General features: G+C 40.4%; 2 protein-coding genes across 6 annotated transcripts; one reads left to right on the forward strand and one right to left on the reverse strand.

Annotated features, from left to right (window-relative positions):
- Positions 1 to 3,266: 3,266 nt before the first annotated feature.
- On the reverse strand, positions 3,267 to 8,606 carry NDUFB1 (NADH:ubiquinone oxidoreductase subunit B1). Of its 2 annotated transcripts, none has more exons than XM_032622527.1 (3): positions 8,383 to 8,529; positions 4,313 to 4,457; positions 3,267 to 3,382 (listed from the first exon to the last, which is right to left on the reverse strand). In XM_032622527.1, exons 2-3 carry the CDS (start codon positions 4,450 to 4,452, stop codon positions 3,346 to 3,348), a joined length of 177 nt encoding a protein of 58 aa, XP_032478418.1. In that variant the 5' UTR covers positions 4,453 to 4,457; positions 8,383 to 8,529; the 3' UTR covers positions 3,267 to 3,345. The 2 variants fall into 2 exon arrangements, with proteins under 2 accessions (XP_032478418.1, XP_032478419.1); XM_032622528.1 differs by having other exon boundaries at positions 3,268 to 3,382; positions 8,475 to 8,606.
- Positions 8,383 to 41,021, forward strand: CPSF2 (cleavage and polyadenylation specific factor 2). 4 transcript variants are annotated; one of them, XM_032622524.1, is made up of 17 exons: positions 8,709 to 8,864; positions 10,257 to 10,333; positions 12,517 to 12,577; positions 16,843 to 17,024; positions 18,086 to 18,245; positions 18,325 to 18,430; positions 19,442 to 19,571; positions 21,524 to 21,639; positions 22,773 to 22,960; positions 23,647 to 23,937; positions 30,779 to 30,879; positions 31,211 to 31,411; positions 33,265 to 33,417; positions 34,157 to 34,382; positions 35,507 to 35,806; positions 37,015 to 37,149; positions 37,551 to 41,021. In XM_032622524.1, exons 4-17 carry the CDS (start codon positions 16,876 to 16,878, stop codon positions 37,641 to 37,643), a joined length of 2,349 nt encoding a protein of 782 aa, XP_032478415.1. In that variant the 5' UTR covers positions 8,709 to 8,864; positions 10,257 to 10,333; positions 12,517 to 12,577; positions 16,843 to 16,875; the 3' UTR covers positions 37,644 to 41,021. The 4 variants fall into 4 exon arrangements, with proteins under 4 accessions (XP_032478413.1, XP_032478414.1, XP_032478415.1 ...); XM_032622522.1 differs by lacking the exon at positions 10,257 to 10,333 and having other exon boundaries at positions 8,383 to 8,864; XM_032622523.1 differs by having other exon boundaries at positions 8,707 to 10,333.
- Positions 41,022 to 72,089: the final 31,068 nt, after the last annotated feature.

Raw genomic sequence — 72,089 nt, forward strand, 5'->3', positions numbered from 1 at the left:
TGTTTGTGTCCTCTCCCCTTATAAAACACCAGTCATTGGATTTAGATTCCATCCTAATCCAGAGTAATTTCATGTTGAGATACTTAACTAAATACATAAGCAAAGACTGTTTCCAAATAAGGTCTTTGGTTCTGGGTGGACTTGAATTTTGGAGCGTAATGATCCAACTCTCTACAGTGACTAATTGCTTATTAGGATGTAAATGACCCCAAAAGACCTTATAGTTTTGTTCATTTAGCATGTAGAACAGTGCTTGGCAATATTTAGTAATGTTGAATTACTACTAATCGTTTCGTTAGGCCTTCCGACCTATTGAGTATGTGATTAATAGCAAGCATCATAAAATGAAAAGATCAGTGCCTGGAAGTCAGAATGCAAATTCTGGGTGTGGCTTTGCCCCTGAAGCCATGTGTGAGTTGGGTATTAGATTTGTTGCATTTCCTATTCTGATAACTCCACTTGATATTCGGCACATCCCAAACTTGAACTTGATAAGTTAACTCGTATTGTTCATCAAAACTCAATGACCAGGTTTCCCTGGTGGCGCAGTGGTTGAGAGTCTGCCTGCCGATGCAGGGGACGCGGGTTCATGCCCCGGTCCGGGAAGATCCCACATGCCGCGGAGCAGCTGGGCCCGTGAGCCATGGCCGCTGGGCCTGCGCGTCCTGAGCCTGTGCTCCGTAGCAGGAGAGGCTGCAGCGGTGAGAGGCCCGCGTACGGCAAAAAAAAAAACAAAAAAAACAACAACTCAATGACCACACTCTCCAGGAAGCATCCCCGGCTCTTCAACTAACTTAAAAGTTCCTGTCCCTCCTCTGAGCTCCTGTATGTGCCTGTATCTTACTTGGTACCTTTTACATAGTATCATAACAGTTGGTTTGACCATACATCTTTGCCAATTCCCTATAAATGTCTTGATGGCAGGGCCCATGTCTTATTTGACTTTGTATATCTTGTAGTCAATGCCTTTCAAATGAATTAGTGAAGCTAGCATCTGAGAATCATTCTTGATTCTTTTCCCCCCATTCTTCCACTTCACATTTTGTTCCAATCAGTCCTCATATGTGCATGTTCATGGCTCTTTCCTGTTTGCTTTGCTACTGCTTAGCCTTCTTGGTCTCTTGTGTATTCCAGGTCCAGGATCTCTGAATTGGTCTTCTGATTCCAGCTTCAGTATGATTAATTCATAGTGCTGTCAGTGATCTTTCAAAAATGCAAACCTCACCAGTTTATCTTTGTCTTAACAAATGGAATGTTACTACGTATCAGGCACTGGGACTATAACCATGAGAGAGACAAACAGTCCAACTTTCACAGAGCTTATATTGGGGGGGATCCTTAAATAATTACACGATATTACTCTATTTGAAACGTTTCAGTGGCTTCCTGTTGCTGGATTAAAAGGTTCTTTGTGCTCTGGACCTGTCTGGCTTTATCTCCTGGGATTCCCTCTGCTCCAGTCACACCAGCTTCCCTTGACTACCGGAAAGTCCTCTGAAGAAAAGTCGTTTGTGCCACCACTATACCTTGCACCTGCCTACATTAAAACCCTCATTACAACACACTGGACTTACTACTTTATATGCCAGTGGACTACCAGCTTTTGAGGGTCAAAGGAGTCTTACTCTTTATAACAAGGGTTGGTGCAAAGAAGTGAATAAATGTACAAATTTTGGGGGCACAGACAAGTATTACAATAGTTCAGTAGGAGACAGTGATTACTGAGCCAATCAAGGAGTTCCTGGAGACAGAGGACATAAAATAGATGCACTTCCAGGAGACTTCTATTTCACCTTGGACAGTTCAACTCATCTCTAAATCTACCTCATTGAAATTTTATGTTAACAAGCAAGATGGCACTAAGTTATATCTATCTTCTTGAACATGGTCTCTTTTAAACTGGCCTAAATTTTGTTACCCCAAATAGTTTAACAGAATTTCAAACAACTGAGATTTTAAAATTTATGTGTGTCATCTTAAATGTCCTGAGTTCTGAAAAGAATCAGTGATAAGGGAGTATCATTTCATTGTAATTTCACTTCTCCTAAATTCAAGCTTACCTGAAACAGAATTTGCTTTCCAAGAAGAGGTAGTTGAATATAACAGATGACTTATGTACATACCCAAGAAACCATCACCATAATCAAGAAAATGATTACTCCAGCCCCCTCCTGGACCACTCCCTGGCAACCACTGATCTGCTTTGTTACTATAGTTTGCAGTTTCTAACATTTTATATAAGTGGAATCACATAGTGTATGCTTTTTGTCTGGCTTCTTTCATTCAGGATAATTAATTTGGAATTCATCTATGTTGTATCAATAGATCATTTCTTTTTATTGCCGAGTAGTAATATTCCATTATATGGAGTTAATACAATTTATCTATCCCTGTGTTGATGGACATTTGGGTTGTCTCTAATTTTTGGCTATTACAAGTAGAGCTGCTATGAACTTTCATGTAGATATCTTTGTGTGGACATATGCTTTCTTTTGGCATATATGCAGTTCTTTGAGGTAAATACCTCAGAATGGAATGGCTGGGTCGTATGGTAGGTGCATGTTTAGCTTGAAACTGCTAAACTGATTTCCAAAGCGGTGCAACTTCTGGCAGCTACATTTTCCATTCCTGCCAGCAGGGTGTAAGTTCCAGTTGCTCCACACCCTTGCCAACACTTGGTAAGATCAGTCTCCTTAATTTTAACCATTCTGATAGGTGTGTAGTGGTTTCTCATTGTGGTTTTAATTTGCATTTCTCTAGTGACTTCTGATTTGAGCATCTTTTCACGTGCTTATATGCCATTCTCATATGCCTTTTTTGGTGAAGTGTCTGTTAAAATCTTTTGCTTTTTAAAAATCGGGTTGTCTTATTAGTAAGTTATGAGCTTACATATTCTAAATATAAGTTCTTTGTTGTGTGTATGTTTTGCAAATATTTTCTCCTAGTCTATGGCTGCATTTTCATTCCCTTGTGTTTTTTGAAGAAGTTTTTAATTTTGATAAAGTACAATGTCTTGGTTTTTAAAACTGGTTCATGCTTTATGTATTGTATTTAAGAAATCTTTGCTAAATTCAAGGTCACTAAAATTTTCAGCTATTGATTTCTGCCAAATAAAATCCTAGCATCATCCTCTTAGAGTGCCTTTGAAGAACATGTTTGAAAAAATTTTTCTGAAAAATTGAGCCATATGATTCAGTGATTATTTTTTTAATTACTGTCTGTTATTTGAAATGGGAAAGATTATTTCAGCACAAAAAGAATCACACTTCAAATTAAGTAATGAATGTGTTTTTATTTCTCTTATAATTTAAAAACTGTGAACATTCTGTAATTCAGCAGCAGCCTTTACTTCCAGGTGACTTCTTCACTGGGTCTTAATTCCCTGCATGGAAAGAAAAAAAAGGAAGAAAAAGCAAAAGTGTAAATAAAACTTTTACGAGAGGATAAAAGGGAAAGTCAGAAGAATATGGATCCAGTATTTTATATTGTATTAAACTGACCCATTTAAAGGTTTTTATTAGATTCAACATATTCATTCTATTCTCTCATGATTTTAAACTTTTACCATCTCTTCATTTTTCCAGATTAAAGAACTGTAATTTCTTAGTCTATCTTTATATGAAAGCAATTATCCTCTCAGTGAGTTCATTTAATGTTTTTTATATTCTTTCTAGCTCACTTTATCTTTCTTGAAATCCCTGGCTGGAACCTCCTCTACACAACGCCTTTGGCTGCTGCTTGGTTCTCTTGTCCCTTGAGCTTCCTCCTGTCTGGCTGCACAGTCAGTGGCAGACACCCTGTCTTGCTAACTCTAACTCTGGTGCCATCTCCAGAGACACAGTGGGACCAGGCAGCTGCCAGTTGCTATTTGATCACCCAACCACCATGTCTAAAGGTCTCAACCAGTGTTGCTGAGAACACAGCACCAAGCAACAATTAGTGCCATTGTTTTCAGCTACATCATGGCCTAAGTAAGACAGTGTATGATCATATATGTTAAAGTACATAGAGGAGGCTTTGGCAAGCTGGTTTAAGACTGTTTCTGGGTTAAAATGTACTCTGACTTAAAAAAAAAGACTTTCAAAGATGTGAAATAGCCTGTTCAGAAACTAAAGACTTATTTACATTCCCAAAGTAATCATAGAGTTTTGTCTAAGGATTAAGCAACAAACAAGACTACAAAATAATATCACTTAAAACTAAATCCTCAGGGGGGAACATTACCCCTCCTGTTTATTTTGGCACAAATGACATTAAGAAGAATACTTCTAAAACCTGACTGTTGGTTTAATAAAAAAATACAAAAACCAACCTTTTATATAACAGACTCTTGTTCCGGAAGGCAATTAGCTTTTCATCATTCTTTCTGTCTAGGTAACATCCAACGACAAATCCCACAGGGACAAGTATATGTACCCAGTGGTCACGCACAATCTGAAGTAAGTTCATCATGAATGCTATAAAAAAAAATGACCAGAAATATAACTGCCTTTGAAGTATCTTTTAAATCACATCTGAAACAGGAAGGATATAGATGTTAAAAGCATAATAAGCCTCTTTATATTTGTTTGGCATCAGAATGTAGTATACTACTTAAAATCTACTTGATGAAGATTATGTAAGTACAATGATTAGTATAAAAATTATACTGCACTGAAGTCAATTTACTACCTTTTATTTCTAGCTCCACCAGTGATCTAACACAGGAATGGAGAGTATTAAAAATATTCTACCTGCAAAAGCTGAGTATTTGCACCCTCCTAGTATTGACTTAGAACCTTTACATTTGTAAAATATTTTTAGAACCTCTTACAGTGTTAAACCAAATATAATAGTATTTTGTCAGAAGCAGAATTCTTTCAAGCTGTAATTATTGAAAACTATTATTTTAAAACTAATTTTTGAAAGGAAATGAAAACATATGAGAAATTAAAAAAAAATCATATTGAATAATGTCACAACAGATCTGAATATCAATTAAATGACTCTACAAAACATATGGGGACAGAGGAACTTACTTTTGTAGAATGACTACTAGGTACCAGAGCCATCATATAGTCCAATATATAACACGAAATATTGTTATCCTTATTTTACAGGTAAGAATACAGTTTAACCCAAATAGGTATTACGTGTAGATCTGGAATTCAAACTCAGGTTCATTCCAAAGCTCTAGCTCCTTCTATCATATCCAAATGCCTCTTGTAGAGAACCTTCCCCTAATTGATATTTATGGTACTTAAGACTTTTTAAGTGTTAAGAAGAGCTTCTAAAAGGCAGAAGAGGAGGACTTCTTCATAGAAGACCTAGAAGTCATCATATGGAAAATGAATTTGCAGTAATTCAATAAAAACACAGTTGAATCATCAATTTTCTGTAAAAATTTGTATCTAAAGATGAAATAAAAATACATATGTATGTACATGAATCTATAATAAATAAATCCTATGTTATGGCTGAGAAGACAGGACAACATCATAGAAAGATAATACATTACTGCTAACAAAAGGGCTTAGCACTGAACCCTGCTAGGATTATGTAGACTGGATTCCTGCTGCTCCTTCTAGGATACTGGTTCTCACACACATTCTAATTCTTTATTTCACAAGCTTTACTATCTAAAGGCACTGGGTTAGGAAATAGACATGAAGTTAAGTCACACAATTACTACATACTGTCTTTCACAGAGTGTAATATTACACACAGCAGATTCCAGTCTGAATATCACTGATCTAGAAAATTATGATGTAAGTAAATGAGATGTTTGAAATAACTCCCCAGCTGATTTGCTGCAAATAGTTCTTGGACATATAAATGTAAATGTAACCAATCTTACCTTATTCCTAGAATATGGTGGTTCTCTTAGCATTGTACGTTCCCTAAGTAGCATTATTTGCATTGAGATCCTTAAATACTGTTTGATAAACATTTAGGTACTTTTTGTGATTCCGATCAAGTTAGCCACTTGTTTTATAAACTTGAGCCAGTCAAGTATGGGAATAACAATGCACGCCTTCATCAAATGATGTAACCTGGAAAGCACTAAACTACAAAATACTAGACAATATAGGTGTCTAGAGAAGTCTGGGGGTCATCTATTCTCCCACCTGTCCTTATTAGGTTTCTCAAGTTTCTTAAGAGGTGTCAATTCTAACACTCAGCACAGCTGACTGTAAGATAACTGTATTTAACCAACAAAAAAAGTAATTGCTGACTCTCAGCCCGAGACTTTTTAAATAAGCCCATGGCCACCTGTGGGCTATAAGCCATTACTGTTGGCACTCCTCTAACAGGGCCAGAAGGCAATTCTGTCTGGCTTTACTCTAAGCAGAAGAGATGAGCCAAGACCTTGAGACTCCTGCTGTACACAGGCTCTCACAGAGACTCTACAGGATTCAACTACCATGATGGAAGCCTGATTCCATCCCAAAGACATAAATGGCAAATCTTAGCCCCACAGGCATTTCATATTACAACTGTACAATCTACTACTAAATGGACTTTGGGACCCAGCGGCACTCAGCATAATTTGTCCTGCGTATGTCACTGCGAAGACAAAGGGATGACCAGGGAAGACAAAGACTGATGGACGTAAAAAGTGAGCAAGAATGATTCCCTAGAGAAAGGATAGGAGGGGGCACGTAGACAGGCTCCTGATCACCGGCTCAAGACAGTAAAATGGCTTCATCTGACGGGCAAAGGGCAGCAAGCACCTGGGACAATCTCTAATGAGACAGGTCTAGGCTTGGATAAAGAGTGACATCCACATGGGTGCCCTCAACGTCACTGTACATATTATTAGTGTCTTCTTTATAGAAGACCTCTCAAGAAAAATTTTCTTTTTACTTCGGAACTGGGGAGTAGCTATGCTATTCTTGAAACAAAACAAAACAAACTCGTTTTTATCTAATGGACTTAGGGAATTGAGTAACGGATGATGTATCCTTTGATACCAAAATGATCCAAAATTTTTTCCCTACCTTTAGAAAGAGCTGACTCTTAGAGTACTCTCTGTAAGGCATGGTTCTTAATGCTTTTCACAATCACCAATTCATGTAATCCTCACAGTACTATACATGTATTAACTAATACAATGTCCCCAATGCAGTAGGAATATTTTTTTCAGATGAGGAAATCCAGGGACAATCAACTTGCCTAAGGTCACAGATGCAGTAAGTGGCAGACGGGTATTAAAACCCAGGCAGTCTGGATCCTTGGTCCAAGCTCATTGGTGCTTTACTGTCTCTTACAGTAAGTATAAAGGTCAACATTTACTTTCGGCTTTATCTCGTTTTTCCTAATAAGGACATAACTTGGAGATATCATGAGTTTGGTTCCAGACCACCGCGATAAAGCGAATATAACATAGAGATAAAGCGAGTCACAAGAATTTTTTGGTTTCCCAGTGCACATGAAAATTAGGTTTACACTAGCGTCTATTTTAAGTGTGCAATAGCATTATGTCTAAAAATACAATGTACATACCTTAACTAAAAAACACATTATTGTTAAAAAATGCTAACCAACATCTGACAATGCAGGGTTGCCACACACCTTCAGTTTGTTAAAAAAGCATTATCTGTGAAGCGCGATAAAATTTGATATGCCTGTATTACCTTTTCTTCAACCCAATTTTCTTCCGCTTAACTTCTAAAAAGAAAATTGTATGTAGTGTGCATTTTTGTAAGCCCCTCTGAATTCACGCTGGAATAATATAGACAACTAGACATTAAAAAAATAAATTCTACTCTAATTAGTCCCTACAGCACTTTATATGTAGTGATCAAAAAGTGTCGACTTAACCTATAAAAAGCAGTTCTGGATGCATGGAGAAACGGAACTCCTTGAGGTCTGGAACCTCGTCTTAATGACGTATACGCCCGAAAAATCAAACATAAGTATTACTTTTTTAAAAATTAAGTTTTGAAAAAGTGTGTATTTTGTGGAATGGTCGGCTCAAGACGGTTGGAGACTTAGAAGAGAGCAAGGTTAGCTTCCAATCCTGAATAACGAGGAAGGCAGAACGCTGAAACTTGGACCAATCGGAGATGCTCGCGAAGAAGCAGTCCCTTCCCCGCTGCAGCCTAGGAGCCGTGAACCTAAAGATATTTTTCAGTTAGGGCAGCCTCTACCCGTTCCCAAAGGCGCCAGGCGGGAACCGTGAGCGCAGCCGCCCACATCAAAGCAATCCCTATTTCCTCGCCTTTCCCTCTCTCCTTCGCTGGAAGCCTCGGGAAGGTGGGCCGCTGCAGTCACGGGGAGGCCCAGACCACCCCCACCCGCAGGTGCACACCGCCGCTGACGGCTTTCCTAGAGGTGCACCCTCCCCGCCTGAACAAAGGGGACTCTCGCTGCCTCGACCTCCCGAGATCCCAGACCCACCTGAAGCCTCGAGAACAACAACGAGACCACGACCTAGGGCGGCGGTGAGCCCAGCCACCAGCGCCGGCGGAAGCTGCGGCCTCGGTACCCACCATTCGCCGCGCCCGCTCGAAGGGAGGGGTGGCTCCGATAAATTATTCCTCTTCTTCCTTCACTGCTTGACTCTTCTCATAATTTTTTTAGTTTCAACACATTGTAAATTCTTTAAAAATAAAACTTCGGCCCCAGGTGACGAGACTCGGTGTAAATGCCACCTCCTTCCTCCAGCTTAGTCCCTCCCACCCCCGAAGATGGTATCACCCTGGGTTTCCCCGCCTCCGCGGATCGCCTCCAGTTTCAAAATGGCGGCCGCCATTGAGGGGCTTCTGCTGCCTGATCGTCACCGGCGTTGCTGAGCCAACCTCATCTTTTCTCGCTCTTGAACCTGGATGCGACTAAGGGTTGGGAAGGGCAGTGGACGGCGTTGGGGGAGGACTGACGAGGCAAGTGGGGGCGGAAGAAAGCAGTGCGCCTTTGGATGGGGGAGGGAACGTCTCGGCCCTCGGGGAGAGCCTGGCTCCGACTCCGACCCGGTCTCCGCCGCGGACGTTCCTCCAGGGTTGCGGGTGCGACTGTCCTGGTAGTTTCTGGCAGAAGTGTTCAGCAAGGGAAAGAGAGTGACTTCTCCAAGTGTCTAAAGCTCTCGGTCTTTTGTGGCAGTTCCTACGATTCACTCCCAGACTCTCCTTTCCTCCTTTTTGCTGTTTCCCTCCGGCCTTTCAGTCTCTCGTCGCTGGAGGAGTTAATCCGACGCCAGCTTTGGCTTCTTAGCATTGTGGCTACCTTGTTCTCAGCTTCCTCGCTCGGGGTCTTCCCGTCATTTCGGGTTGATAGATCACGAGACTACTGGGCACAAAGTAGGCGTTCTTTTTAGTTAATCGACTCCAGAGACCTTTAAGACATTACAGTGCTTCGTTAAAACAGCCTCGGCCCTCCGCGCCCCCCCGCCCCAGCATCTCCTTTGAGCGCTTCCAGCATCATTACTCTATTTACATGCTCTTCAGTAAACAGGAGGTCAGAATAATTTTAACTCCGGCAAGGCTGGCTTCCTGTGACCAGGCGAGCCAGCGTTATCATTGCCCATGCCCTAAGTTTTAATTTTAGAACTCCTTTGACCGTGTTGTGAAACCCGTTCTCTCCCGGAATTGACCAGGAGGAGACTTTTCTCACTTGAGCTCCAGTGCTAACCCAGACTCTTTCGTTTTCCCGTAGATTTTGCATGGTTCCCCTCAGTTGTCATCAACATGCACGATCGTTATTGAGAGAGCAATCAACTGATAGATAATTAAGGTGAAATGGTATCCGTCAGAAATCACTGCCCGGAAGGAATTTATAATATGGGGAAGGTTCATTCCTTTCAGTACACATTTATGTTGCTTTGAGCGCTGTGCTTGGTATTGGAGTTAAAAAGATTCACTTTTACTCTTCCCCCATACATTTAACATCCATTCAACATATATTCTTTGTGCCCACTTGTGCTAGCTAAAAATAAATAACATTACCTGGAGACACCAAAATAGCTTTATAAAGGAGTAGATATTTGAGCTGGGTCACGAAGAGTCAAAAGGAATGTACTAAGCTCAGGAGAAGGTCATCCCTGGCTGCCGTACGGAGATGCAGAGACTTGAGAAGTTTTGGCATGCTTAGGGAGAGCGGGAGAATGAATGCGCTTGAGCATGCAGTGTAAGGGCAGTTGGTGAAGCAACAGGGAGATTGAGGTAAACTTGTGAAGGACCTTGCTTTCCAAGGGAAGTGTTTAGATTTTATTCAGTATTTAGCTGGAAGTCAAGGACTGCTTTGCACAAGGAAGGGGCATGAGGAAATTTGTTTTTTAGGGTGGTCTCTCTGATAGCTGTGTGGAAGATCAACTTGGAACAGGAAAACTAGAGGAGAGGAAATTGCAATCATTCAGGTAAGGTCATGAATGCCTCCTTTGAGGCAGGATAGTAAAGGATGTCAGACATTTCTGAAATATCAAATAGGATTCAACTGGTGGCAGCCAAAATGGTGATAAGAGGGTGACTTCAGAATTTTTAGTCTGGGAGACTAAGTGGTTGGTGATACCATTAAATAAAGCCTAAGACATGTACATAAAAATAGTATGGTGCCAACTTGCACTTTAGGAGTGGCAAAGCACAATGCTCTACAGTCCAAAACATTGATTTTAGATTTTAGAAATCTCTGCTATTACAGTAGCCTCTAGCTACATGTCGCCATTGCACACTTGAAATTGTGGTTAGTTCGAATTGTGACGTGCTGTAATTATAAAATACACACTAGATTTTGAAGGCTCAGTACCAAAAAAAACTCAATAATTTCTTTAATTGTTACATGTCGAGATGATAATATTTTGGATATATTGGGTTAAATAAAAGTAATTTCACCTGTGAAACTTCAATGTGGTTGTGAAAAAGTTTAATTATATATCTGGCTTGCATTATACTTTTGTTGGACCGAGCTGTTCTAATCTAGACTAATGATAGAGGGATTAGTGAGGAGATGGGATTTGAGCTGGGCCTTAAAATGATGATCGTCAATGGTGATGTCAGAGCAGCTTGCCGGCTCCCTCCATTGCCAGTTAAGGCATTCAGGTTCCACTTTTTCAAGCAGTAGGAAGCCTTCAGAGATTTCTGAGCAAGGGATCCTAAGTGCAGGGGTGTTTTGGAAGATTAATCTGGTAGTAAGGTATACGTTGAGATGAAGGAAGAAAAGGCTGGAGGCAAAGAAACAGAAACCCAAATGTAAGGTAATGAGGCCCTGTATTAAGGTACTTCCAGTAGGAATGGAAAGGGAATGATAAATGGACAAGGCATTCTCAGGGGGAAATAATCAGGAGTTGCTAATAGTCTGTTCAAGAAGTAAAGGAAGGAATAAAACAAGGAGTGTTTCAAGCCTTGGTTATTTAGATAACAATTAAGAAGTCATGTCATAGAGTTATAAGGTACATTTGAGTCTAAAGAAATTTAGTCTCCAAATAGAACCAGCAAAGTTGAAAGGAGGAAGTGTGCTGCTAAATACCTAAATGCTCTCCATTTTTATCTCCTTCCTTTCTCTATCTTCTTTATCTAATCATGTACCCCAGCTAGTTTTTCTAAAATACAGAACTACCTGTATCACGTCATCTTACTTGATAAGTGATCTTAAAATGTCTCTCTGTTGCCTGTTCTCTGTTCAACAATTAGAACTGGGTCCAAAGTTTCTAAGGCCTTTCATTAGCTGGCCCTTTTCTATTCATTAGGACTTTTCTTTCATTTTTTGCTTATATGAAAGTGTGCCAGGCTACTTTTGTCACTGGTACTCTTAAGTTTTTGTTTTATGCCTTTGATCATGTTATTCCCCTGTTTGAATAGCGTTTTCTCTTTGTCTCTTTCTGCCCACGGCCCACCAGTCCTTACCTATCAAATAATTTATGATCCCACCTCTTTTCTGATTCTCAATAACATAAGCTAATGTCAGTTTTTAAAATCTTATTTCCTAAGCCGCATATTTCAGCCCCTGATTAGAGCCAATTTCATGTTATTTATTTTTGTCTTTTATTATCTTAGTCCTATTTTTTTATGTAAGTTTGGGCTTCCTAAAATCATGACAAATTTATTATTTATTTATTTTTTTGCGGTACGCGGGCCTCTCACTGTTGTGGCCTCTCCCGTTGCGGAGCACAGGCTCCGGACGCACAGGCTCAGCGGCCATGGCTCACGGGCCTAGCCGCTCCGCGGCATGTGGGATCTTCCTGGACTGGGGCACGAACCCGTGTCCCCTGCATCGGCAGGCGGACTCTCAACCACTGCGCCTCCAGGGAAGCCCGACAAATTTATTTTTTTTAACAAAGAATCATATAGGGACTTCCCTGGTGGGCCAGTGGTTAAGACTCTGCCCTTCCACCGCAGCGGGCGCTGGTTCCATCCCTGGTCAGGGAACTAAGATCCTGCATGCCTCGCCACACGGCCAAAAAAAAAAAAAAAAAAGGAGCATATGTTATTCTGTTTGCTCAAGGTCTTCACCTTAGGGCAAGACATAGACGTTAAATACTGTAATTAAAAACAGAAGTAAATCATTATACCGCATTCATGAGACTCTTATTTCTTTATTTTTTAGATTTTAAAGAACTCTTTCTTTGAATTCATGGTGTTTCATCCTATATACGACTGAGATACCAGTAAGTAAAGACTGTCTAATAAAGATACAGCTTTATTATATTACAAGCAATTGTAATAAAAATCTTTTCATCTATTGAAATCTGGGTCTATCTGCAAAAAAGTTTTAACATGAGCTCATTCAGTTCTACCTGCAAGAAGCTTTGTATTTTCACTTCATACTCTAAATAAGGAAAGTGGGGGGTAAGGTAGATTTGAGTAGGAAAAGTTTCTCTTAGGCCATTAATATAATTGTGGTACAGGGAGATTCAAGTCCTATCTAAAACTGTACTTATAAGTATTTTTAATTTTTCATCAGATAGAGAATTAGTATCTTTGTATATCTCATACCTTACAAATAGGAACGCACCAAGTCAATATATTTTTAAAAATTAATTAATTAATTAATTTGACTGCGTCAGGTCTTAGTTGCAGCACGCAGGATCTTTGTTGTGGTGCGTGGGCGGGCGCAGGCTTCTCTAGTTGTGCTGCGCGGGCTCCAGAGCGCACAGGCTTCTCTCTAGTTGTGGCACTTGGGCTCATTAGTTAGCGGCACGCAGGCTTAGTTGCCCCGTGGCATGTGGGATGTTAGTTCCCCGACCAGGGATCGAACCTGCATTCCTTGCATTGGAAGGCGGATTCTTAACCACTGGACCACCAGGGAAGTCCCTAAGTCAATATATTTTTAATTTTAACTTCTTTGTTTCAGTAACTATTTGTTAAACAACCACTACGTGTAAGACGTGCTAAAATAGTAAGGATACAAAAATAGATCAAACCTAGTCCTGGATTCAGAGAGCTCTCCCAAGCCAGAGGAAATACATGTAAATAGGTAGCTGTTAATGGTGTGGTAACAGCATTAAGCTCATTTAATACCAGCCATCTTCATTTATTCATTTAAGAAGCATTTACTGACCACCACTATGTGTTAGGCACCATGGGGTGTTGGAATATAACTATGATCAAAATAGACCAAGTCTCTACTTTCATGGAGTCATTATCCTGTTGTGGAGGTTAAGAGGAGAGAAGGGGATGGACAAAGTGAGTAAGTAAATAAGCAGCAAGTGCAGGTGGGCACTAAGTATTTTGAGGAAAATAGAAGGAAGATACACATTATAGGATGTAACTGAGGTGGGGATGGACTTTAGGGTGGTCAGAAAATGTTTCTGAGAGAATAAATTTGAGGCAGGGAAAATAATAGCTCAAACTAGTTAGAGATCTTGGTGACAGTGGAGATAGAAAGAAATACTTGAGAAATTATTATACTTGAGAAATACAATAGAAGTAAAAATGCAGGACTTATTGATGGATTGGATGTGAGCAACAAGTTAAGGAAGGAATCAAGGATGATGCCATCAGAGGCCACATGGTCTTAATGCTGTGGGATTGGGTAAGATTGCCTAGAGAGAAAAGAGAAAAGAAAGTCCTGCTGAAAAGCACTGCCTCATTTAGAGGTTGAGGGGAGAAAGGTATTAACTAAGGTGAGTGAGGAATGGCCAGTTAGATATAAAGAAAACCAGGAGAGGGTTGACAGAGGAGAAGAGGAAGGTGTTTCTGGGAGGATGGAGCTGTTACTTTTGTTGACTGCTGCTACGATTTCCAGTAATTTGGGACCACAGAAATGTCTGTTGGCTTCAGTTGTATAGAGGTTTGTCAGTGACCTTGATGAAAGCTCTTGTAGTGATAGGGTAGAGAAAGAAGTCAGATGTAGTAGTGTGAATGGGAGGTGGGAAAGTGGAGACACATCTGTGGACAAATATTCTGAGAAATTTTGCTGTGAAAGGGGAGTGTAGAAATGATGAAGCAGTTGCAGGGGATTAGAGAATTAAGAGAGCGTTCTTTTAAGTTGGGAAATTCTAGAATATCTTTGTATGCTAATAGGAATGGTACATCAGTGATACGTTGATGGTACAGGAGAAGGAGGAGATGACTGAAGAAGTTATCTTTAGAAGAGAAACGAGAGTGGGATTCAGAGCACATACAGGGGATTGGCCTTGGATGAGAGCTGAGCTATTTGTTCCTTATGATAGGAGACACAACAGTATACATGCAGATAGGTTAACAGGGTATTTGGAAAATGCGGGGTTACTGTCTGATTACTTTTATTTTATAATTGAGGAATGAGGTGAGATTATCAACAGAGAGTAGGGTGGAGAGAAGGGTGCGTGATACTTGAGCAGAGAAGAGGAGATGTGAAATGATGTTCTCAGAGATGGAAAGTCAACCTACTAAGAAAAACCAGATTGATAGGTAGGACATAGTGCCTGTTTGAGATCTTTGGCCATGAATTTGAAGAGCAAATAGCATAGTTTTGTGATTGTTTTTTTTTTTTCCCCTTCTGGCAACATTGAGCTGCTGGAATAGACAAAGTGAGTGATTGGAATCAATGAGGGTTGGGATTTTGCCAGCCTCATACAAAGAAGGATTAGAGCAGCAAGATACTTGAGAGTATTTTGCAAAATAATCATGATGGATCGCTGATCAATGGTAAGACATGAGTGGAGACAGGAGGGGGTCATGGACAGTGAAAAAGTAGTCAGTGATAGAGATACCAGTGAGGCTAAAGCATTTTTGCAGTGGGAATTCTAGAGTAAGGAAGAATTCTAGAGTAAGGAAGGTGGGAGTGAGAGAGGGAGATAGTTGAAGGTGATATTTTGAAAGTGCTGCAGCTTATTGGCCATGATAAGGTCATGGTTGTGACTGTGGTGGTGGGTAGCTGAAGTGAAATGAAGATTATTGGAGTTGAGAAAGTCAAGGAACTAAGAGGTCAGTATTGAAGCTACTCAGAGGAAGACTGAGTCAGGAACTTAAGTCCTCAGTGAGTGAGGTCAGATTAATAGACGCCAGCAGTGAGGAAGAATAGGAAAGGCTCACAGTGAGCTGGCTGGGCAGCATGACCTTCAATGGGACTGGAGCATTGTGAGGAGGAAGGAGAAGACAGGTTGGAAGCTGCAGTGAGGAGGAAGGAGCACATCCTTCCTGCTTCGGAGGTCAGGGAGTACAAGAGGAAAAAAGGCCTCTTGAGAAGCCTGCAGGAGAAACTAGGTTTCTGTGAAGATTTGCAGGTGAGGAGAATGTTCAGAGAAGAGGTTGAAGTTCCAGGTTAGTGCAGTAGTTCCAGAGGGCATACTGAAAGGATTTCGGAGGGAGAAGAGGTAGTGGATTGGGTCCAATTAGATGTACACATCAGTGATTATGGATAACCTAGGAGTCTTGGATGTTTGGCTATGACCGAGGTAATCAAGGATGGGAGATATGATATGGCAGGATTAGCTCCCTGACAGCCTGTTAAGAACGGTGGGCAGTTTACCTTAGTTTGTTGAGATGACCTTGGGCAGATGGTGAGGGATCGTGAGATATGCAGTGACCTCTCTTACTTGCGTAGTTAGCCAGGAAAGGCTAAAGCTAAGATCTGAAATGTAGCTGTGGAGTTGTACTTTGCTAATCAGTGTTTTTAATAACATCTGTTTAATAGCACACAAATTCTAGGTCCTAAATTCCAGTACATGTGTTCATGTTGTATCTTCTTGAAATATGTAGTAGGCATCCTGACTATATTCTATCAAGTATGTGTTGAGCACCTACTATGTGTCAGGTTCTCTTTTAGAAATTACAAACATAAGGTGCTACCTCTGTTTTTCAGTTGCTCACATTCCAGTGCAAGAGTTCTTAACGTTAAACTCCCTGAAAAATACATGAATTTTTACATGTATATGGGCCTTTTCGTCGTTTTTTAAGGACTGGGGGGAGAAGGAAAGGTCCATAGCCCTTTATCAGATTCTCGGGGGTGGGGGTCCCTTTATTTAAGAACCACTGGTCTACTAGTAGAGAAAGACCCATAAACTAATAACTGTAACGCGGTGTAATTACTGCCATTGCAGAGCAAAATAAAGGAGGAAGAAATTTACCATGAAGAATAAGTTCACTAATTTAGTATTCATTTATTTATTGAGGAACTTTGTAGCCTCCATTCTAGGTAATTTACACATTATTTGAAGTCTTCCATCATCCTTTTTATGTATATATTAATACTCATGATTTATAGACTAGGATACATAAGTGAGGAAAAGTTAATTAACTTGCCCAGAACCACATAGGAGTAGATTCAAATACGGGTCTGTCTGATTCCAAAATCTACTTTTCATTAAACCACACTGGGGAGCCACAGAAGGACTCTTTGTAAACAGGAGTGTGTAAGATTATGTTTGTACCTTTACGCTTAGCAATGATGGAAATAGGTCTTTAAAATGACTTTTATGTTTAACTATGTTTTTATTTCTATTGAAAGAACCTTTTGGATTGTTGTTATTGGACCGAAAAAATGACATCTATTATCAAATTAACTACCCTTTCTGGGGTCCAGGAAGAGTCTGCTCTTTGCTATCTTCTCCAAGTCGATGAGTTTAGATTTTTATTGGACTGTGGCTGGGATGAGCACTTTTCTATGGATATTATAGATTCCCTGAGGAAGTAAGTTGCTGTTAATATTTCCACACTTTTAGTAAATCAGCTTCTCTTTTTTACACTGTTATACCATTTTGATGTTACACAGTATTTGCTTTTTTGCTCTAATTTAGTTGATAGTAAAATATTTAGTTTTACTTATGCTGAAGAGCCAAATACTGACTGTTTTTATTTGTGTAGTTTTGATTGACTCAAGCTGTGTTTATTGAAATTCAGCAAAATATTAAGTTAATTGTTACTTGCTCGATGGAACTCAGTAGAAATTTTTGCACCCTAATTTTAGAAAAAGAGTAAGATTAAGTTTATAAGAATTTGAAGAGAGGAAAAACCTTCCTTGTAAAAGTTCTTCAGTCAGATCACATTAGCTTATTTTCTATTATCTTTTGATGCAATTCCTGTTATCTTTTGATTCAATTTGAGAACTGATAGTTAGACCGTGAGATACAAAAGGATACTAATCCATCACAGAAAAATTTAGTTACGCTAGCAGTATTGGACTAATTATGGAAGGAACCAGGACTTAGACATTTAAGACACTTAGAACTTGTAGCAAAAAATTTTTTTCTTATTTTTTTTGTTGATAAGAACATATTATTCATTGACTAATTGAAGTTTTACTATCATGAATATACTGTCAGTCACCATGCTAAAAAGCTGAGACAAAAATCCATAATAAATATGTGGCCTCTTAAATATCCTTTCCTTAACAATTTCTTAAATTCTAAGCTGAGTTCTTGAACTTAAATTAATAGTATACAAGATAGCCACTTGAAATCAGCTTATGTGTGGTGTCTACTGTTTCCCTTTCTTTTTCCTTTTTTTAAAAAAATGTGTCTAGACACTATATATTTATGTGCAACTTATACCATAGTTTTGATCTCTACATAGGACAGGGGTAGTAATAATTGAAATTCATAGGTAACATAATTTTAGGTCTTAGTTTTTTTCTTTTACCCCAGCATAGTCTTCGATTCAGAGTACTGAGAGGAATCAGAACTGGCAAATTAATTTTGAGTATCCACCCTTGGGAACAAGACTGAGAAACAGTCATTTTGATTGTGTTCTAGGCATGTTCACCAGATTGATGCAGTACTGTTGTCTCACCCCGATCCTCTCCATCTTGGCGCCCTACCGTATGCTGTCGGAAAGTTGGGTCTGAACTGTGCTATCTATGCAACCATTCCTGTTTATAAAATGGGGCAGATGTTCATGTATGATCTTTATCAGGTAATTTAAGCAATTAAAAAAAAATTTTAACACTCCTGCAGTGAGCATTTTTAACCTTTTATTTGTGTTGTTCTTTTAGTCCCGACACAATACAGAAGATTTTACACTCTTTACACTAGATGATGTGGATGCAGCCTTTGATAAAATACAGCAGTTAAAATTCTCTCAGATTGTGAATTTGAAAGGTAAAACCTGTTTCCAGTAGCAAATAATTGGACTAATGGGGTTTAAACTACTGAAAAGTACAAGGGGAATTTGTCATAAAAATTATAGGCCCTATTGTCTGAAGAATAAAAAATTAGCATTTTTTCATAGGGAACTATGAAATTCCCCAAAGTCATTTGAATTTTAAAATATTCCAGACTATATTCTAACAAAATGCAACAGCTCAAGCCTTTTCACATTTAATTTGGGAAACACTTATTTAGTGTTTACTGTATATAGTGCACAAAGGTAAATGTGGCCAGATTCTCTTCCTAAGAGCTCACAGTTAGGTTGAGGACAGTAGATCAGATGGAGGTTGAGTAGCTCAGATGACTAAAGGTAGTGATTGAAGTAAATGAAGTGCTGTGGCAGCACAGCGTAGAACATGCCTGAATTCTAGAATTGAACATTGAAAGAAAATTGTCATTTAATTAGGTCAGGAAGTCATATATTCAGTATACATTTTTCATCTATAGAGAGAATTATATTAAAACATTCTCATAAATTTGAACCCATAAATATGAAAAAATGGCACAAAATGGACTCTGAAGATTAGCCAGGAAGTAACAATGGTCTTAACAGTTTTGCTTGTACTTGTTTTCTATACGATAATTCTTTACCATAATGAGATAAGAATTGTCAATTTAGAGGTTAGCGAAGATGGAAACACTTGATAATTATGTGCACAATAGAAATATTAAAATTTATTAGTTCATGCTAAGTTATTAAATAGTAATGGCAGTCTCTAGCCTTCTATTTATCAGCACAAATATATCTGCAAGAATATATAATAAAATGACAAGAGTGCCTGCATGAAGGTATGGGGTAGCTGGGGGACAGGCGGGTGAGACTTGCATTTCACTGTATGCCTTTTTACTTTTGAATTTTGTATCATTGCGTATGTTACCTATTTAAAAATAGCTAAAAATAAGTAACCTTTCTTTAGGGTTGTGAAAAGAAATCTGAGTACTGTCGTTATCTTGTTGACATAGGTAAAGGACATGGCTTGTCTATCACACCTCTACCAGCTGGTCATATGATAGGTGGAACAATATGGAAGATAGTCAAAGATGGAGAAGAAGAAATTGTTTATGCAGTTGACTTCAACCACAAGAGGGAGATGTAGGTATATCAAGACAAAAGCTAATGGAAATGCAATTCGTATTATTTCATTCTTTGGAGGGAAAATTAGAAACAAAGTTATTTTTTTAACTAGAAATCTAGAGCAGTTTAAAAACATCAAACAGTGAATGTTTTCAGAGTTATTTGCATTGTAAGGGAAAAAGTTTGATATGAGATAAAAGACATTGTTTTGAAATTTACATGCGAATATCCACTTATAAAACAGATTTCTCTCTGGAGATGTTGCAAAGGAGATTAATTTTTGTACAACAAATTATATTTTATATGTTCTTGACCTGCTATTTAGAGGAACTTTGCAGGTGGGGTTTTTTTGTTTTTTCTGTTTTTGATAAAGTCATTAATACCATCTAATATAACTATATTTAAAGTCAGACTCCCTTTAAAAGGGGACACAGTAGTTTAATTTTAAAACTTCATTTTGTACTTATAGCATTTCTATAAAATTGTTTTGGCTTCTTTTGTAATTTCTGTACATCAAGTACATAGCTATTCTATATTAGATTACAGTATCCTCAAGATCTTTTGTATCTTATTAAGAAATATTTAAGACTAATAAGTTGAATTTTAGGCTCTTGTAATCACAGGTTAATGAGGAAAGATGGGTATTTGAGTAAATGGTATTCAAACATTTTGGGAAAAAACTTGGTTTGTGGGTTTTTTTTTTACCGCATAATGAAATAAATTTCAGTTGGATTAGAATTAAATAGAAAATGAAACAGTATTGGTGAGTCTGATCTCTTGATTTGGAAAAGACTTTGTAAGCAGAGAGGCAGTGGACCAAGTTGCAAAGGAAGACTGCTAGATTTGATTACATACGGGTTTAAAATGTCTGAAACAAACTAAATTAAAGACCTATAAACGAGGGAAAATATTTACATCAAGTTGAGCAAAGACTTATTTATAAGACCAGGTATTAATCAATCAAAAAGATACCAGTTGCAAAATGGACAAAAGTTATAAAGTCAAAAAAGAGACAATTTAAATGATAATGATTTTTTAAATTAAATACTGTTAAAATTGTTTTTAAATGGTAGTATTCTTCTGGGAAATATTTAGTGAGTTGGTCATTCTTTCTGGTTGAACCTTTCTGGAAAAGGGAGAGCTTTCTGAAAAAGGTTAAACCTTTCTGGAAAGGCATTTAGCAATATCATATATTCTAGTAAATACATTTCTAGGAATGTGTCCTAAAGGAACAACTAGAAATGCAATTGAAGCTTTTTGCAGAAGTTTTCTTTGATAGATTATTTATAATGGCAAAAAAAAAAGTAACCTAAATATCAATAAAGGGAAATGACCAAATAAATATTGTATAAACACAACAGAAAGCTTTTATAATTGTTAAAAATCAGATTTAGAAAATGATTTTAATGTCATGGGAGAAAAGTAGGATATAGAACTGAGTATATAATCATATACATGGGATATCACCTTTGTAAAACACATATACCTATATACGCATAGAAAAATTTATTTATCTACTTAGAAGATATACTCCCAAATATTATATCGATTATCTTTTTTTTTTTTTTTTTTTTTTGCGGTACACAGGCCTCACACTGTTGTGGCCTCTCCCGTGGCGGAGCACAGGCTCCGGACGCGCAGGCTCAGTGGCCATGGCTCACGGGCCTAGCCGCTTCGCGGCATGTGGGATCTTCCTGGACCGGGGCATGAACCCGTGTCCCCTGCATCGGCAGGCGGACTCTCAACCACTGTGCCACCAGGGAAGCCCTCCATTATCTTTTGAGTGATGGTACTCTGGAAGAGCTTAATTTTCCTTTTTTGAATTTACCAGATTTTCTTATCAAGGAACATGTATACTTTTATAGTTAGAAAAGGAAAAAACCTTATAAAAGAAGTTATTTTTTAGGTAAGAAAAGCTATTGTTTATTTGAAATGATATAAAGTATTCCTCTTCTTCAACTTCGTTATAGCCACTTAAATGGATGTTCCCTGGAAATGCTAAGCAGACCCTCTCTACTTATCACAGATTCATTTAATGCTACGTATGTGCAGCCGAGGAGAAAACAAAGAGACGAGCAACTTCTGAGTATGTATTGCATACTGTCCTTTGTACAGAGCTATGGAAGTGCATGGTAGTATGAATTACTGTTTATTCTGTTCTGTTTGACATTTTTCTTGTCATATGAGATTGGCTAACTCTAGTATTTTTGAAAAAATATTATGTGACCATATCAATATTTTTACAAAAAGATGCTTTAATTGGTTTGAATTTAACTTCTGTGGGATAGGTATAAAGATTGGTTTCTTCCTGCCATTCAGCACATAGCTAGCTCTCACTGGTATATGTCTAGGGAACATCAAAATATATAAAGATCTCGTATAAATCTACTAGAAAAACATTTACACTCTAAAAGAAAAATGAACAAAGGAGGTAAATGAGGGTGCAAATAGTCTGCTGATTTTGGTGTTTGGGTGTTTTATGCTCTAATCTAGTAGTCTTGATTCTAAAGAGATGTATCTCGGCCATCCCTGGTTGCTTCTGCTTTGGCTTGAGCCCTATTACCTTACATTCTTTTTTTGTAAGCTGCATGGGAATTCAACAGGGAAAATTGGATTCCACTTTCAACATGTTTGATACCACTGCCTTCATTTTTCTACTTAAAAAGTATGACTTATATACTGTGTTACTCTAACTTTTAAGAAGTTTTCAATTCTTGGTATTTTTTTGTTGTTTGTTTGTTTTTGCTAGAGTTTGATTTGACTAAATATTTCCAAGCAGACTTTCATCTAGAAAGTCTTTTATTGGAAGAGGGAATATTATTTATCTTTTATTCTACAGGCATACATACATACAAAACATGTATGTATTAATCTAAACTATAAATGTGTGTGTATAAATTTGGGAATTATGTTTTATAATGAAGTTCATTGAGGTAGGCAGGTAAGACCAGAGTGACCTGGAAACCCAAGGCTGATTGCATTTGCCCTATTCACCCAATTTTCCCAGTATACTATACAAATGTCATTTTCTATGTATACTGTGGGGGAAAGGGTTGGAAACCACCGATTTATAATTTTTCAATGGAAAAAAAAATTGAGAGTTAATGGCATTCTTATAAATTATAGTCTTCATAGTAAAAACATGGAGATAAAGTTATCTTTAATTTTATAGCAAAGTATTGTTATGTTCTGTAAGGATTTTATATTCTTGTTTTCTAGCAAATGTCCTGGAAACACTTCGAGGTGATGGAAATGTGTTAATAGCAGTGGACACTGCTGGCCGGGTTTTGGAACTTGCTCAACTCCTTGATCAAATTTGGAGAACTAAAGATGCAGGATTGGGTGTTTACTCATTGGCACTCCTAAATAATGTCAGTTATAATGTGGTGGAGTTTTCTAAGTCCCAGGTTTGTTTTCATGTTATCATTTGTAATAAAGATGTTTGCTACAGAGATTGGGCTTAGGGAAAACAATGTGTTAATTGCCCTTTGGATTTTCTTTTTCTCTTCGGGTTGATGATAATAATGTTGATAATGATGATGATGATGATAAAAACTAAAAATCAACCACTTACTGTTCTGTACATTTTGTGTATTATTTTCATTTAATCCTTATATATCCTATGAAGTAGGTTCTGTTTTTGTCCCCATTTTACAGACTGGGCAACTTGGTTCTCTAATGTTTAGTATCACAATCTGTAAAATGACGGCAAAAGTAGAACCTACTTCATAGGATATAATTGTTAGAATCTGTTTTTCTCTTCCTTTTGGATAAGCTCTTTCTCTTGAAGTAGCAATGTCTGGGGTAAGATATTCATTTAGAACTTATATACCGCCTTCTGAATAAGATTTAAGGTGACTTATAACTGCAACATAATGCAAAATTAGATTTCTAGGGATGAATTTCTGGGAAGATCTGATGGGGAATAGAAACAGACAATAAGCTGCTTATTAACATGGTACAAATATAAGCAGCCATTGGTGGGAAAAAGACTTTAAACAAGATGGAATTTGAACTCCTTGACTATTGTAGGATACATTGAGGTTATAATACAGTATTTTCTAATTATTGTCACCTTTCCCCCCCATATTAGGTAGAATGGATGAGTGATAAATTGATGAGATGTTTTGAAGACAAAAGAAATAATCCATTTCAGTTTCGTCATCTCTCTCTATGTCATGGTCTTTCTGACTTGGCTCGAGTACCTAGCCCTAAAGTGGTACTTGCCAGCCAGCCCGACCTGGAATGTGGATTTTCAAGGGATCTCTTTATTCAGTGGTGCCAGGACCCTAAAAACTCGATCATTCTAACTTACAGAACTACTCCTGGGACTTTAGCACGTTTCCTAATTGATAATCCTTCTGAAAAAATTACAGAAATAGAGGTAAGTGCTTGTATCTGAACTTTATCTTTTTTCTTTTTTGGCCGCACTGTGTGGCGTGTGAAATCTTAGTTCCCTGACCAGGGATTGAACCCATGCCCCTTGCAGTGGAAGCATGGAGCCTTAACCACTGGACTGCCATGGAAGTCCATGAACCTTATCTTAAAATTGTTTGGGAGGTACATTATACAAGATGTTTATAACAGTGACCCAAAATAAAACTTGAAGTTGTTTCAGGATTTTTATCTAACAGTAGAGAAGCTTTAACAGCACATATTTCAGAGCTCCTTAATTGGAAACTCTCAGTATTGAACCCTTCCATGGTACCCTCTGGAACCATACCCAGAGAGTATGCATATATGCTGTATTCTTATTTGCTCTTTGAAAAATTCCTTTCACATCCTTCCTGTAATTGAAATCTGGCTATTTCCTGATGATTTCTTTTTCCTGTAGCCTTCTCTTTCATGCTTTGTGTACTTTGGGCGGGGTAGGTATCCTTGTTCTGTGTTGCAGCTTTCAAGCCATTTCTCTTCCCTCTGTAGTTCATGCTGTCAGACTTGAAAATACACTGACCCCTCCTTGTTTCAGACACTGATCTCTTGGTCATTCTCTGTTGTTCATCGGTGACTTTAGACCCTGGTTCACAGTCTTCCAGTCCACTCATACTCAGGACTCTATTCTTGATGACTTTAGCATCCATATGTATGATTTATCCAGTTTTTGGCCCTCTCAGTTCCTTGACACCTTATTTCTTAATGATCTTTTCCTCCACTCCACCTCAGCCATCCCTTCCCATGATCATGCTGTCCACTCCCATGGTCATACCTTTAACCTTGTTATGATCTCCAGATCTCTCCCTCAAGCATCCCACTCTGGTCTCATAGCTGACTTTCTCTAGTACTCTCATGCCAGCAATTCTTTGGTCCCATTGGGACTTTCAATTCATGAACCTCACCACTTCTGCTAATCATCATTGTTCCATCTTCTGGCTGTGTTGGGTCTTCATTGCTGCACACAGGCTTTCTCTAGTTGCGGTGAGCGGGGGCTGCTCTTCGTTGCGGTGCGGTGGCTTCTCTCTTGCGGGGCACAGGCTCTAGGCGTGCGGACTTCAGCAGTTGTGGCGCATGGGCTCAGTAGTTGTGGCTCGCGGGCTCTAGAGCGCAGGCTTGGTAGTTGTGGCGCATGGGCATAGTTGCTCTGTGGCATGTGGGATCCTCCCAGACCAGGGCTCAAACCCGTGTCCCCTGCATTGGCAGGCGGACTCCCAGCCACTGCGCCACCAGGGAAGCCCCATATGTCTAGGGTTCTTTGCCCTCTCACCTTGTTAGGGGTATTTCTTCTGTAATTATTCTTTTTCTCTCCATTATCTATCACCTTTTCCCTCTACTTGGTGACATCCAAAGTAATTTTTACTATTCCTCCTCTACTCCCAAACTTGTTCTTCTCTGAGTCTTTCTCATGTCATGGACTAGCAGTGCTTTCCACATATTTATTCAAGCCCCAAATACAGAAATTTAAAAAATGTTCATTGAAGTGTAATATATACTGAAAAGTTTGCATATTGTAAGTGTACAGCGTGATGAATTTTCACAAATTGAACACACCTGTCTAGCTTATACCCAGATCAAGAAACAGACTATTACCAGTACCCCAGATACCCCCTTTCTGATCCTCCCTGTCCTTCCACGGGTAACCACTGTCCAGGCTTCTAATGCACAGATTATTAAAATTTATTTTCAGTTCCTTACTTTTCTCTCACTACCCATATCTAATCCAGGAGAAAGTCCTATTGACTCAACCTCCAGATATATCCTAAATCTGTCTACTTTTCTCCATCTCCACTCCCAATCATCCTAGCCCATGCTAGTGGTGTTGCCTGGACTGTGCAGTGGTTTTCTAATTGGTTTCACTGTTTTTACTTTTATACTCCCTTAATCCTTTCTTCTCATAGCGGCCAAAGACATATCTTTCCCTTTCACTCTGTCTCTGTCTCTCATTTTATTGTGGTAAAGCCACATAACATTAAATTTACCATCTGAACCATTTTTAAGGGTCCAGCACAGCAGTGTTAACTATATGAACATTGGTGTACAATAGATCTCTAGAACTTTTCATCTTGCAAAAAGTTCTGTACCCATTGAACAACTCCCAAAGCCATCTTTTAAAAATTCATCATTTCATGTCATTCCCTTGCTTAAACCCTCAGGTGGCTTCCTTCTACTCTTTGAATAAAATTCACACTCCTTACCTGGGCTTTCAAGATCCCACTGACCTGATCTCCACCCACTTTTCTGACCATATGTCATTCCATTGTCTTTATGCTCAACACTGCTTCACTGCATCAGGGTCTCCTGCCTCTGATGGTCTTCCCAGCTTTGCACTTGGTCACTCCTTGTCATTCAAGTCTCAGTTTAAAGGTCACCTCCTCAGGTAGGGCTTCTCTGACCACCAGCCTACTACTCAGTTAGTTGCCAACCCATCACATTACTTTATTTTTCCTAGCTCCCATTACTATCTGATATTTTCCTTTGTTTGTTGTCTTCCTTTTCCTACTACCAACTAGAATACAAGTTCCATGAGAAAGGGAGCTTGTTTTTTTGTATCCCTAGCACCCAGAACAGTGCTTGGTACATTGAAGGTCCTCAATAAATGTGTTGGTTGAATTTATGAATGACCAAATAGGTGAATAGGCAATAAACCAGATTTCTTATCATGTTAGATAAGAGTTTACTATGTATGGTATTTTTTCATCTACATTTATCATTCTCTAGAGTCAAATCTTACTCATTTAAGAAGAGCAAAAACAGTAAATGAATAAGGATTAATGAATTGGAGTAAATTTGATTAGGAAAAAGGAATAACTTGGAGGTAATACAGTGAAGGACTAGGGTGAAAAACATCTTAGGGTTGACTATTCTAGAAATGTGTTTTTGAATATAGTCATTAACTTTAGATACCTTAAATGAAAAATAAGATGGAGAGTAGAATTTATTATAGCAACAGGCATAAAGTAAATCATGAGGTAAATGTTCTGTCAAAGTTTATTTGTGGTTAAGATAGAGATCTATGTAAACTGCTGAGAGTGTGTACTACAGGAAAATAATGACACTTTTCTAAATTGAACTTATTTCCAAGTAAGCAAATGTGGGATGCCAGGTGTAACATGTAAATCACTCTTTCATCCTATATAGTAGAAACACTTGATTTTGGTTTAATTTTTTTTTGTTGCTTTTTATTTTAAAATAATTTCAATGTTAACAGAAAAGTTATAAAAAATAGTATACCCAGATTTCCCAGTTGTCAACATTTTACTGGATTTGCCTTATGACTTCTTTTTATACATATAGACACAATATTAGATATTTTTTTGAAAGTAAGCTGCAGGTATTCCATCATTACCTCTAAACACAGCAGTGTGTATTACCTAGAAACAAGGACTCTCCTGCAAAACTGTTGTATAATACATCCATTGAAATAAGGAAATAAGCACCGATATGATACTACCATTTCATCCACTGACTCCACTTGACTTTTGGTGAATGCTCCAACAATGTCCTTTATAATTATCCTTTCCTTTTTTTTTTTTTTTTGCGGTACGCGGGCCTCTCACTGTTGTGGCCTCTCCCGTTGCGGAGCACAGGCTCCGGACGCGCAGGCTCAGCGGCCATGGCTCATGGGCCTAGCCGCTCCGCGGCATGTGGCGGATCTTCCCAGACCGGGCCATGAACCCGTGTACCCTGCATCGGCAGGCGGACTCTCAAGCACTGCGCCACCAGGGGAAGCCCAACCCTTTCCTTTTTTTTTTTTTTTTTTTTTTTATGCGTTACGCGGGCCTCTCACTGTTGTGGCCTCTCCCGCCGCGGAGGACAGGCTCCGGACGCGCAGGCTCAGCGGCCATGGCTCACGGGCCCAGCCGCTCCGCGGCACGCGGGATCCTCCCAGACCGGGGCACGAACCCGTGTCCCCTGCATCGGCAGGCGGACTCTCAACCACCGCGCCACCAGGGAAGCCCCCCAACCCTTTCCTTTTTTGTTCGGAATCCCATCCAGGATTACACATTGCATTTAGTTGTCATGACTTGACATTTTTGAAGCATATATGTTCTAGATTTCTTTTTCTTTTTACATACAAATATCTATATGATTTTTTTTAAAAAAGAAATGGGGCCAAATTATCCACATATTTTTGAACAGTGAAAGTAGATACAGATTTACTGTATTTAATACTTGGTATTAATAAATTTTCAAATGTTTTTGAATAAGTGAATGAATTCTTTTTAATAATTCTTTAATAATACATTATGTATACGTACTTTGATTATTTAATCCAGTGGTTCCCAAAAGTATGGTGTAAGGACCCCTGGGGACTACCTGAGATGCTTTCATGGAGTCCACAGACTGTTTTTCATGATAATATTAAGATGTTATTTGCCTTTTACTGTGTCTACATTTATATTGACGAGTGAAAGCAATGGTGGGTAAAGTGCTGGTGCCTTAGCATAAATCAGGGCAGTGGCACCAAACTGTATGATTAATCACTGCATTTTGCATTACCACACACTTGTAGTTCAAAAAAGTCAGTTTCACTTAAGAATGTCCTTGATGAAGCAGTAAAAGTTACTAACTTAATTAAATCCTTCTAGTAAAAAGGTTTTTTTTAATAATCTGAGTGCCAAGATGTGAAATATACAAAAGCACTTGTGTTGCATACTGAAATATGATGTTTGTCCTGAAGAAAACCACTTGTGTAATTGTTTGAGTTGTTGAGTTAAACTAGCCACTTTTTTTTTCCTGAAACACTGGTTTTACTTGAAGTAATGACATAGTTATTCAGACTTGGCTATTTGGCAAATATTTTCCCAAAAATAAATAATTGAGCTTGTGGATCTAAGGAAAACAATTGATAGCATTTCTTGCCTCAATCTGATAAAATTGAAACTTTCAAGTGAAAATTAGAATTTTGGAAAACTTACGCCCGTCACTGTGAGACTGACAACTTAAAAGAATTTTCTGATGAGATTGGTGGTGATATTTGCAAATGTGATTTTTAAAAATATTGTCAATATTTGTAAGATCTGTGTAACTTAGTGAACTAGTATTTTCCAAATAACTACTGCATGAAGTTGCAAAATAATGTACAAATAAAAGATCCAAAGTGTAAGATAAATCAGTAAATTTTAGTAACAGTATAAAAGTTATTGGTATCGTTACAGATTCCACATTACAACCAACCTTTAAGAAACTACCACTTTCTGAGTTTTAATGTAATATCAAAGAAGAATATTCATGAAAAGGCTATTTAAAAATTTTTTCCAACTATTCATCTGTGTGAGGCTGGATTTTCTTCATATACTTTAACCAAAACAATATATTGCAAGAGATTGAATGCAGAAGCAGATGTGAGAATCCAGCTGTCTTCTATTGAGCTAGATATTAAAGAGACTTGCAGAAATGTAAAATAATGCCATACATCTTACTAATTTTTTTGCTTTGGAAACTATACTTATCTTTTGTAAAAAATGATGTTAATGTTAACATGTAATGAATGGTTTTATTACTTTTTAATGAACAGATAAATATATTTTAAATCTCTCAGTTTTAATTTCTGATATGGTAAGTTTTAATAAATATAACCCACAAAACCCAGAAATTATTTGAGGTTCTCAGAATCTTTTTTTTTTTGGCTGTGTTGGGTCTTCATTTCTGTGCGAGGGCTTTCTGTAGTTGCGGCATGCGGGGGCCACTCTTCATGGGGGTGCATGCCTCTCACTATTGCGGCCTCTCTTGTTGCGGAGCACAGACTCCAGACGCGCAGGCTCGGTAGTTGTGGCTCACGGGCCTAGTTGCTCCGCAGCATGTGGGATCTTCCCAGACCAGGGCTAGAACCCATGTCTCCTGCATTGGCAGGCAGATTCTCAACCACTGCGCCACCAGGGAAGCCCTCAGTAATTTTTAAGAGTCTAAAAGAGATCAAAAAGTTTGGGAACTACTGATTTAATCATTCCATGTTGATGGATTTTAAAGTTATGTCCAGTTTTTTACTATTACAAACATTGCTGCCATGTACTTTTTTTCTTCATGTTTGTGTGATCATTTCAGTAGGATAAATTCCTAGAAGTAGAAATGCTGTGTTAAACAACAAGCACATTTTTAGTTTTAGATGTTGACAAACTGCCTTCTAACATAGTCGCACTAATTTTCCCAGAGCAGATGAAAGTACCCTTTCCCCATTTAGTAATTAGCATTGCCAATTTCATAAATTAAAAGATGGTATTACATTTAAATCTTTTTCAAAAATCATTAGTAAAGTTATATATCTTTTTTTGGCTATTATTTTTCTTATTTTATAAATTGCTTGTATATCATTTTGTCCTTTTTTGATCTTTTTCTTAACCGATTTGGAAGAGCTCTTAGGACAGAGTAGCTTCTGATAGTCAAATAGTGCTGCAAATAATTTTCTCAGTTTCTTTAAATTTCATGAGATTTAAAATGTCAGAATATTTTTTTCCCTGTCACCATATTTATTCACGTTTTCTTTTGGGTTTTATGTCATGTGTAGGTCTCACCTACACCAAATTATAAAAATACTTCTCTGTATTTTCTTTGCCTGATTGGTGATTTTTAGCCAGTTTGATTTAAATTAAACCCATCCTGGAAATGTGACAGCTCCATTTTAGTCCTAATCTAAATAGGATCTGTAATTGCACATAATGGAAACTTAAATAATTTCAGAGGAAAATTTAGTTTAAAGATGATGAATCAATTTAGAGATGTGATGTATCTCATACCCCACTGCCTTAACCCCCTAACATTGATATTTCCTTTCATCTGCTATTTTTCTTTAGTTGAGGAAACGTGTGAAACTTGAAGGGAAAGAACTTGAAGAATACTTGGAAAAAGAGAAACTAAAGAAAGAAGCTGCTAAAAAACTTGAACAGTCAAAAGAGTAAGTTGTTTCCAGACAGATTAGAAGTTTATGTAAGTAATTTGATAACTTATTTCTGGACAAAAACGTTTAATTGAAAATATTTAAATTTTCTTTTGACTTTATTACTTTTATTACATCTTTCCAGTGGTGCTAGAATACTAAATCCTTTCAGTGCTAATGTTAATTTACTAACTGGCTGTTAATGCTCTATGTCACAAAATATCAATCCAGTAATATTATCATTATCATTGAATTAATAGTGAATGTTAATTCATTAATAATTTTGTAAATATTAATTAAAAGTCTTTTGGGGACTTTATGACCTTTACCTTTTCCCAAACTCCCTTAGGGCAGACATAGATTCCAGTGATGAGAGTGACGTTGAGGAAGATATTGACCAGCCATCAGCTCATAAGACTAAGCACGACCTGATGATGAAAGGTGAAGGTAGTCGTAAAGGAAGTTTCTTCAAACAGGCTAAAAAGTCTTATCCTATGTTTCCTGCCCCAGAAGAAAGAATTAAATGGGATGAATATGGAGAAATTATCAAGTATGTGAGCAAAACAAGTTTTTCTTTCTTACAGATTGGAGGTAGTAACTGTATTGTCATTTTAGCTCAAAGAATTTGGTCTTTCTGGTCATCATGTACTTAGTTTCTGAGTATCTCAGCTTGTAGTTTGAAATATAAAAATAGAAAGGTCGAGGAACATATAGAGAGTTAATAATAAAGGAAAACTGGTAGTTTTATTACTTAGGTATGTGAAATGTTTAAAATGATGATCAGGACTCTTTCATGCCCTCCCCACTTAAAAAGAGGTAAGGGATGTGCATTGGAGAAAGACATATGATAGGAAGAACTTTTGATGGCTAAGGTTATGTTAAGTTTGGGAAATGGTTTATGTCTCAAGTAGTGCTGCACACATGCTTTAGTTACAAGAGGAATAGGAGATAGTGTGAGTGGAACCATAGAAAATCTACCAAATCTATACCCACTATTAGAAAAACAACTGAAATCACACATTCTAATCACAGATTTGAAAACACCACTATCCTGAATAAAGATCAGTAAGTGTCAACTGCCTTTTAGCATAATGCACGCTGTCTTTCACAATTTGGTTTCTCCCTACTTTTCTATTATATTTCTCTATATTTCTCTTACAGCAGTGTGTGTTCTCCACTCCGGTGGTTCCAGCCTTCTCTCAGTTTCCCCCTGCTCAGCTTTTTCATGTCATGCCTTTACCCATGTTCTTCCTTCAGCCTGGTTCTACCTTCCCATCCCAAGCTTTCAGGCTGCTGAATCTGGCCTCACAAACCACTGGAAAACTTACCTGTCTCTCCCTTGCCACCGCAACACAGTTAGTTCCCTCTCTTTTACTTTCTTTGTAAATATCTTGAGCCTACGGTCTTAGGTCATCCTTGAATTTCATTAGGAAAATTCTACTGTTTACTTGGCCCTCTAAAATAGTAGGGAGAAGAACTAACAATCTAAACAGTATTGGTGAGTTTGCTTACCATTTCAGTTAATTAATGGCCAATCTGTTTATCATATGGACAGTGCTCTTCAGCTTCAATTTTCTTATCTGAAAAATGGGGGTAAGAATACAACAAGGTTATGCTTTTGAAGGCGCTTAGCACAGAACCTGACTCATAGTAAATGCACTTTAAGTGGTTGCTACTACAGTTGTTATGTGGATTACAGTTCGAGATGGTGGGCTCCTGCAGTAATCTAGATGTTGGGCGACAGAGGCCTGGATTCTCAGGAGTGTGAGGGGATTTGGGGGTAGGGCATGATAAATGTAGAGATCAGAGAGAACATTAAAAAAGTTTGCTTTTTAATTTTAATGTACAACTCTCTGATATTGGAAAATAGTCGTGCTAGTAGTTTGTTGAAATAAAGATGAAGGCTTTTGAGGGGCTAATGGTTTTGTATCTCAGGTTTCTCTGTAATGTGCAAAAATGGAGAGTCATCTGCTTTCATCGGGCAGGGAAGGAATAATGTGGGTGTCTTAAGGAAACCAAAGGAGATCTGAGATTTATAAGGACTGGAAATTGACAAGAGAAACCACAGAAATTGAGAAAAAGAATTACTGAAACAAATGCAGGGCCAGGTTGCAAGAATACTTATGATAGCCACTAAGGTCTTCTAATGACGTGTGTAGATAGGGCCTTTTCACTCACCCACATGGTGTTTTAAAGTGTACGCCTTGATGGTCGTGAAGAACGTAATATATGCAATCATCTGATAATTGATATTGTGAAGTTGCACTGACTTTGGATCAAATGTGTATTTGAATCTTGATATATGTGAGGAGTCTAAAAATTATGCCATCTACTAATTAGTTGTATGTATTAAATAATATTGGCTTGCTTGTTACTGCTTCTAATTAGAGACTTTTTATTTAGACCAGAGGATTTCTTAGTGCCAGAACTTCAAGCTACTGAAGAAGAAAAAAGCAAATTAGAGTCTGGCCTGACAAATGGAGATGAACCCATGGATCAGGATTTATCTGATGTTCCTACTAAGTGTATTTCTACAACAGAATCTATAGAAATAAAGTAAGTGCTCTCGTTGCATTTTGAGCATAGATTAGGAGGTAAAATTTCAAGCGCTTGAGTCACATAATTTACATTGTTTCAAAAGTGAGATTTCTGAATATCCTCTAGTAAGTTTGTGCTTTTAAAATGTAATTTTTTTCTTCTTGTGAAGTATGGTGGTTTTTTTTCCCTTCATTAATGATATTTGAATGCCAAAATGAATTGGTGGTGAGGAGGGGGTTAAACTTTAAATTGTACATGTATGTGAAAAAACATTCTTTCTGGTCTTTCTAGTAAGTCTAGTAGCAGGTGAGCTTGTATAATTCCAAGTTTAATTTTTCTAAATGCTTGTTTAATAAACTCCTTGACTCAAACATCTCTGCGAGTGCATTAACATCTTAAAAATACCACTGTGTCTTAAAAATAGCACTATGTCTTAAAAATAGCCACTGTGCCTTAAAAAATTGTGAACCTTTTTTCTTTATTTAGTGCAGTTAACACCAGTAAATGATCATTTTGGAATATATTTTTTCAAGTTATCAGAGAGCAAAGTGGCTTTTTGTCTAGTGGTATCATCTAGTATACATTCTTGGGTGTGGCTAAGAGCTCAATAATACATATTAACAATATAACACGTGTATTCCTCAAATCCTCATTCTACATATTGATACATTTCTTTCCTGATGATAAAAGCCATTAAAAACCTAATTTTAGAATTAACTTACCAGAAAAGTAAGCTTGAATAATCATGTAATTACAGAGCCAGGGTTACTTACATAGACTATGAAGGACGCTCTGATGGGGATTCCATTAAGAAAATCATCAATCAAATGAAACCACGACAGTTGATCATTGTCCATGGACCACCAGAGGCCAGTCAGGATCTTGCAGAGTGCTGCCGTGGGTTTGGTGGGAAAGATATTAAAGTGTACATGCCAAAGCTACATGAAACAGTCGATGCCACTAGTGAAACTCATATCTACCAGGTAAGTACGCTGGCATTTGAGCCACGTAGAAGTAAGTACTTTTTGTTGCAGATTAGGACAGATAGATTAGGAATCCAGTGGTGAGCGAAACAAATGTGGTCCCTTGTCCTAGCAGATTTTATAGTCTGTGGGGCTTGTACCAAGGAAATAGCATTTATCATACTGTTATACCTCTGATAGAGGAAGTACAGGATGCTATGAGAGTATAAAGAGGGAGATTCCAACCCAAATTTGGGAGGTTTAGAAACAGTTTCCCAGAGGAAGGGATAACTAGGCTGAATCCCGACGGCTATTTAGATTGGTTATCAGGGTGGTATATAGAGTGGTAAAGAGAGGGAGAAAAAGTGTTCCAGGCAGAGGGAACAACATTTGTGAAAGTGTAGAGGTGAGGGGAATGGGGAATGTTTAGGAATTCAGAAGTTTTCTAAAAATTCACAGATGTTAAGGTTCTATTCCTAATTGAAAAAAATGGAGACAGGTATAGAAAACAGGAATGGCACAGAGGAAGGCTTGATTAACTCATATCTGGTAGTGGGAGGTGGTATCAGGTAAGGCAAGAGTGGTGTCTATATTTGTTTGGAAAAAATGGATTGGAATTCACCAGGCAGCAGCGTCATTCTGGGCAGAACAAGAGGAAGCAGCGTTCCAGGAATATGGAGGTGTGAAACTGTGTGGTATATTGAGGAAACCCTAAGCCATTCAGTACTTCTGAAGTAGCATCAGGTCCTAGGGGATGAGACTGATCAGTGGTTCTCCACCCAGGCTACACATCTGGAGAGCTTTGGGGGAATCAAGGGGCTCAATGTTCTGGCCTTAGTCTCACCAGTTATATTAGAATCACTGGAGGTGGGACCCTGGCATTAATGTTAAAAAAAAAAAAAAAAAAAATTCCCGTGTGGTCCCAATGTACAGTCAAGGTTAAGAACTTTAAGAAAGTAGACAGGGGCCCTATGATTTTACAGGCCATTAGGTCATTACCAGTTACAGTGAAGATCAGATGAATGAAAGATTTTCAAATTTTAATACACAGTACTAGAGTTCGAAAATAATAATAGATCATATTTAATTGTTAAGTTATACTCTTTGGGCATTATTTCTCTCCCTCCCCTTTGCATCATATCTAGGTGAGATTAAAAGATTCACTTGTCAGCTCCCTTCAGTTTTGTAAGGCAAAAGATGCTGAATTAGCTTGGATAGATGGTGTCTTAGACATGAGAGTTTCCAAAGTGGACACAGGAGTTATTTTAGAAGAAGGAGAACTTAAGGATGACGGAGAAGACTCAGAAATGCAAGTGGACGCTCCTTCAGATTCTAGCGTTATAGCACAGCAGAAGGCCATGAAAAGTCTGTTTGGAGACGATGAGAAAGAAACAGGTGAAGAAAGTGAGATCATTCCTACTTTGGAACCCTTACCACCTCATGAGGTAAAAAGCTTGTGCTGCTTCTCTCGCTCCTTTAATTTGTCATCCTTTGAATGTTTTTTTAAATGTTTTTAACCATTTAAAATATGTCATATATAGGCTCATTTTGGAGTTAAAAAAAATTAAGATATGTCTCAGTGTGCGTGCATATGTCCTCTATGGCTAGAGAATGATAACGATAGTAAGGAAACCTTTAGCAGATCTGCTTATAAGATACATAATTGTTTCATGATTTGTTTTTCAGTATGGATTTTTAAATATTAAGTTTGATGATTGTGAGGGTCATCTACCTGCTTCCATTTAGGAGATTTATAATTTTCTAAGAATGTTATACTCTTGTACTCCATTTTTGTGTGTTATTGATTCAACTTAACCACTTTTGGTTTTGATACAGTTAGAAATCATTTATTTCCTATAGGTATAGTTTTAGTCTAGTATTTTATTTACGTGTTCTCAAGAGATAGCTAGTTAACTGGCAGAGCTTCCAGGTAATTAACTTAAAGCAATATTAAAACTATATTATGAGAGTCTGACACGACTGTCAAGTGATGTCTTTGGCCCTCCTATACAATAAAGAATGGAGAGACGGCCTCTGTCATTGGATTCTCTTCAAGTACAACAAAATTGTGGGGAGGAATTAGGAACTTTCTTCTCTCTGTGCTAAAGCCGGCACTCGTCAAAGCAACTTCAGAGCATATATCCTCTATGGCTAGAGAATATATTCAAAGCAGTGGCATTAGGTTGAACCGCTTGCCTTTCTGATTCTAAAACCCACGCATTCACTGTGAGGGAGGAAGGAAAGTGGAAGTGGGATCAGGGGAGAATTATCCTCTGAACTGTATACAAAGGACTGGGATCTGGAAAATGAATTTTTTTGTTCAGTTCTGCCTACTCGCACTCTAGTTGACCCCCTTAGGCAAGTGGGGGAGTGAAGAGCATAACATGATCAAACGGCGTTCTGCTATTGTGAGGCACGACTAATAAAATTGATTGTGAAACATTCAGAAAATGTGAAGGGCTTCATAATGTAAAATCATGAGGTAAAATTCAGACTAACTTGGAATGTGATTTATAGTCTTGAAATGATCTGTCAAAGGAATTCAGGGGATAATAGGAAATATCTTAGAGATCATGTGTTATTTCACTTCATTCAGTACAACTGTGTGTCTGGTGTTTTATTTGAAGTTCTTTCCCCTTTAACCTTATCTAAGGTTCCTGGACATCAGTCAGTTTTTATGAATGAACCAAGACTGTCGGACTTCAAACAAGTTCTTTTAAGGGAGGGGATCCAAGCTGAGTTCGTAGGAGGTGTACTCGTTTGCAACAATCAAGTAGCAGTCCGTAGAGTAAGTGTGTTTTTAAGAAGGGCTGAATTGAACAGATGCTCCTGATGTTTAGTTATTTTGAATTCTGTAATTCTTGATTGAATTAATTTTAGAAACTGGAGATCAGTAATTTATAGTGAAGACATCACATTTATAGTGATGACCTTGACGGCTTTTAAAAGTGACTCTCAAAGACGTGATATATAATTTTATTGTAAATTTTTATTATTTGAATCCTGTGACATTTATGTGTCTATGTAAAATTCATGACTTGAATATTATATCCATATTCTGTGAATCAGAGCAGTCCATTTCCTAATCAGTCATAGAGCAATCTAGTTAATATATTTTGGTTATTATGTCTGCATGTTAATGGATAGAAAGTCTGCTAAATAACTTATTTTTTTTTACTTGGTTTCTAGACGGAAACTGGACGCATTGGATTAGAAGGCTGCCTTTGTCAAGATTTTTATAGGATAAGAGACCTTTTATATGAACAGTATGCCATTGTGTAAAGGACATGATGTCAAGAAGTATCTGTTTGACCTTCCTAAGAAAAAAGGATTCTTACTCTAAGCTTTTGCATTTTCGTTTTGTAACATACAAAAAGAATCTGCCAGAAAAACTTAACATTCATTAGATTTTTAAAAATGTAAATAGAAACCATATTGCTAATGCTGAAATGAGCATGCTACCTTTTGGCTTTCAGAGTGAGAGATCCTTACAAGTATGCAGGCCCTGGAGTTGAAGGTGATTGGCTTCCTTTAGAGACCCCTTATTCTAGAAGGGCTTGTTACTTGAATAAAACAATGCAACTTAGCAAACCAGTTCATGGCCTTAGAGAAACATGTTTGCATGAATTCTTGCAAACTGTTTCTTACATTTTCTGGAATGAAAAATGAGAATTTATCTTAAAAAGATGCACTATAAGAAAACCCTGATGAAACAGTTTTTTGAGCCTATGTATTTAAAAAACGAAAAAAACAGAGTGTGTGCTGTACTTCTCTTGCATTCCTGTATGCAGTTTTCTTCACAGGGAGCTTATCTGCTCCATGCCTACGTTTCCCAGTACTTCACGCTACTGTGAGATGGTACACATTTGGCTCAGAAACCAGTTTTTATTTCTCCCATTTCCTTTTTTGTCAAGATTTTGTTGTTGTTGTTGTTCAGCTTGAATTATAACACCATCATTTGAATATGCATAATTCAGAAAAACTCCCTGACGTGTTCTAGTCTTAAAGGTCCTGCATGCATTTTAAACACATCTTAACTATCAGCTAGGTTACTGTACTGGAGACTGTTTTGTGCTTTGCTTTTAGGGAAACAAATGTTGAACCTCATATTTTTATAAGGTAACAGTATAATTAAAAGGTGTAAAGGTCTTCATCTCTTAGGCTTGCTTTCTCCTAAGGTTGCCCAAGCAGTGGTTGGATTTTATACACATTACTACAGAAATAATACTGAAGTTGAATAAGGCCATCCATTCTATGTTCATCTCTTTCTTGGGGCTAGCAGCCCTGATACAGTATAAACCACTTGTGTTTAAGAGTAAAAACAGTATATGCAGTTCTCATTGACTTAAAAATGAAAGTCATGTCACCCTATTGTAATCTGTGGGTGCTTTTTTAGAATGTAGCTTAATCATGACAGACCTTGATGTTTATTTCTTATTTAAACCCTACTCTTTACACTTAAGCATTTTTAGAAGGGTCAGATTTCTTGTTTAAGAAACTATATGGAACTATGTATAATACAACTCAGTGATATCAGACAAGAATTAATATTTCACTCTATTTCAAATGCTTAGAAAGCTTTTATTGTGAGTTAAATTGCTAATGCAAAGTTTACAGCCTTCTGATACTGAAAACCAGACACACAAAACAAGTTACAGACGATGAAGATAAAGAGTATGTTTTCTTTGCAGAGCTTTGAAAAAAAAATCACTTAAACTCTTACTACTGAATAGAGTAAGCCTAGAATCCTATTTATATTCCAGGGGAAAGAAAGTCTGCATTTGTTTCATGGCTTAAAGCATCTGGTTATACATATTACATTGCAATAGTGATATTGAAAAATTGTCTCTTGCCTAGCGTTTTTATTGTCCTATGAGCAGGAATTAAATTTTAAAGTACTGCTTGAAGATGGCTGTGCTAACTAATGTCAATGCAGGAGCAATATTTTTACCTGTTTCTAGGTGACAGTATTACTAAAATTTCTAAAATGAAGTCATTTGTTTAGTCTCAGTTACTTAAGAAAAATATAAATTTTAAAAAGGACTCTGAGGTAAATCATGAACTCAGAGGCACTTTCAGATCGTCATTGTGCAGAGGCAAAGTAAACACAACGGACCATCAGCTGATATCTATAATTTGGTTAAAAAGAAATTTTGTTGTAATATTTGTAGCAGTGGGATTATAAATGTCAAGCATCATTGCAAACTTTCTATATTTTCATGAACCAGTAGGTGGCCTGAAACAGAAGTGAGAAAATCAATTTTCTAAGGAGGGCCTTTGCCTTTTTTAAAAAATTTGAGATACGATTCACATACTTTTAAAGTTCACTCTTTTAAAGTTACATTTATTATTTTTTTTTTAGTATATTTACAGAGTTGTGCAACCATTACCACCATCTAATTCCAGAATACTTCATCGCCCCGAAAAGAAACTCCGTACCCGTTAGCAGTCACTCCCATTCTCGCTTCTCCTCAGCCCCAGGCAAGCATTAATCTATCTTCTGTCTCTGTGAATTTACCTATTCTGGACAGTTCATAAAAATGGAATCATACAGTATGTGGCCTTTTGTGTCTGACTTCTTTCACTTAGCATAACTTTTAAGATTCATCGATGCTGTAGCATGTATCAGTATTCTTTTTATGGCTGAATAATATTCCATATGGATATACTGCATTTTGTTTATCCACTCATCAGTTGAGAGACATTTGGTTTGTTTCCACTTTTTGGCTATTATGAATAATGCTGTTATGAACATTTGTGTACAGGTTTTTTGTATGGGCATATGTTTTCGATTTGGGGAGGCATATACGTTAAGAGTAGAATTGCTGGGTCATATGGTAACTCTGTGTAACCTTTTGGGGAAATTGCCAGACTGTCTTCCAAAGTGACTGCACCATTTTACATTCCTATGTCCTCGGCAACACTGGTTACTCACGATCTTTTTTATTTTAGCCGTTTTAGTGTGTGTGAAGAGGTATCTCATTGTGGTTTCGATTTGCATTTCTCTAATGACTGATGATTTTGAGCTTCTTTTCTGTACTCATTGGCTGTTTGTATATCTTCTTCGGACAAATGTCTGTTCAGATCCTTTGCCTATTTTTAAATTGGGTCATTTATCTTTTTATTGTTGACTTAAAGAGTGTTTTATACACTCTGGATACTAAATCCTTATCATATGTATGATTTGCAAATATTTTTTCCCATTCTGTTTGTTTTTTCACTACCTTGATAGTGTCCTTTGAAACACAAAAGTTTTTAATTTTGATGAAGCCTTAATTTATCTGTTTTATTCTCTGGTCCCTTGTGCTATTGGTGTCATATCTTAGAAACCCATTGCTTTTTTTTTCCTGAGAGCTTTATGGTTTAATATAGTTCTTACATTTAAGTCTTTGATCCATTTTGAGTTAACTTTTATGTATGATGTGAGGTAGGGGTCTGATTTCATTCTTTTGCATTTAGATATCCAGTAGCCCAGCATCGTTTGTTGAAAAGACTATTTCCTCATCAAATTTTCTTGCCACCTTTGTTGAAAATCAGTTGCCCATGAGTGTATGACTTTGTTCTTGGATTCTCAATTCTATCTCACGGTTGTATACATCCATCCTTATGCTAGTATTGTTTTGAATACTGTAACTATGTATTAAAATTTGAAATTGGCAAGTGTACATCCTCCACCTTTTTTCTCTTTCAAGATTGTTTAGGCTGTTCTGGTTCCCTAACATTTTCATATGAATTTTAGAATCAGTTTATCAATTTCTGTAAAAAGGCCACTCACTTTTAATAGGAAAAAAAAAAGTACTTGAAATTTAGAGCTTAAAATCTTAGAATGTTATGGCTGAGAGGGACTATAGAATTCATCTAGTTCAACACGCTTATTTTAGTATTGAATGAATGGGCCTATGGGAGGTAAGGGGTTTGCTTGAGTCAGATAGCTGGTCAGAGACAGAGTTGGAATTAGAACCTAGCCTTCATAGAGTCCGTTCATTTTATATTAAATGAATGAATCTAGAATCCTTATAGAATCCATTGATTCAATACTAAAATAAGTATGTTGAACTACATGAGTTCTGCGGTTCCTCTCAGGCATAACATTCTGAGATTTTAAGCTGTAAATTTCAAGTCCTTTTTTCCTTGCACTGCTGTGCTGCTTTGCTTCCTTAGTTATATTCACTTTGCTTAGGGGGAATATGTTCAGTTTATCTGCTCTAAGAACAGCATCTGGCAGCTGTTACTTAGGACAATAGCCTGCTGAGAGAGAGACTGCTTCCATTCTGTGTGATGGCCAGTGAAGGGGGAGGGCGGGGAGAGAAAGGGTAAATGTCACCTTCTGTAGTTTTCTTTGGTTTTAAGGTTCTAGAGTTTTATCACACGGTTATTGTCCTTTAACTATTGATGAACTCATTACCACTTAAGTCAAAGGGTGTAAATAGTGGTTAGTAATGCAGTGATTGAGAGGTTGATTGTTTGCTTGTTTGTTTGCGTGGTGGTTGTTCTCTGCCACCCCTAACCCCTTCTTTATTCAGCCATTTGATAACTACAAAGTGGATGGCTAAGTGACGATGCAGTGCGAACTAGAGAAGGAATCTTCAGATCTGCCTACCTGGGCGGGGATCAAAGAAAGGTTTTTTTCCTTCTTCTTTTGCTTTTCTTTCACTCTAACCACGTGAATTGTGTTTGTGAGAAAATACCCCAAATTGTCACAGTAAAAACCCAGGACTTTGCTGGAAGTGAGGGAGGGTATCTTGGCGTCTCTCTCCTGTTGGTCCCCCCTCCTCCCCGCCCCTGCCCCATTCCCACACAGCTCTATTTTTTTGGTGCTTTTTCCTTCACTACTCAAGCCCATTTCATTTTAGTTCTTGAAGTCAAAATGTGATTTCGAGGAGCAGAATAGGAGTTTGGAGAGTTTTAAATCTCTCCTCATTGTAGTTGAGAGAACCGAAAGTGTATGTGCTTCTTTTGTGAAATTGTTAATGGAATTCTATGGTTCCTACTCAAACATTTGATACTGAGTGATAGTTTCAAGCAGAGAATACACAAAGGATTCATAAGGACTTACTACATTGCTTTCTGAGGTTATTTTAATGTTCAATATCCAATTTATCGTGTGCATTTCCTTTTTCTTCTTGACACAATTTTTTTTTTTTTTTAAGGCACCACTAATTGTACATTCAAAACTAGTGAAGTCCTTCAAACAAATCTCTATGGGAAGCTGTTTTTATTCTAAGGGTGCTGCCTGCTGTCCTTGCTTTAAATATTTTTGGAGCTCTCATTTCTCTTCAGATTCATTTACCGAGCTTATGAGAAATGTAATTTATCTTAGAAACACATGTGGTCTTGGCCCAACATATGCCATTGCCATTTGACTCTAAATGACCCCCCCAAATATTTAAAAGCTCTTCTTTTATGGACAGACATTTGGTATCATAGGAGATTTTTTATATTAAAAAGTTATCTATTAAATACCAAACTATAATGAAAATAAAAGCAGTGGAATATACCAGAAATCATAAAGATGCTGTCATTCCCAACATCAGTAGGTCATTGTTCAGATTAAATTTCCTACTCAAGTATCAAAGGATGTATGTCTCTAATGAGATTATGGAAATCCTCTATCAGTTACAAGAAAAACAAATTACCTAAATGTATAGGATTCAGATTCTCAAGGTTTTTCAATTTCTCCCATATGTAATTTTTTTCAAGGAGACAGACTATTGTAGGAAGAAAGAAGTTACGTTTAATGAGAAAGATTCAGAACATTGTGCATTTTTAACTATTAAGCAGAATCTTATATCTACATTATTGCCCATTAAAAAAAACTTCTTTCACATTTATTTCAAATATTCTTTTGAATAGTTTTACCTGAGATAAGGAAACCATTAAGCAGAGATTTTTCTAGTATAAAAACCAGTGTAATAAATTCGTAATAGCTAAAAGACCACTTGTGTGTGTCTTATTTTCTAACTTATTGTTTTGAAATAATTTTAAACTGACAGAAAAGTTACAAGAATAGTTTAAAAGATCCTATATATCGTTCCCTAGGTTCCCCTGTTGTTAACATTTAGCCGTATTTATTTATCATTCTATCTATATATACATATTATTTTTTGAATGGTTTGATACTAAGTAGCAGTTATGACGTCCCATTAGCCATAAGCACTACAGTGTGTATTTTTTAAAAACAAGGTCTCTCCTGCATAACTACACTACTTCCATCAAAGTCAGGAAACCAATGTTGATGAAATTCTACCATTTAATCCACAAACCCTGTTCATATGTTACCAGTTAGTCCAAAATGTCCCTAAAATAACCCTTTGCTTTTTGGTCTAGGATCCAGTCCAGGATGATGCATGTGTTTAGTTATGTTTTCCCTTCAGTCTTCCTCAATCTGGAAGACTTCCTCAGTTTTTCCTTTTTTAAAATTTATTTTGTTATGACCTTGACATTTTTGAAGAGTGCCGATCAGTTACTCTGTAAATGGCCCTTCCTTTGAGTTTGTCTGATGTTTCCTCGTGATTAGATTCAGGTTATGGGTTTTTGACAGGAATACTAGAGAAGTAAATGATGCTTTGTTCTTCTCTGCATTATATCAGGAAGCGCATAGTGTCAATTTTCCCCATTGCTGGTGATGTTAATTTTTCATGGTTATGTTTCCAAGGTTTCTCCACTGTCAAGTTAATAAATATTTTGTGGGGAGCTACTTTGAGACTGTGTCAATATCCTGTTCTTTATAAATATTTATCCTCTAGTTTTAGCATCTGTTGATGATTCTTATCTGAAGAAATCAGGTAAGATTGCCAAAAGGTGATTTTCTGATTACACTGTGGCTTCTACATTTATTTGACCTTCTAGTGTAAGCACATTCTCTTCTCCCCCATTTGTTTGTTCATTATTTATATCGGTGTGGAACATGGATTCTGTTTTATAATCTACAAACTCTCGTGATTCATTTTGATGCTACAGTTTTCCTAGATTTGGCTAAGTGGGCTGGCTTAGCGCTCTTTTGACATGGTCTCAGGTTCTTTTTTGTTTTAATTGTGGTAAAAAACATAACATTAAATTTACCATCTTAACCTTTCTTAAGTGTACAAGTTCAGTAGTGTTACATATATTCACGTTGTTGTGCAACAGATCTAGAACCTTTTTATTTTGCAACACTGAAACTCTATACCCGCTGAGCACTAATGTTCTCGCTTGCCTTCCCCCGGCCCTTGGTAATCACCTTCCTACTTTCTGTTTCTATGGTTCTGATTGCTTTAGATACTTAATGAGTGGAACAGTACAGTAGGTGTCCTTTTGTGAGTGGCTTATTTGACTCAGCATACTGTCCTCAAGGTTCACCCATGTTGTAGCATGTGACAGGATTTCCTTCCTTTTAAAGGCCTCATAATATTCCACCATCTGGTTGTACCACATGTTCTTTATCCATTCATTTGTCGATGGACATTCGGGTTGTTTCCACCACTTGGCTCTTGTGAATCATGCCGCAGTGAACGTGGGTGTGCAAATATCTCCTTGAGATCCTGCTTTCACGTCGTTTGGATACATATACAATGAGGCTGCTGGGTCATATGGTAATTCCATTTTTAATTTTTCGAGGATTTCCATACTGATTTCCATAATGGCTGCACGTCCCCATGGTTCTAGGAGCACTTCCTAACTTTCAGTTACCACAAGATGTTCCAGGCTCCTTCTTGCATTTTCACTACCCCAGTCCTGGGATCAGCCATTTCTCCAGAGTCCTGGTTCACTTTAGTGGAGAATGTCACTTAGAACCAAGATTTGGGTGCTCACTTGTGCTCATTGCCACGGTGCTATCATTGCTACCAGGTCCTCAGTATACAATTAGGAAATATCTACATCTATGCTTGTTTCCTCATCATCCATCCCTCTATGTTAAAAACCACAAGTTCACACTGATCTCCAGTTCCACCTCTACTCCACAAGGTTTATTCTAGCCTTCCCTCTCTTCATATTTGTACCTCCTTTACCCTACAGTAAAAACAGGGGCTCCCATAATCTTCAATATAGTCACTTATTTGTTCACTCCCCTGTAATTAATCAATTTTTGACCATGGGGCTGGCTGATTTGCTTGAAGCCCCCTGCACACAGCTGCGGCAAGAACAGAGTCTCCTTCTATTCCTCGCTCCATGGCAGCACCTGCCAATTGAACCCCATAGCAGGTATTTTTAAAGAAGCCACCTTTGGCCTCAACAGATGTTCTGTTCCAGTTTACATGATGGTCCAGCAATGGTGAAATAAGCACAGATTCCGAGGGTTTCTACTTTGAATGGGACTTTATAGTCTTTGGGTATTTGTCTTGGTTATTTTGCTACAATATTTTCCTCATTATTTCCTACTCTAGAGTTAAGCCAAAGTAATGATCACTGTGGAGTGGGGTTAGTGGAGGAGAGGATGAAAAGCAAGGAGGTGGAAACCCCATCTCAGGGGAGTAGCGGGTCTGGCAAGAGGATACCACACATGGCGATCACAATCCAAAATGCTGTCTAAGCAAAACACATTAGCAATTAAAGCTCTTAAGATGTGTGTTAATATTATTTTATAACTGTCCTCGCAAAAAACCTTTGCCTGTCATTTCATCATTTGGATCATCCACGCCCTTAACTCTTACGCTTTAGGAGTGTCATGACCAAGTTCACTATACTGAGTGCTGAGGTGTTCTTTTATTAAACAGTCAGTTATTCTTCAATCTTAACGATTTGGAGTGGGAGGAATATGCCCCTGGACAAACGATTCCTCAGTAAGCTTAAGGTGGAGTCCAGTTATGTAACAAATGTGGAACCTGTATAATAATGACAAGGAACTTAATCCTATCATTGGGAAAATGGAGTCTATGGCCATAATTATTTCCATTTTAGAGGTGTGGTTCACCTAATGGGAATAATTGCACAAGTGCTTTTTTACTAAAAAATAACTGAGCCCCTATCGTAGTAGCTGACACTGAGTATTTTCTATGTACCAAATACTGTGCCAAGTACTTTACATGCATTGTCTCATTTAACCGTAATGATCATGGTCAGGATGGACACTGTCATTACCCCATTTTACAGATGTGGAAACTTAAGTTTATGGTCTGTTATTAGTCTCCCAATTCTGACACATAATAGGCATTACAGATATATCATTAGAGTTCTTTAGTTTTTTTTTTGTTGTTGTTGTTGTTTGTTTTTTGTTTTTTGCGGTACGCGGGCCTCTCACTGTCGTGGCCTCTCCCGTTGCGGAGCACAGGCTCCGGATGCGCAGGCTCAGCGGTCATGGCTCACGGGCCCAGCCGCTACGCAGCATGTGGGATCCTCCCACACCGGGGCACGAACCCACGTCCCCCGCATCAGCAGGCGGACTCCCAACCACGGCGCCACCAGGGAAGTCCCAGAGTTCTTTAATTTTGAGTACCACTTTGTGTGGATTGGGCCAGTTATTTTAAATCTTAGCGCTTCAAATACATGGGGATGGTAATGGTACCATTGCCTAGGGTTGCATGAGGATTAAATAATATGAACCACGCAAAGCATGTGGCGTGTCTGGCACATGGTAAGCACCTCAATACATGTTAATAATTATTTAGTGCCACTTTCACATCCATCACCTCATTCAATCTTTATTACAACCCTAAAGGCTACCTATCACCTCATTTTTACAGAAAAAGAAACTGGCTCTGGGGTGTCTAAGTGGCTTATTTAAAGTCACATAGCTGATCAATAGGGAATCGGGTGCTTTTACCACTTGATCTACAAAAAGTGCTCTAATATTTATCCCTTTAGCTTCTAGAGAAGGATCCTTCAAAGTAACTTCTAATGTATTACTCACAGGTTACTCTAAATAACAGTGGAATTTATACCACATGACCTAATGTAGATCAAAGACGTTTTTATCTTTAGACATTTTCTAAGACAATTTAAATGCAGCAGACTTTCTGATTTGGTCAAGGTGATAATGCATTAATCTAAAGATACTGAATCTTTTCTTATCTTTACTGGTGATGTTATTCCCCATAGAATTATAGAAAACAGACTTCCCTTGGTCAAAATGAGAAAACCCACAAGCTGCATGAGAATCTTGGGATATATTTATCCAGGAATGCTTATATATTGATTCCAAAAAGCCACTTAACACTTTACTTTAAAATCTTTATGGATAAGTGGGAGAGATGGGGGTTGGGTGAGATTTAGTCAAGTGGGTTTCTAACCCTTCTGTAGCCATTTCTAAAAGCTGCTCATTGATGGACATGTGCTAGTCTGAATTAGCAGGCTCTGTCCTCATCTTACATGCCATTTTTATAAATTTTCTAGTTCAGGATATTGGTGGTACGTTAAGACAATTTGCAAATGACCTGCCACTAGAAGAAATAGCTCTTGTATGATAAGATAACATTGGTACCTAAAGGGATCCTGACAAGTTTGGACAATGGGTGAAATCTGAGAAAATGAAATTTCACCTGTCTTTCTAAACCAATGGCACAAATATATAATGGAGAGAAAACCCTAGCCTAGGATTCTAAGTTTATAAAGAAGCTTTTCAGGGATTTCCCTGGCAGTCCAGTTGTTAAGACTCTGCGCTCCCAATGCAGGAGGCACGGGTTCGATCCCTGGTTGGGGAACTAAAATCCTGCATGCTGCACAGCGCGGACAAAAAAAAAAAAAAAAAAAAAGGCATTTCAGTGGACTATAAGCTGAGTATAAAGATAACTGTCAAGAAAGGTAATGACTTAGGGCCGTATTACTAATAGACACATGGACTTTGTAATTACTAAGACAGTGTTTAAAATAAAGATGGTGATGGACCTGCTACTTCATTCTACTGGTAAGACTCCACTTAGTTCAGAATACATTTTTCTCCCTCCCCCCCGCTTTTTTTTTTTACTTTCCCTTCTACTATTTAATAAATGCACATGATAGGAAATTTGGAGGATGCAGAAAAGCATAAAGAAACAGGAAAAAGCCCTATACTAACTGTAGTACTTTTATCATTTTGGCCTATTTCCATCTCTTTCAATAAAATGTTTATGTAATACGTATACAATTTTGCCCTTGTCTTTAGAGAAGAATTTCCCAGGTTTATAAACATCTTTTTTTTCCCCTTCTTTTTTTTTTTTTTTTTTTTTGCGGTACGCGGGCCTCTCACTGTTGTGGCCTCTCCCGTTGCGGAGCACAGGCTCCGGATGCACAGGCTCGGTGGCCATGGCTCACGGGCCCAGCCGCTCCGCGGCATGTGGGATCCTCTGGGACCGGGGCACGAACCCGTGTCCCCTGCATCGGCAGGCGGACCCTCAACCACTGCGCCACCGGGGAAGTCCCTATAAACATCTTTTAATGGCTGCAAATATTCCATCATATGGCTGTATCATTATTTACTTAGCTCTTCCCAGTTTTTGGATGGTTTCCAATTTTTCTCTATAATCTGAAATGTATACAGATTTATTCATAAAGTCATGCATCATGGTGATGATATTAGTACTAGCTCATAATTGCAAACAGCCTAAGTACCAGTCTTTACGGACATTAATATCTGAATTAGGTCCAGAGGAGAGTAACCAGCTTGTTGAATGGCCTGGAAACCACTGCAAATAGAAACTGAGAATATGGGTTGGAGTATGCAATAGGGCTCATTGTTTGGAAAAGAGGGTACCTTACAAAGAAATGAGCTAAGGATCTTACTAAAAGCATCCAAGTCAACTGACTATCAGGTAAGTTGCTGTGTTCTTCAGTTTCCCAGTAGTGACCTGGCTTTATGTACTCAATGTGCAGTCAACGCCTTTTCTTTGGAGAAGAAAAGTAACGTCGTCAACATTCAACAACTAAATGAGAGCATCAGTGGTATACCCACCACCAACCCCCAAACATAACTGTTCCAAGAATTTGCTTCCAGTGCCAGCATCTTCTATGTGAATTATCTGTCTTTCCTTCTCTTGCTGCCTTTCCCCCTCCCAAGTTTCTCTCTCAAAACTTATGACATTACATTTGACCGTGACCGTCCTGGGGGAACCAGAAAACATTTTTTTAAAGATTTGTTAGAACTGTCACTCTCTACATTATTGCTAGTAATTATTAAAAATATGTTTCACGGGCTTCCCTGGTGGCACAGTGGTTAAGAATCCGCCTGTCAGTGCACGGGAGACAGGTATGAGCCCTGGTCCGGGAAGACCCACATGCCATGGAGCAGCTAAGCCCGTGGCCACAACTACTGAGCCTGCGCTCTAGAGCCCACGAGCCACAACCACTGAGCCTGGGTGCCGCAACTACTGAAGCCCGTGTGCCTAGAGCCCGTGCTCCACAACAAAAGAAACCACCGCAATGAGAAGCCCGCACCACAACCAAGAAGAGCCCCTGCTCGCCGCAACTAGAGAAAGCCTGCGCACAGCAACAAAGACCCAATGCAGCCAAAAATAAAATAATAAAACCATGTTTCACAGTGGGAAAAGGCAGAGCACACGAGCAACTGTACCAAACTTACCCAAAACATCAGCCTCCTGCAGCCACTCCTAGGAGCAGCAGTGCTTTAGTCCTGGGTGAATTCTTCATTCCATGACTTTGGTTTCCTGAAAAATGAGGTCAGTATAAGCATATTTTTCTTCCAATTGCTCAGAAAGGATTAATATCTTTTGGCAATCCTATGGAAATTGATGAAGGACAACAGGAATATAAGCTGTAACAACAGTATGCTATACACTAATACACCAGTGAGAGAAAGGATCTGTGTTTCCATTGATCCAGAATGAAGAGGACTATTATTGAACACTTACTATGTGTCACACACTTGCTCTGTATTACTTTTATTTAACCCTCGCAGCAGCCAGATTTAACAAGTTACCCCCGGTACAGATGAGGAAGTGAAGACTCAACGCTAAGAATTTTCCAGGTGTCAATCACTAGTAAATAACAACTGTAGCCAGGATATGAATCCAGATTTTCTGAGTATTCCAAAGTCTACACTCTTATGATAGATTAAAGACTTCAAAAGATTGACTACAATTGTAGGCCTATCCCAACATGGCAACAAATAGATATTGAGGAAAGAGGAAGGAAACAGTTGTATGGATTGAAAGAATGCAAAGATATAAAACAAGTGTATTTCCTATCTTTCAGAGAAGGAAGCCTCCATGTTTCTCTGTCCATTGGGTTGAAACTTCAGGATCTGTTTATTCCCAGGTCTTCAACTTGCTTTCCTCACCACTATTTCAAAATAGAAATAGTGGTCAGCTTAAAGCTGATGTTTAATCCAGAATCATGTGATGTTTCCCTTGTTTTAAATGTTTCCATTTTTTTAGTTTTTTAAGGAACCTCCATACTAATAAAAATGTTTTTTAAAAAAATGTTTCCACAGTATGCTGCTGCTTCCCCTGTCCCATCTTTGGAGCATTTTTCTGCTGCTGATAGAGCTGCTCCAGACAGATTTAACATTTTGAGATGTCCTCCTTTGAAATAAAGTAGGAAAAGGACTGGTGTCAAGTGCAAATTCAGAAAGTAAGAAAAACTTACGAACTCAGGAAGCAGAGATGTACAAGATGATTAGTGAGCCTTTGGAGTTGTTACCTTTGACTCCTGTTTTAATTCCATTTCTGGTTGTGAAGGCACCAATAGCTAAGGAAGACAGGGAGCCTGACGTTTGGTGTGCCTTTACCGCAGGCACTGGCCTAATCACTTTATTACTGCATTTTTTTGAATAGCAAACCTGGTTAACACTGGACATCCATGTAAAGGGAGCGGTCGAGTTGATTATGGTGTTGAATTGATTATTCCACAGTGTGGAATATTTAGCACCCATTAAAAAAATAATTTTGATTGACATTTATGTTACATACTGACCTGGAAAGATGTTCACGTTAATTAAAATGAGAAAAAATAAGTTGCAGAGCAATATATAAGGTATGACTGCATTTTTGTAAAACCATATATGCAAATGGCTGAGGGAGGATTTTAACCTAGGTCTGAATTGAAGATGAAAAATTTCCCAGTTTTTGATTCATGAGTTTTACTAATTCTTTTGCCTCAGTGAGTACTCCATCTAAAAGGACACCGTATGGGTGTCACATGAAAATTCCCACCTCCCCATTCTTCAGCAGTCCTCAGTGCCAGTGTACAGAGGAGCTGCAGAGAGGCAGTAGGGGAGGTACTGGGGAAAGAGGGGAGGAGGAAAGAGCATGAAGGTAGAGAGGCTGCATGGAAGCATTTCTCCTGGAGCATCACTGCCCTTGGCTTCATTGCCCTCCCATTTCTACTCTTGCAGCTAACGGACCCCTGTCCATCTATGGCCATCTCATTTCCAATATACGCTAAAGTCTGGACAAGTTCTGATATTAAATGTGGTTTCAGGGGACATGTTCAAAAAATCTGGGTCTTGTCCTCAGCTTGCCCACCCAAAATGGATGACGAGCATGATGAGTGAGAACAAATGAGTCTCAGTGTAGGAAGAATGCTGATTGGAGACTTGGAAATCTGGGTACTGCCACTTTCTAGGAGACCCTGGCCAAGTCTCTGGTCCTCTGTGATCCTCACTTTATTTATCCATAAAATGGACCTGGGGTGGGATTAGTCTGCATAATTTACAAGACCCTGCCTGCATTATGACTCTATCACCCAAGTCAAACATATTGTGCTGCCTAGGGCACGACGTTCTATCTTTTAGATCCAGGGCACTGTGGGGAATAGGTAATAAAAGTAAGACCTGGCAAATGAAGACTTTCCGGGGTCCCCACAGCTCTCATCCTCCACAAGGCCCTCCCCATACTCATTACCATTACAACCCAGTAGGTAGAAAAAAATATCACATTAATTCAGCCCACTGCTCTCAGCAAAGGGGAAAACTGCTCATGTAATTTTAGTACTTCCAACCAACATTCCTTTGTTGGAAGGATTTACTATAGATCTCCTCAGATCTGAACTGCAGAAAATCTTTCTTGTACAAATGGCTGTCCCCTGGAGGCATCTTCATATTGAAACTACATTTTGTTCATTATAAATTGGTCTTAGTAGTAGTTTTCAATGGTGGGAAACCTAAAGGCTTCTACTTAACATCTAATCTTAAAAAGGGTAATTAGTTGGAGTTATTAAAAACTCACCATCCAACAGATTTTTGAAAACTCATACAGAGCTTCAGAAAATATTAATTCCCCTTTCTTCTGCAAAATCACCTAAGCAAATGAGCTATTCCTTAGAAATAAGAGAAGTCCTATAAATTACGATGGAAGTGATAAATCTTTAATGCTCTGGATATTCTAACTCCCTATTCTCAGCCTGAACTAGGGGATAGAATCTAAAGAAGACACATTAAAATTTGAGGAAAATGAAATATATTTAATTCATTTATATCTATCTATAGAAAAAAATGAGTATCTCAAAGAATGGAAAGAGAAATGTAAAAGAGGGGCTTTTTTACTGTGAGGAACTAGGCTAAGAAAAGACATGATTTGGAGAAATTGTTTGCTAAAAAAATACACTGTAAAGCAACTGAAAGATGCTTTGATTAGAAAAATAACCCTAAGACCAATTCATACCCAATGTAATGCTTATGGAATTGTTCCCATCCACTCTGGAGCAATCTGTGGCTTCTGGAAAAATCTGTGATCAGAAAATTTAGAAAGAGAAATGAGTAATACCTATCATTATGCCATCTCTTAATCTACTGAATGTTAACCCTCAAGATACCACCAAAGTGGGGTTAGTGCAAGTCAGAATCATTTATGGAAAGCTGACTGCCTTCAGGGTGTGGGACTAGTCATTCTGGGGAGAAAAGAAATAAAGTCCCATCCCTGGCATTAAATAGTTATATGTTCAAGAGCACAGGTATGGCAGTCTCTTAGATAGATCAGAACTGTTTTGATTGGATAGACACCCAAGAGCAGAGTGGTGGAGAGAAAGAAGGAAGTGGGGGACACTACTGAGCTCCTCCTACTGGCTGGGGAGCAAAGGTGGAGCAGGGCCAACCTCAGGAAGAAATGGAGGCTGCGGCCTGGCTGGCTTTCCCGTTGCCTCCCAGCAGGTCTAAAGGAAGAGCATGCAGAGTCTTGATGGTTGACTTACTCTGGACCTGAGAATATGTTCTCTTTAAACGATAGGTTGCTTTATTGGGATGGTGGTGGGAGGTGAGCTAACAATGTGAGGCATAGCAGGACGATATAAGCTCGTATTTCTGGCAATGAGCATGCGTTTAGAGCCGAACAGCAGATGGCCCAAGTTCAGGTGTCAGTTCAACCACTTTAAGGCATGTCGATGGATTTGTCTCCACCAGTGTGCAAAGAGGCCATGGGCTCTGTGGTCTGAGATCTGGCTATAAGACCCAGGACAATTCCTCTGTACTTCACTTTTCTCAACTGAAAAATGAAAATGATGAATGGAATAGACTTCTGTAGTTTTTGTCTACCCAGCAACCATTCCCCCTTCTGCTAGTAACAACGCCAGGTTGCCTTTGAGAGACTCATCCTCTCCTGGGTCTCCTGTCATTTGACTGGAGGGGGAATGACCACGCCCCCGGGAGCAATTGACACAAGGCAGAGCCACAGTAATTGGTTCAGGGTTGGGAATGTGACTCAGGTCAGGCTGAAGAGGCCCAGTATCCGACTTTTATTGAAATGGTGAGAAAGGACTTTGATTTCCACTGGACTGCTAAACTGGTAGCATCTAATCCTGGGGTGGTCATCTCTGCTTCTTGGGGGACAGCCTGCTTGAGAATGAAGGCAACACAGAAGAAAGCTAAAGTTGGAAACAAGGGGTGAGGGGAACAGAGAGAGAGAGAGAGAAAGAGAGAGAGTGTGTAACCAAAAGTGGGGTCCGGCTGCTTGCTGCTCTAAAGCCAAGAAAGGCAAGCTTGGTGGAAAGGAAAGTCTGCTTTATTTCACAGGCTGGCAACCTGTTGTGGGAGCTGGGGAGGGGGTGGACGCCTGTCCGAAGGCTGACTCCCCGCCACTGACAATGGGGGGGGGATTTATAGACGGAGGGAGGGGGCTGCATGCGGAAAGAGCACAGTCAGCTCTGACCGTCATCTTGAAATTGGTCCTGCAGTGGGGTCTGAGCAGCATCATCTTGACTGTTTTAAGTAGTTAGTCCTCAGTGCCAGGGTCGGTTTGTTCCCATTTCTTTGAGGCCAGTTCTCAGAATTGTGGCAGCCGATGTCATGGCAGCAGTCTGGTCATCATGTAGGTAACTTCTTCCATCTGGTGGGGATCTCGGTCTCTGTATGACAGCTCACGGGATACGGCTCAGAATATGATCTAGAGCCCTCGAGGAGGAATTAAGGTCCTTGACTTTGCTTTAATGACTAAACTATTATTATTTGGTCTTGTTTGACTGTTTTCCTTTGTTTCTGCATTTTCTCACTTCTCTGATTAAACTTATTGTTTGGCTAAAGTTTTTCCACAGACAGAAGGCAGGCTGAGGACATGGGGGGCGAGGACCACAGGGTCCTGCTCCGTTTCAAGAGGAGGGAGAGGAGAGAGCTGAATTCCTCTGAATTCACCCCTTGCACTTATATGAACCAATGAATTCCTTTTTTTGGTTTGTTCATTTAGTTAAGCTGGTTTGAGCTGGTTTTTCTGAAACTTGCACTAGAAGAGTTCTAACTAAAGAGGGCCCACTCCATAGGACCAAACAATTGTAAGAGCCAAACAAATATTTGTTAGTTCTCATATTTCTCTAAACCTAAATCTTCTCTGATCTCCAAACTGGAGGTAATACTTGCCCTGCTTGCCTCGAGGGGTCGTTGAGGGGATCAAACAGGATAGATCGACAAGCCCTTTGAAAATCAAAACACTACACAACTGTACCACTGAATAATTTTTAGTCAACTCTTCTCTCAAATGAAGATTCTTTGGGGAATTCTGAGTAGAAATGTTGCTAAATCAGAGATTTTCCTAAATTTTTTTTAGTATTTCAAATTATGGTACCAAATTCCTTAATTTTTTTTTTTCCTTTTGTTTCTTGTCATCAAGAGAAGCACTAACCAGGCCCTGTAGAGGGGAAAGCAAGTTCGGTTTGGATTTCTAAAAGTTCCTTAATGATAGGGAAGATGATGAATTATTGGAAAGAGGTAGGGTGTAGCTTGGATTAGAATTTGCTAATGCTTGATCTGGAAAATTCTTTACACATGGAATCCCAGGAGATAGGTTGTCATTGTTACATCTTTTTTTTTTTTTTTTTTTTTTGCGGTAAGGGTGGCGTCTCACTGTTGTGGCCTCTCCCGTTGCGGAGCACAGGCTCCGGACGCGCAGGCTCAGCGGCCACGGCTCACGGGCCCAGCCGCTCCGCGGCATGTGGGATCTTCCCAGACCGGGGCATGAGCCCGTGTCCCCTGCATCGGCAGGCGGACTCTCAACTACTGCGCCACCAGGGAAGCCCCATTGGTTACTTCTTTGAAGGCAGGGAATAGGCAGAGCATGGGGAACTCAGGCCTCCACTGCGGTGGTGGGGGGGGGGGGGGGCGTCATTACTCTCCCCCAGCTTCCTGCCCTACACCACTCTGCTCTTCTCTGAAGGACCCTGGGAAAGCCAGGGCTTTGATGTCACAGGTAAGACATTTTCTCTTTAGAATTAATCTCTGATGAGGGAATCCTACACTGCTGGTGTGAATGTGAACTGGTACAGCCACTATGGAGAACAGTATGGAGGTTCTTTAAAAAACTAAAAATAGAGATACCCTATGATCTAGCAATCCATCTCCTGGGATTATCCAGAGAAAACCATAATTCAAAAAGATATATGCACCCCAATGTTCATTACAGCTCTATTGACAATAGCCAGGACATGGAAGCAACCTAAATGTCCATCAACAGAAGAATGGATAAAGAAGATGTGGTACATATATACAATGGAATATTACTCAGCCATAAAAAAGAATGAAATAATGCCATTTGCAGCGACATGGATGGACCTAGAGATTGTCATACTGAGTGAAGCTGTCAGACAGAGAAAGACAAATATGATATCGTTTATATGTGGAATCTAAAAAATGGGTACAAATGAACTTATCTATGAAACAGAGAGTTACAGATGTAGAAAACAAACTTATGGTTCCCAGGGGGTAAGGGGTGGGGAGGGATAAACTGGGAGATTGGGATTGACATATACACACTACTATATATAAAATAGATAACTAATAAGAACCTGCTATATAGCACAGGGAACTCTACTCAATACTCTGTAATGACCTATATGGGAAAAGAATCTAAAAAACGGGTGGATATATGTATATGTATAACTGATTCGCTTTGCCGTACAACTGAAACTAACACAACACTGTAAATCAACTATACTCCAATAAAAATTTTAAAAAAAGAAAGTACCTTGGTTGCTGATATCTGCAAATACTTAGAACTCTTCCAAGTATTAAACAATAACAATATTCTTATCTTAAAAAAAAATCTCTGATGGAAAAGGACAACGCTAGTTGAATTTGCCTTTCCCTCCCCCTCCAATAAGGTCTTCTGTAGATCTTCCAGAGAGAAGGAATTCCCAGCCTAATGCTTCCAGTGACAATGGTAAGGGACTCACCTGGCCGTTGCGTGTCTCAAATGTTTCAACGACTGTTCTTCAAGTCACAGCCCAGGAAACAAATATGCATCCCTCCAAATATGGAGCCATCAACCTAAAATTGCAGGTAAGTGCAGGTTTTAGTTCCCTTCAGACAAAAACATAAACTCTAGGCCCATTAATTCTGTTCCTATTATGCCCGTATATGCCCAATTCATATAACTCTAAGCATAAAGCAATTTCCCATTATCCCAACGAAAACATTTAAAACATGCTCAAACAAAAGCACCCAACCAAACAACCAAGGAAACAAAGACCAATGTTTTTGGCTAACTTGAATATATAAACTTCTGGATAAATAAGTAAACTAGTTATGTATTTATGATTCAATTTTTTTAACATCTTTATTGGGGTATAATTGCTTTACAATGGTGTGTTAGTTTCTGTTTATAACAAAGTGAATCAGTTATACATATTATGATTCAATTTTTATTGTACCCTCCATATCTAAAAGTCACACATTATATAAAAAGGATATATTAATTTAGAAATTGGCTTTTTTGCCCTGTCTGGTTTCATGGAGCAATTTCATCCAAGCTCTGCTGGAGGTTCATTGACATCTGTATCTCTGTCCTTACTCGTTCGAGTCCTCTGACAGTTTGCCACCTCAGCCCATGTTGGTAGAGATGCAAACTCTTTTGAAACTGTGTGTGACGCTGTCATTGGAAACATGGGGAACAATTCCTCCTGTGGACACATATTCATAACCTCTGCATTATAAGTACTAAATGCCTTGCCTTTTTTCCCCCTTAAACTAACAAATTTATTATCTTAGTGTTCTGGAGGTCAGAAATCTGACAGAGTCTCACTGTCAAGGTATTGGCAGAGCTGCGTTCCTTCTAGAGGCTTGAGGGGGAAAATCTATTTCCTTGCCTTTTCCAGCCTCTAGAGGCTGCTGCATTGCTGGGCCCATGGTCTGCAGCTGCGTTGCATCACACCAACCTCTGCTTTTGCTGTCACATCTTCTCTGACCTCCTGCCTCTCTCTTAAAAGGTCCCTTGTGATGACTTTGGGCCCACCTGGATAATCTCCCATCTCAGGATCCTTCATCACACCTGCAATGTCCCTTTTGCCACGTAAGGTACCATATTCATAGATTCTGGGGATTAGGACGCAGACACCTCGGGGCCATTGTTCTGCACCCCACAGAGAGGGAGTGTAGAGGCTGCAAGACCTCAGCCTCCTCTGGGTGAGCTCAACCCCCAGCGCAATGCGGAGTTGCGTGTGAAAGCCCAAGACAGGGGGAGAGGCATCCAGGATGCCAGAGATTGGTGTGGACCCAGCAGGTGCCCAGCCTTGGTAAATGCATTGCTTTTTAGTGGTCTGTAAAAGAGCTTTTTTGGGGGACTTCCCTGGTGGCTCAGTGGTTAAGAATCTGCCTGCCAGTGCAGGGGACACAGGTTCGAGCCCTGGTCCAGAAAGATCCCACATGCCATGGAGCAACTAAGCCCGTGTGCCACAACTACCGAGCCTGCGCTCTAGAGCCTGTGTGCCACAACTACTGAGCCCGTGTGCCACAACTACTGAAGCCCACGCACCTAGAGCCCATGCTCCGCAATAAGAGAAGCCACTGCAATGAAGAGTAGCCCCCGCTTGCCACAACTGGAGAAAGCCCATGCGCAGCAATGAAGACCTAACACAGCCATAAATAAATAAATAAATAATTTTTTTTTTAAAAAAGCTTTTTTTAAAAAACGACATTTCACATAATTGCAAGGCCCTTCCCCTTACGGACTAGATAAATTTGTGTTAAGTGTCTGTCTCCTTTGTTATTGTTTCTGTCAGGTGATTATCAGGAGCTTTAGAAGCATCCCTAATTAGCACCAACTTTTTTTCAGACTGATGTGTCTTCTCTAAACAGTATTTTAATATTTTAAATAAGAGAGCTTCCTGTAACATGGGAAGGAGAGCTTCCTGTAACATGGGAAGGAGAGCTTCCTGTAACATTTGTAAGGATCTAAGGCAGCTCCCTTTTCTGAGGGATAATTTTGGGGGGAATCTTGACGAATATTTGTATGTATATAATGAGAGCTTAGTCACCAGGAGAACTTATACTTTGCATTATATTTACCTGCCAATCATGAATCCAACAGCTGCTATGTGATAGGTGAAGAGGTAGGTCATTGATGGTTATTTATATGCCAGAAAAAAAGTATTAACATCCTCCCCATACTCCACCCACAAGAGAACTAATCCTTTGCTATGTGGGCAGCTCCTGGGCCTGGGCGGGTGATGGTGTGCTAATGATGATGGGGGATAGAACTGCAGAATTTTTAAGGGCAAAGAAAATGTAGGTTGAGTTATTTCCAAAGGGGCAGAGAGCTGCATACAAGAGAAAAGGGGTAAATACCAAAATGGGAGGAACTGAGAGAAAAGAGAAAGGCCATTGTGGGCTAGGCTTTCTTTTTTTCTCTCTCTCCCCCTTCCCCTCTGTCCTTTGTTTTGGGAATTCTTGGGGAGAGAGAAAGGGGAGGGAGGAAGAGAGATTGAACTGCCTGAATGCAGTTTCAAGGCAGCTACTGGGTGATGCTGTAAGAGATACACCTTGTATTGCATAGGACAAGTACAAGAGACATTGAATCCCATTTTGGAATTTTTGAAGAGACTAGCATAAATAAAGAGTTAAATTGCTTTCCAGTCATTTTGGGGTTTCTTCTGAAGGTGACAGCATGCTGAGATGGAACTGCACAGCAGCCTGGGTTTGTGTATTTTCACTTGTAATGGTAGGAAATTAAATTTCACTTGGAATAGTAGGAAATTAAATATTGGTGCTTCACAGTTTTCAAAGTGCATTGTTACTCAACATCCATCTCGCTGACGATCTGCCTCAGAAATGGTTTCCTCTTCTGTTAATGGGGTCAGGGCAGGGACCACCCAGGTGATGAGTAGGAGGGTTGAGATTTGGGGGTCTCCACCCTCCTTCTTTGCTCCCCTCACTGGGGCTTGCCTGCCCTTCCAGTGTCCCTTCCCCGCCCTGCCTCCTGAACAGGGACAGGTCTTCCTGTGACCCTCTGCGCTCCCTGCAATTAGAGGATCCCGAAGGAGCATGAGGCAAAGTTTGATCCCATAAACAATCCTTTGCTGATCAATGAGCGTCTCTGCAAGGCTGGCCCTCCCACTTCCTTTCCTTCCATGACCTCAGAGAAGTGGGACACATAGCAGAAACAAGTAGGATTTGTTGTCAGAACAGGTCTTGAAAAACCGTCCTCATTTACCATGTGACCTTGAATACGTTCCCCGACACCAAGGCCCTGGTTTTCTGACCTCTCAAATGAGGATTATAGCATATTTCATTGATTCCGAAAAGCACATTTTCCCACATTTTAACGCCTCTGAAATTGGGATGAGTCTTAAAATTGTTTGCACGTCAAAATTTCACTAGTAGCATTTCCCCCTTCTTAGCGGCTTATAAAATAATGGCATGTCTTAGAACTGATGAAAAATAGTGTATTTACCTCTGTGGGCTACTGTGTGGGCTGGAAGTCATGTGCCTGTGACAGAAAAAAAATTCATCTGATGTCCCAGCCCTCTGCTGCCAACCAGGAGCGTGCGTCCTGGACGTGTAGCCAAGGCTTGCTCTGACTTAAGAGTCTTTCTGGCTACTATGAGGCTGTGAGGAATGACTACAGGCCGCGGTCTGTTTGTGGTCATTTTTAAGTAGTGGAACCAGCCTGAGGACCTGAGCTCCCCACAAACTCGTTCCCAAACTTCTAGGCCCCTGTGTCGCGCAGGATTTGGGGTCTGTCAATGGGATCATCCCGTAGGAAGCCTGGCACCTGCCCCTGAGTTTTCATCCGGAGGAAATGTTCTGCTGGCGGTGAGGTAAGGGCTCTGGAGTGAGTCCAGGCCTGCATGTGGCACAGGAAGGGTCAGGGAAGGGTCAGGGGACACCCTCCTGCCCCACAGCCCTGCTGGTGACTGGAAGGGAGCACTGTGGCCCGGGTTCCAGGCAGCAAGGAGCTGGGTTGTGAACCTGGTGCCTGGCACAGCTGGCGCAGGACACCGGGGAACCCGAAGGTTTCTAACTGGACAAGCTGGGGAGTCCGAAGCTCAGACGTCCTGCCCCGCTCAGTGTGGAGGACTCTTAATCTGGAAGGGGTGATGGAGGCGGGTCTCAGGTAAACGGTACACACCTCAGGGACATGTGTCCAAGGCTTGCTCTGACCTAAGAGCCTTTCTAGCTACTATGAGGCTAACCTGGGGAATGTGCACCTAAGGACTCTGAAGCAAGACTACAGGGGTAGCCTCGGACATTTCTGTGCCTCAGTTTCCGCATCTTTAAACTGGGGGTTATAATATTAACTGCTTTATATTACTGTGAGGACTAAATGGGCTTATAGTTGTAACACACAAAAACGACGTCTGGTAAGTGCTCCCTAAGGGCTACTATTCGTATTATTTAAGTATATGAATAATTCTGATTTTATCCATTTTCTGGGGATTATATAATTCGCCCTCAGAAGCAAATTTAGTTATATTATTTTCACAGCCTTGGGAGGAAACTGTTGCTCTTTAAATGTCCTATATATCAATCACATTTACCATTTCATTCACTCCTTATTCATTCACTCAACATTGAATTCTCACTGTCTCCCTGTCAGTGTCCATTCGGCCTTTCTCTGCTGGTGTCGCCTTCACACCCACTAGGAATCCCCAGCCGATCTTTCCTCCTCAACCTCCTGCCTTCTGATTTGAATGGTCTCTCAAACATTAGAGCCAGGTAGTTCTGACGGGTCATAGGCCCAGACAGGTGAGGAGACAGAGGCCCAGAAAGGCAAGGTGGCTCACCCGGGTCGCACAGTGAGTGACAGGACAAGCACCCACTCAGGTGTCCTCCTTCCCAGCTCCCCTCCCCCCACCCCGCCCATCCTCTGCGGAACTGGTGCAGCTGGTCAGAGGGCCTGGGAGGGGGAGCGGGAAGCAGGGCAGCACCTCCCAAGTCCCGAGGGCCCTGCTCAAGCGGCTTCTCTAGCCCATAAGAGACCCTTCCCCCCCCCATCAGTGCTCGCTGTCAGCTAAATGTAGCACCAGCCCTTTGCAGATGGCAGCTATGGATGAGCCACCTGAGCCAGCAGTCAGAAGTGTGTCCTAATCCTGCTCTAATTCCCTGCAAATAATCTGCCCAGGCTGGCCTTAACCTACTTGCTGGGGCTGGAAGGCACACGAGGTAAGCCACTCGGCTTAACCACAGAGTGGCCAGGCTCAGGAGCCACAGCGCGCCACCAGCCCGCCCCACCCGGAACGTGGTGGGGGCGGCGCTGGCATCCCGTTTCACAGGCCGGGAAGCTGCAGCCTGTGAGGCTAAGGGCTCGTGTGGCCGTGAGCTCAGACTCTGCACTCTGAAGCTCGGCCATAGGAGGACTAAGCCAGCACCCAGAGGCCTTCCCCGGGGCTGAGCTAATTAGTGAGCGAACAGCCCCTGAGGGGAACATCTGCTTAGTTGTCCTGAAGTGACAGGTGCAGTGGGCCTGCTCATCACCACCACTTAAAGCCTGTGTGTGAACAAGCACCATGGAGCCCTGTCAGCTGTGGGTGGGTGGGCGGCTGGAGCGCCTGCAGCGGAAGAGCTGAGTCAGAGGCCTAAGGAGATGTCCACTCACTCAACACACACTGATAAAGCACCTACTATGTGCCACCTTTACGAGAGGCGCTCAAGCAACTTCTCACAGCAACTCTAGGAAGTAGGTTCATTTATTGGCCCTAGTTCCTCAGCTTACAGATGGGGGAAATGGGGCACAGGGAAATTCACTTATTTGCTGAGGCCATACAATGAGAAGGTTGGCAGAGGTGAGATTTGAACCTACGACGTCTGTCTCCAAAGCCCCCATGTTCTTAACCACCTTGCTGTACAGTCGCTGTTGAATGTCACTCTACATGGAACCCTCAGAGATGGCTAAGATGGAGATGGCCTATCCCCACAAAGATACGAGCTGTAACAGTAACACCTGAAGCCCAAGGCACAAAGGCAAGGGTGCCCACAGCCAAGGACCGATGAAGCTCCCAGGACTTCGGGACTTCCCTAGTGGCGCAGTGCTTAAGAATCTGCCTACCAGTGCAGGGGACACAGGTTCGAGCCCTGGTCTGGGAAGACCCCACATGCCACAGAGCAACTAAGCCCGTGCGCCACAACTGCTGAGCCTGTGCTCTAGGGCCCGCGAGCCACAATTACTGCCCGTGCTCCACAACAAGAGAAGGCACCGCAATGAGAAGCCCGCGCACCACAACGAAGAGTAGCCCCCACTCGCTGCAACTAGAGAAAGCCCGTGTGCAACAATGAAGACCCAACGCAGCCAAAAATAGATAAATAAATTTTTAAAAAGCTCCCAGGACTTTAGAGAAACAGGGATATCACCTAATCTATTAATTAATTTAAATATTTTTGTTTAGCTTTACTTATTTCCTGGCTTGTTTGTTGTCTGTGTCCCTACACTAGAAAGTAAGTTCCAGAAGAGCAGGAACTTTGTCTTGTTGCCTCTGCATCCCCAGCACGTACAGTAGCACCTGGCATGTAGTAGGTGCTCAATATATATTTTATTGTTTAATAAATGTGGTAAATTAAAGATGGCCATAAATTCTTTGCTAATCTTCCCACTGAAATGGGGTGGAAGGGTCTACTCCTCCCCACTTTGAATCTGGGCTGTACTTAATGACTTGCTCGACCAATGGAATATGGTAGAGTGATGCCCTGGGACTTCTGTAGCTCAGCCATAAGAAGCTTTATGAGTTCTACCTGGGGTTTTGGAACTCCTGCTCCTGAAATGCTCCTTTTCACAGCCTGTTCTTCTTGCTTCGAGAGGCACTGCGTGTAGGTGCCCTCAGTCAACGGCCCCAGCTAAGCTCCCAGCTGACAGGGAGCATCAACCACAGGTCACAGTAGTGAGCCAGTTTGGACATCCAGCCCAGATGCGCATTCAGATGACCACAGCTCCAGCAGAGGAATGTATGATTGCAACTCGATGAGAGGCCCTGTGTGAGAACCGCCCATCAGAGACCAGTCAATCCAGTAACCCTGAGGGATGGGGAGAGGGGTGTTGTTCTGATGTGGGATGAGAGGGGAAGTGGCAGCACGCCCATGCCCATGATAAAACAGCATGTATGTTCTGGTCTCATTTATGTAACATCACGTATGTATCTATAAGCCTAAAGAGGGGCTTGAAAGATAATTACTAGATTGTTAATGGTGGTTAGCTCAGAACGGAGACATCCACGTGACCTTGACTCTATATTTTAATGAGCTGTTCAGGTGCTTTACAATGAGTATATGTTATATCATTGCATATAATAAGCAAGGTTACTGAGGGTGGAGTGGGAGAAAGATAATAAATTAACCTCAAGGATTTTCTGCAACACAGCCTTGAAGATTATCATGGCTATTTTCTTTAGGTGGTAAAATTAAAAGGATTTAAGTTTTCATCATCAGGATTTTATTCAGATCCTGGGTCAGGTGAGTTTAAGGAACTTGCCCAATGTTGCAAGGCTGGTATATCAGTCAGGGCTCTTCTTTGCCACAGAAACCAACAATAGCTGATTTAACTAGATAAGAAATTTCTTAAAAGATCATTGTGGGGGCTTCCCTGGTGGCGCAGTGGTTGAGAGTCCGCCTGCCGATGCAGGGGACGCGGGTTTGTGCCCCGGTCCGGGAAGATCCCACATGCCACGGAGCGGCTGGGCCTGTGAGCCATGGCCGCTGAGCCTGCGCGTCCGGAGCCTGTGCTCCGCAACGGGAGAGGCCACAACAGTGAGAGGCCCGCGTACCACAAAAAAAACAAAAAACAAAAAACAAAAAAGATCATTGGGCACCTATTCATGATAAAAACTCTCAGCGAATTAGGAATAAATTGGACCTTTAGCACCTTAACAAAGGGCATCAAAAAAACCCTGCAGCTAACATTATATTTAATGGTGAGTGACTGGACACTTTCCCCCAAAGTCTGGGGAAAAGTCAAGGATGTCTGCTTTCATCACTCCTAGTCAACATCCTAGTCAGCACAAGAAAAGAAATAAAAGACATAAGGATAAGGAAGAACTAAAACTGTAGGCAGTGTGGTCCACATAGAAAAGACCAAAGAATTTTCAAAGACACTATTAGATCTAGCAAGTGAGTTTAGCAAGAAAGAAGGCTACAGGGTCAATATATTGTACAATGAGTTATTTATTTAATTGAATATTTGTGGGCTAGCAATGCACAGATGGGAGAGAAAATTAATTTTTTAAAAAGGTACCATTTACAGTAGCACCAAAACTATGAAATACTTCAGGATAAGTAATGTGTAAGATTTCTAAGCTGAAAACTATAAAATATATTGAAGAGAGAAATCAAAGAAAACTTAGATAAATGAGATATACTGTGTTCCTGGGTTGAAAGACTCAATACTGTCAAGACGCCAGTTCTCCCTAAATAGATCTCCAGATTCAGTGCAATCCCAATCAAAGTCCCAGCAGGCTTCTTTGAGAAACTGACAACCTGATTCTAACATTTATATGGAAAAGCAAAGGACTTAAATTGGCCAAAACAATTTTAATAAAGAACAATGTTGTTCTTGAAATCGTAGTACCTGATTTCAAGACGTACTATAGTAATTGATACAGTGTGCTATTGGTGAAAGGATGATAGACACATCAAGAGAACAGAAGACAGAACCCGGATACAGGCCCATACATATGGCAGTTGATTTTTGATATAGGTGCCATAGCAATTCATTGGAGAAAGGATAGTCTTTTCAACAAATGGGGCTATTGGACATCTATATACAAAAACAAAACAACCCCCCCAAACCCTCAATCCATACCATACACAAATAGCAATTTGAAATGGGTTATAGATCTAAATGTAAAAGCTAATATAAAACTTCTAGAAGAAAACAGAAGAAAGTCTTTGATACTTTGGGTTAGGGAAATGTTTCTTAGGACACAAAAGTGCGAATCATAAAAGAAAACAATAATAAAATGAATTTCATCCAAGTTCAAAACTTCTGCTCTTTGATAGACACTTAGGAAAATAAAAAGACAAGCCACAGACTGGGAGAAAATATTCGCAGAACACAAATCTGATAAAAGACTAGTAACCAGACTATATTTTTAGAACTCTCAAAACACGATAATAAGAAAATAACCCAATTAAAAAATTAGCAAAATATTTGAACAGAACACTTCACCAAAGAATATATGTGAATAACAAATAATCACATGAAAAGATGCTCAACAGTACTTATAATTAGGCAAATGAAAATTCAAACCATAACCAGACACCACTGTACACCTATTGAAATGGCTCGAATTTTTAAAAGCTGACAATTTCACGCTGCTGGCGAGGATGTGGAACAACTGGAACTCTTACACATTGCTGGTGGAAACTGGTGGAAATGCCACCTGGTACTGAAACGGAGCAGGACCCTATGGTCCTCGCCCCCCATGTCCTCTGCCTGCCTTTTGTCCGTGGAAAAACTTTAGCCAAACAGTAAGTTTAATCAGAGAGGTGAGAAAATGCAGAAGCAAAGGAAAACAGCCAAACAAGACCAAATGATAATTGCTTAGTCATTAAGCATAGTCAGGGACCTTTGGCTCCTCCTCAAGGACTATAGATAATATCCTGAGCCGTATCCCATGAGCTGTCTTGTAGATACTGAAGCCCCCACCAGGTGGAGAAGTTAACTGCACGATGACCAGACTGTAGCCATGACATCAGCTGGCACAATTCTGAGAACTGACCTCAAAGAACGGGAATCATTCTGCCATTTGCGACGACATGGATGGAACCTGACAGCATTTTGTTGACTGAAACAAGTCAGAGAAAGACAAATACTGTATGACCTCATTTATATGTGGAATTTGAAAACATCACCCCATACAAACAGACAGTAGAATGGTGGTTGCCAGGGGCTGAGGGGTGGAGAAAACAAGAAGATGTTGATCAAAGGGTACAAACTTCCCTTCCCTTATTCATAAGATGAATAAGTTCCGGGGCTCTAAAGTACAGCGTGATGATTATGTTAACAGTACTGTGTACTTCAAAGCTGCTGAGAGCGAAACTTTAATGTTCTCACCATAATAACAGCAACAACAAAATGGTCATTATATGAGGTGAAGGATTAACTAATGTGGTAAACATTTTGTAATATATACATGTATCCAATCATCACATTGTACACTTGAAACTTACACAATGATAGACGTCAATTATACCTCAATAAAGCTGTGAAAAACCCCAATAAATCTGCAAAAAACGGGGGCCACTGAGAGGGCCAGAGAAGCTGGTTTTGAGAGTGTATGCCGTGAAAAAGGCTCAGAGTCATACTGGACTCTGGACTTAGCCTCAGTGAGTGTCCAGTCAGGAAAACAGAAAGCACCTCAGGTTTTCAAGCAGAACAAGACTTACTCCATAGGCTGAACTGATGGAATACACGGGGCCCAGGTCACGTGCCTGTACCTTAGCAGCAAGGGAGGTGAGGATTGGGAATATCTGGCATTTTCAACTTTTCAGGTGGAGGATTCACCATAAAATAAGGGAGTCCAGATGCTACAGGCCAAAAGGAATGACGAATGTCCACTCTAGCTAGTAAATATGAAAGTTGCGTTTCGAGCCCTTATCAACCAGGACCAAGGTCCTCATCATGACATGGCAGGTCTTGAGGTGGTGCCTGAATGCTGCTCCCAGGATCCAGTCAGTCTGGAATGGGTTAATAACTGTGGCCCCACTACCATGCACTCTCCACCGTGAGAGTGGTGAGCTCCGGGCTTCGCCTTGGCTTCAGCTGCTTCTCTCAGCCCTACCCACACCGAGATCCCACCTGGGCCCTTCGGCACCATGTGTGGCTTCAGCCGGGAACGTCTTTTTTGGCTTTGGAGCAGCCAGGTCCTCAGAGAACAGAGGCAGGAGGGACACACCCTTCATGGGCGCGCAAGACGGGGAAGCTGGAGCTTGGAGCAGCATCCGTGTCCTGATAGAACAGGAGGGAGGAGTGGAAGGTCAGGGTGGGTTAAGGAAGAAGAGGAGAGGTCAAGTTGAGGTTCTGAGATAAAAGCCCTTTCCTCCCCTCTGTCTACTTGCCCTGTTCTCTGAGAAAGTCTGGCTCCAGGCAACCCAGGCTCTCACTTACCTCTGCTCTCATCCTCTGTTGACCCTCCCAGGCTGCTCAGCACCGTCTTCTTCCCCCTTCCACCGATCTCTGGATCTTTCTACCCACTTCTTACTAACCCACAGCACTTCCTGAATCTCAGCCTTGAAACACTCACGCACCTAAAAACACTACCTGCAGGGAATAACACAGCTGAGAGAAAGGTATGGACTCCCTGATTCAAAATCGACCAAGCCTGGGAGGGCATCTTGGGAAAAGGAAACACCTGCAGAGCAGAGAGGAAAGAGAAGGAAGGTGCAGGGAACACCTGCAGGGTTCTGCTGCTTGAACCCTCTAAACCTCAGTGCTGCCTCCTGGCCTGACAGATCCATTCAGGATGACCTCTCTCCTGAGAGAGTGACACCAGTCGGAATCAAGCAGAGCGTCATTTCCCCCTTTAAGAGCTGTGTGTTGGGCTGTGTCTATCCCTAGGCGTCAGTCATGCAGCCCAGGTTCTTTCCCATCCATGCTTCTGCCTGGACCAGGCTGCTTTCCATTCCTAGGACCACAGGTAACTAGGTGGCCACCACTGAATACTGTCTTGATGAGATTGGTGATGACTGTATGATTCCTCAGCGAAATGGGAAAACTCAGGCACGGGGAGTTGCCTTTTGGTGATTCTTCTTTTAACCACATAAGGCTGGCAAAGGACTCAGAAACTCTTGTGAGTTGCTGATGAGGGAGAACTCTTTGATCATTGTCACAGTGACTTATGCACAGAATAAGAGGGTCCAGTGGGTAGGTTAGGTTAGGTTATGCTACAGTAACAACCCCCAAATCTGAGTGGCTTAACACAGCTAGAGTTTATTTCTGGGCCATGCTACGTGTCCAAGGGTGTGTCCCCAGTGGGTTCTGCTCATGTGTCCACTCAGGGACTCAGGCTGGTGGAGACTCCATCTTGACATGTGCTGGTGGGACCACTGCAGCAGTGAAGGGAGGGGAGTGGAGTGAACAGCCCACCGGTTCTTAAAGCTTCCTCCTAGAAGGACACATGCCCTGTTTCATTGGCCTGAGCATCTCAACACGCTCCTGACTTCCGAGCAGATGGGGACGTGAAATCCTACCAAGTGCGTGGAAAGCAGAGTCAGCACTAATGGGGAACAGCATTAATGATAACCACAGATGTGCCCTCTGCTGTTGGCGTGATCCTATCTCTCTGTGTCCTCTTACATTTATGTTAGTAGCCTGTTTCAAAAGGCATTTAACGCAAGAGGGAGGGGATATGGGGATATATGTATACGTATAACTGATTCACTTTGTTATACAGCAGAAACTAACACACCATTGTAAAGCAATTATACTCCAATAAAGATGTTAAAAAAAAGAAAGGCATTTAAGTTTGCTGAACTTTGAGCAGGAGAACTTGAAGCATTCCGTGCCCGACTCAATGAAACTCACCATATTATAACTCAGTCTCAACCCTTAGGTATGATCACCAGACTTTTGTTCCTTGTAACTTGCCCACTACACCGCCTGCCCGCCTGTTGGGCTGTTAGCTATTCCCTGCACCTGGATTCCCCATTAACACCACATCGATCCCTATGCCCTCTCTTCACCTGGAGTACTATTATTGCTAATCACCATTCCCATCAAGTACCATCGTCTTTGCTGAGTACAGGAGAGCCTTTTCTCCGGCACCCAGTACTGATTCGTTCCCCTGGCCCAGCCCCAGCCTCTGTGTCTCACCAGCCCAGCCACCATGGGCAGGTCTAGAATCAGCCCCATCCTCTCCCAGTCCATTCATCTAATTGAACTGGACCATGAGCAGCTCTCCTGAGACGTTTGCATTCTAGATTTGTGTCCAGATAAACCAAGCAGCCACCTCTTTTTTTTTTTTTCCCCTCATGCCCTTCAATCCCAGGAGGTGTAGCTAAGATTTATGTAACACCTGCCCCAGTCTTCCCCTTCTGGTCAAGCCCAGGTTGCTAAGTTTAAGAACATTTTGTGTTCCTACTTGTGGTGCCCAGCCAGAGTGCCACCCACGGCAGGTGAAGGGTGGAGGTGGAAGACACTTCTGGAATAAGACGGTGTCAGGACCAGGTTGAGCTGGGAGGAGTATCTCTATGTTAGGTGTAAGCCAGAAAACCGTCAAGGGGAAGCCAAGGTCAAAGCCGGAAAGGCAGTGCCAAGTACAAGAGGCAGAAAGGATGGGAACGCAGGACACGTATCACAGGGCCTTAGCCAGGAGGATCAAGAGTAGGACACAGCGGGGGTGCCGGGTGGGCAGGACACAGCCCAAGGCCATAAACGGCCCGAGGGCTCTGGGCCACCTGCCTTGCCTCTCTGTTCCCCACACCTTGCAAGCACTTCTAACCCAGCGTCAGAAACACTGGCTTAAGAGACCGGAAGACAAACAGAAGCTGACAAATCCGTGCGTCTGTGGCTGTGATTTAGCTACCTCTCAGCTAGTGCAGTGAACCAGCGGGCAGAACCAGGAACGACTAATACGAAGCTTTGGGGCTGGAGGAGTTCTGCACGGGCTCCCGAGAGGAAAAGGACACAGGGCTGGAGTCTCTCAGGTACTCCTTGGCCTGGCCCGGCGTGGCTGAGAACCGGAGCGACAGGCACAGCGAAAGGGCATCAGCGGTGCTACTCTGAGGCCTGCCGTGTGCTTAGGTGCGGGGCAGCCCCCTGCCCCCTGCTGGTGGATCCCGGCGGGGCTTTGCTCCGCGAGAACGCTCCGCACTCCCCGCCACTGGCAGTCAGGGAGCACCCTGGGGCCGCACCCCGGGCACACCCATGCGCACCCTCCCCCAGGGTACCAAGAACGGTTTCACAGGCAGCAGGCCCCAGGGGGACCCAGGCGTGGAAGAACGCAAGACGACCGCGCACGAGAGGGCAGGAGCCACTGCTTGGCGGGATGGTGTAAGGCGGGGGTGGGAGGGATAGGATGGGGTAGGAGGCGGTCCCTCTCATGGGCTGTGTTCTGATTGGCTGAGGAAATCTCAGATACCATTGGTCTAAACCTGAAGTCGGCAGCTGACCGTAGCTTCTCAAGGGTCCTTCTGCAGCATTTTTGGGGTCTTTGGGGTTGAGGGGTGCAGGGGGCTGTTGGAGAGATTTCTGTCACAAGCGATCAGAACAGTTGCATTGCACCCAACATTGGGGGCTGCACTCCCAGCTCCCAGGCATGCTAGCAATTTTCCTGGGCTCTGTCTCGTGCTCTCTGAGGTCCTACGGGGGGCTATATCATCAACGTAGGGGGTGCCTCAGGCTGTCTGTACTCAGGGCAGTAGGCAGCACACCACACCACTCTGGCTTTAGAGGAGGGGTGCGTGAAGATGTTCCCTCAGTTCTCTCCAGCCACATCTTTCCTTTCCTTTTGTCTTCGTACCTGGACCAAGGAGAACACAAAAACTCCATGTGCTAATTGAAGCAATATCTTTCATCAGTAGACCCAGTGGAGCCTCCCAGAATACTCTGTACCATTCTTCTTCCCTCTGTGTCTTGCAACCAGAGAAGAGTGAGGATACCATATCTTGGGTGTCTTGTCCCACCGTGGAAGGCACCAGAAACGCCCACCACCCACCATATTTTTAATACCTGTGCTGTACTGACCCACTGAGTTTCCAGCTCACTTCAATAAAGCTTGAGATGAGACAAGTCCCAAAATCCATTATCTCAGTCCCCTTTGGGAGCATTTGCTGCCTTCAGGGCTTTAACGAACACAACCCCCCACTTCCATCAGCAGCCCCTCTGCTTTTACAAAGTGACAGATGCTACACACCTGCTAAAATCAGGTTGTTTTGCGTGCAGAGATTTTCTTTTTTCTTTTTGGCTTATGTCTAGCTACATTTCCAGAGCCCTGAGGGAAAGTTGCAAGGGAATCTCTGGTCAACTCCACAATCATTATGCCTGAGAGATAATGCAGAGAGACTCTCTCACACCTCTACAGACATGTTCTGGTGAAGCGCGTTTCCAAGGTGAGATTCGGTTAAGTTCCTGCTGAACCGAAAGAGGTTGACTCAGAAGTTGATTTATCAGAGAGCTGGAAAGAAGCCGGCCCGAGCGGTTGCCAAGGGCCCCATGCAGAAGTGCTGAATGTGTAAACCGTATCACTGTTTAAAAATGAGCCAAC

The sequence above is a fragment of the Phocoena sinus genome, chromosome 2, assembly GCF_008692025.1.
Source record: "Phocoena sinus isolate mPhoSin1 chromosome 2, mPhoSin1.pri, whole genome shotgun sequence".
NCBI classification, from domain to species: Eukaryota; Metazoa; Chordata; class Mammalia; order Artiodactyla; family Phocoenidae; genus Phocoena; species Phocoena sinus.

Coding starts and splice junctions, on each gene's coding strand:
- NDUFB1 (XM_032622527.1), bottom strand. CDS start 4,452: ATGATGAACTTACTTCAGATTGTGCGTGACCACTGGGTACATATACTT. Junction 3,383..4,312: donor AAGAGTCTGTTATATAAAAG/GTTGGTTTTTGT, acceptor CTTTCCATGCAG/GGAATTAAGACCCAGTGAAG.
- CPSF2 (XM_032622522.1), top strand. CDS start 16,876: ATGACATCTATTATCAAATTAACTACCCTTTCTGGGGTCCAGGAAGAG. Junction 17,025..18,085: donor ATTATAGATTCCCTGAGGAA/GTAAGTTGCTGT, acceptor ATTGTGTTCTAG/GCATGTTCACCAGATTGATG. Junction 23,938..30,778: donor AAAAAATTACAGAAATAGAG/GTAAGTGCTTGT, acceptor ATTTTTCTTTAG/TTGAGGAAACGTGTGAAACT.